General features: G+C 37.2%; 3 protein-coding genes and 1 long non-coding RNA gene across 7 annotated transcripts; 1 reads left to right on the forward strand and 3 right to left on the reverse strand.

The window, feature by feature from the left end:
• Positions 1-13,810: 13,810 nt before the first annotated feature.
• LOC120492752 (globoside alpha-1,3-N-acetylgalactosaminyltransferase 1) lies at positions 13,811-26,362 on the reverse strand. Its single transcript, XM_089134501.1, has 6 exons — positions 26,265-26,362; positions 22,730-22,756; positions 21,655-21,690; positions 17,117-17,146; positions 16,881-17,018; positions 13,811-15,769 (listed from the first exon to the last, which is right to left on the reverse strand). Exons 1-6 carry the CDS (start codon positions 26,345-26,347, stop codon positions 15,079-15,081), a joined length of 1,005 nt encoding a protein of 334 aa, XP_088990627.1. The 5' UTR covers positions 26,348-26,362; the 3' UTR covers positions 13,811-15,078.
• Positions 26,363-38,454: 12,092 nt separating this feature from the next.
• LOC148998313 (uncharacterized) lies at positions 38,455-40,504 on the reverse strand. The gene is made up of 2 exons (XR_016169624.1): positions 40,386-40,504; positions 38,455-38,832 (listed from the first exon to the last, which is right to left on the reverse strand). It is a non-coding gene; the product is annotated as an uncharacterized LOC148998313 (long non-coding RNA).
• On the forward strand, positions 38,828-53,681 carry cdhr5a (cadherin related family member 5a). 4 transcript variants are annotated; one of them, XM_039690998.2, is made up of 14 exons: positions 38,828-38,930; positions 40,818-40,993; positions 41,645-41,707; positions 42,266-42,355; positions 43,833-43,919; positions 45,257-45,361; positions 45,446-45,652; positions 45,737-45,827; positions 46,856-46,953; positions 47,048-47,254; positions 47,344-47,457; positions 48,798-48,864; positions 48,959-49,138; positions 52,372-53,681. In XM_039690998.2, the coding sequence occupies exons 1-14, from the start codon at positions 38,846-38,848 to the stop codon at positions 52,851-52,853; spliced, it is 2,052 nt and encodes a 683-aa protein (XP_039546932.2). In that variant the 5' UTR covers positions 38,828-38,845; the 3' UTR covers positions 52,854-53,681. The 4 variants fall into 4 exon arrangements, with proteins under 4 accessions (XP_039546932.2, XP_039546930.2, XP_088990747.1 ...); XM_039690996.2 differs by having other exon boundaries at positions 48,959-49,113; positions 52,278-53,681; XM_089134621.1 differs by having other exon boundaries at positions 52,278-52,443.
• Positions 53,682-57,079: 3,398 nt separating this feature from the next.
• Positions 57,080-60,716, reverse strand: rxfp3.3a2 (relaxin family peptide receptor 3.3a2). The gene has a single exon (XM_089134637.1). It carries the CDS (start codon positions 60,338-60,340, stop codon positions 59,210-59,212), a length of 1,131 nt encoding a protein of 376 aa, XP_088990763.1. The 5' UTR covers positions 60,341-60,716; the 3' UTR covers positions 57,080-59,209.
• Between the last annotated feature and the right edge of the window lie 232 nt (positions 60,717-60,948).

Here is a 60,948-nt window from a genome sequence, read left to right on the forward strand (position 1 = left end):
TTCCATACTTGGCCAATAGAACCTTTTACCCAAAAAATGGTTCTATATAGAACCATTTTGGAGTTCCATATATGAAGCGGGGGATGGAACCATTTTTCGTTCTAAATAGAACCATTTCTTCTAAAAGAGTGATGGTGGCCATAAAGGGATGGACATGGTCAGAATCAATGCTCAGGTAGGCCGTGGCATTTAACCGATGCCCAATTGGCACTAAGGGGCCTAAAGTGTGCCAAGAAAACATCCCTCACACCATTACACCACCACCACCAGCCTGCACAGTGGTAACAAGGCATGATGGATCCATGTTCTCATTCTGTTAACGCTTGTACCATCTGAATGTCTCAACAGAAATCGAGACTCATCAGACCAGGCAACATTTTTCCAGTCTTCAACTGTCCAGTTTTGGTGACTCTTGCGAATTGTCGCCTCCTTTTCCTATTTGTAGTGGAGATGAGTGGTACCCGGTGGGGTCTTCTGCTGTTGTAGCCCATCCGCCTCAAGGTTGTGCGTGTTGTGGCTTTGCTGCATACCTCGGTTGTAACGAGTGGTTATTTCAGTCAAAGTTCTCTTCTATCAGCTTGAATCAGTCGGCTCATTCTCCTCTGAAGGCATTTTCGCCCACAGGACTGCCGCATACTGGATGTTTTTCCCTTTTCACACCATTCTTTGTAAACCCTAGAAATGGTTGTGTGTGAAAATCCCAGTAACTGAGCAGATTGTGAAATACTCTGCCACCAACAACCATACCACGCTCAAAATTGCTTAAATCCCCTTTCTTTCCCATTCTGACATTCAGTTTGGAGTTCAGGAGATTATCTTGACCAGGACCACACCCCTAAATGCATTGAAGCAACTGCCATGTGATTGGTTGATTAGATAATTGCATTAATGAGAAACTGAACAGGTTTTCCTAATAATCCTTTAGGTGAGTGTACGTCTCAAAACCTGCCGCTACTTCTGTTTCATTGCAACTTTAGTCATTCAGAAGATTATGTGGCATTAATTACAGTGAAATCCTCTAGAGACAGAAGGGTGTTAAGTTCATCTTATCTTGCCAGATCATGAGTCCCTCCTTCCAGGGAGTGAACCTGCAAGATTTATGTTAACATCCCTAAACTACAGGTCAATATTCTGCCTTATATATGTTATTCATTGTGTACTGAACTATTTCAGTTGCTGAAATGCTTGTAAACTCCTTTAAAGGTTAGCTTGTGTGTTTTGAAAAGTTGATGTTGCCAACCAAAATCTTGACAGCATATTCAATTAACCAAATTACTTTAAAATGGCTAAAGATGTGTGGCTCCAATGCTAAAAACCTGTTTAGTCAAACCCTGCCCTAGTTGTCAAGCCAAGTTGGCATGGTTTGAGGGGAAATAGGATTTACCTTATCCTTTTCTACAGAAGGACTTGTGAAACGGAGCAAGAACTGTTTTTAGAAGATTAACACATTGTTGGTATTTGTATTTAAGCATTTTGCATTCCCATGGATCTCAACTGAACACATTGGCAGATTGCTGAAAGTTCATAAATCTCACAGATTTGGTGGTGATTGGGTTTATCACTCTAACAAATGCTGGGTTGTTTTAACCCAAAATTGGGTCAAATATGGACAAACCCGGCCTCTGGGTTAAATTGTTAAATCACATTTTTAACCACACGTTTGGGTTTGTCTTTGTCCATACTTGACCCAAAATTGGGTTAAACCAACCCAGCATTTTTAGAGTGTGATTATGTTGGCATATCTCTTAGTGTTTTTAAATCATCACTTAAAACTTATTTGTTTAGGGTAGCTTTTACTTAATTGTTGATAATTGTTGTATTATTATTATTATTATTATTAATCCTATATTTCATAATGTTTTTATTTTGTATTTTATTGCATTGTTTGTTTAATTGTATGTTTTATGTTTCTATATTTGTGAAGCGCTTTGTGATACCTTTTAAAGGCGCTATATAAAATAAAGTTTATTATTATTATTATTATATTGGAGTATGATCATATAGATGCTCTAGCTGCAAACCGACAATGTTGCGTTCATTGAGAAACATTTGCCATCAGTATACTGACGTGAGTTTATTTCATTGTCTTGAAAAGATATTCTGCAGTATAATTTTGTAATCGTGACATGATTTTCATTACTATCATAGGCAGGAAACAGCTGATCACTTTGTGAATTCACAGTCTGTCTGCATCTTCAATGTATTTACCATAAAACATATATTTGATATAGATCAATCCAATCGTATCAAGAGTAAACGAGCCTTAGTAACGTCACTTGTTTCGAAATGTTTTGAAATTTCAATGGTTGGCCTCTAGGGGGCGATGATCTCTGTGAACCCACATCCCAGTGTCTATTTGCTTTTTTTTAAAACGCTTTATTAATGTATAATGACACAGGATGTTGACGTATGGTCAAAAGACGTACAGTTATATGACGTCTTGGGATGAGACTGTTAGCTCAATCAAGCTCTCCACAAAACAAGCTCTACAAATTAATAAAATTACTCCGATTCTACAGATGCATTTTGCTAATTAATTGCATTAAATAAATTACATTTTCAAATATAGCTGCGAGCAGCGATGGCGGGCCCAAGCCGGTGGCACCGCAACCCCGGTTCCTTTAGTTACCTAAAAGCACCCGGGTGGCGGTGCCGAAGGCTTATGCCCTTTTATGATTAAATGTTAAAACGGCTTGCCATACTCTGTCATTTCGACTAGTCACAATTATGTTACAGATATCTTAAATGATAATACAAACTATCCAAAATGTAATTACGAATAGACAGAAAGACGTTGTTGATATCTACAATGTTAATTCCGGACAGGCAAACTTAGCTTTTAAATGTTAAAAGGGCTTGCCATACAGGGATGTAGGCTCAGAGAGAGGCTCACCATATTCAAACCAAAATATCTGACTTCCTCTTGGTCCGAGCTAATGACTATGTATTAGAAAGTTGTCCGGCTTGAGGAGTACAATGTATATAGCGATTTTTGTAACTGTAGATAAAACTAACAACCCCACTTTTGTCAAAAGGTGGCGCTATTTAGTCCTTGCACTATGCCCGTTTCTGAAACGTTGCACATGTCTACTGGCTAATAAATGTGATGTATCTGTTGAGTTTCAAGCAATTTCAATTTCAATTTCAATTTGACTGTTGAAAAGAAGTGCGCCGATTAGATACTCAGGATCGGTATCGGCTCTGACACTGCCATCTTTGACGAGGCTGATTCAAATTCTATATTGTGCATATATACTATTCTATGTTAGGCACAAAGGCACAAAAACTTTCTAAAGTACCATAAAGTTTTTGTGTACTGTATTATTAGTGTTCTGAAGCTATTATGTGATATAGAAATTAATATTTAAGTCATTAAATTCAAGAACACAAACTTTTCCCTCTCTGCGCCTGTCAGTCATTCTCCATTCAGCATTCAAACAGCACGTCACATTCGGTTACAGTCAATGATGAAACGATCTTCAAGATGATTGAATGTTAATCCTATTATACTGGATCTTTAAGATAAAGGTCTAAATGTCTATATTTTCGAATGAAGAAACTTTTTCTTGCTGGACTTTATTGCTGTAACTTAACCGTGTTACTTTCTACCGGGTGTCGGACGCTGTCGGTTAGATCACAACACTAGAGTCAGAGCACTATAATTGTTCTTCACGCACACAGTAACTGAAATTTAAAACCTTTAAAAGAGAAGGCTCAATAAACTATTGCATAGATAGATAATGTATAATACACTGTTCATAAATATGTATTTCCTTTGTGCTTTGAACTTTTCAATACGGATTCACTGCGCTGTAACTTCATGTGGCTTCAAGCACATCATTCTCCGCTCGGGATGCACATAAGTGCTTTGTGCTGCACCGTATTGGAGCCGTAATATCATAATGCAGTGACGTAATGACAGATTATTAATTGCCTTTCAATTATATGTTGCTGCGTCATTAAACATCTGTCCTATGCATTTCAAACATTTATAGCAGCCATGGCTATATTTTTTTTATGATTTTTGTTATCTTGTTTTTCATGAATGTATTTTTCAAAAATAAGAGCAATGTGGATTATCTATTATTAATATGGTTTATAATAGCATTTTTGTCATAGATTATGACAAAGTAATCATATGATCCACCAGCGAGGAACCAGCAGAACAGAGTGAACATTCTTTCTGTTTAGTTCAATCCTACTTAATAGGAATTTATTTAAAATGCTCGCTCTACTCCACACCATTAATGTCTTGTGCGGACATCCGTATTTCGACTTTCGATTTTAAGTAAGCGATTTAAAAGCTCCCAAGTCCCAGCGGAGTCACACGTTGATTAACCGGTGGGAATATACACAATAGGCCTACCTGATATTGAACACAAGAGGGCAGTATAGCACTACGTATGACTCAGATTATTATTTTTTTATGAATTTTACAACAATTATGGCTGTTTTTGAACGTAAACATAATTCTTAAATGAAAAAAAGGAAAAATTGGGGAAGTTATAATATTTGTATAATTTAATTTAGAAACAAATGATGTATAATTACATTTTTAGAAGATATGAGGCTTTTAGTGTTTACTTTTTTGACATTACTTTAATCTTTTGCCATAGTTGCACATGTCTACTGGCTAATAAATGTGATGTATCTGTTGAGTTTCAAGCAATTTCAAGCATGCTAAGAGTCCCAAAAGCATCAAAAAAGAATGTTAAAGTTCGATTCGTTGCCACGGCAACAGTATCAAAGATATCAAAAATTCATTCACAGGTCTACATCTGCCGTGTATTTACATTATACAGATGAAGTTTGAAGCAAATCGGTTAAAAATAAGAGATTGGTTTCAAAGCATTTTGAAAGTGACACACTTCCTGCTGCCAGTTGGTGGCGCTATAATTTTGACTCACAATAGTCACATCCATGTGATCGGTCTCTTACAGCGAAAACACTGCTGAAGTTTCATCAAGATCAGTTAATGTATGCTGAAGTTATAACACACATCCTGTTTCATGTTTCTCGCCATAATTTCGTTTCCTCGCCACGGCCAAACCGTTCGAGATATAAAAAATTCCTTGGCAGCTTTTCATTCTTAATGTCTTGACTTCACGCTGATCGAGTTTTGTCGAATTTGGTTCAGTGCTCTAGGAGCAATACTTTAAATTCCATTGCATGTGTTTTAAACACAACCCTAAATAGCCGTCTTCCTGTTGGGCTGGGGTAAAAAGTAAGAGTGTGAAGTAGGCTATATATGAAACGATGAGATCTATATGTGTACCAAGTTTCATATTATTACATGCAAGTGTGTTTGATTTATGGACCAAATTTTCAGACCAAGTTTATTGACCAAGTTAATCTGATTAATAAACTAATTATATAAAACTATTGTCAATGCACTACAATTAAACTAGTTATATGTCTTTACTTATAAAAAATAAAAATAAAAACTTATTTAAAAAATACCAGGCTTGAGAAATGTATTTTCTTATGCAGGTCATACACACAGCAGTGAAATGGTTAAGCCCCCTCCCCCTGCACACTCACACACACACAGACAGCCAGCCAGTCAGTCAGCCAGCCAGCCAAAGAAACAGAGACATGTAGGCTCAGAGTGACCATATTCAAACAAAAATATCTGAGTTTCTGTGGGTCCTAGCTAATAAGTGTAAATTAGAAAGTTGTCCGGCTCGAGGAGTACAATATACATACCAATTTTTGTAACTCTAGTTAAAACTAACAACCCCACTTTTGTCAAAAGGTGGCGCTACTGAGCCCTCACCACGCCCGTTTCTGAAACTTTGCACATGTCTACTGGCTAATAAATGTGATGTGTCTGTCGAGTTTCATGCATTTTGAAGCATGCTAAGGGTCTCAAAAGCATCCTAAAAGCATCCTAAAAGAAGGGTAAAGTTTGATGCGTCGCCACGGCAACAGTTTCAAAGATATCAAGAATCCATTCACAGGTCTACATCTATCGTATGTTTACATTATACAGATGAAGTTTGAAGCAAATCGGGTAAAAATAAAAGGGTGATATCAAAGCATTTTGAAAGTGACACACTTCCTGCTGCCAGTTGGTGGCGCTATAACTTTGACTCACAATAGTCACATCCATGTGATCGTCCTCTTACAGCGAACACACTGCTGAAGTTTCATCAAGATCAGTTAATGTATGCTGAAGTTATAACACACTTCCTGTTTCACGTTTCTCGCCATGATTTCGTTTCCTCGCCACGGACAAACCGTTCGAGATATCAAAAATCCCCTCGCAAACTTTCATCCTCAATGTCTTGACTTCACGCTGACTGAGTTTTAGTCGAATTTGGATCAAAGCTCTAGGAGGAGTATTTGACATTCCATTGCGAGCGTTTTACAAACAAACCTCAATAGCCGACTTCCTGTTGAGCTGGGGTAAAAAGTAAGAGCGCGAGGTATAGATGAAACGATGAGATCAACATGTGTACCGAGTTTCATATTATTACATACAAGCGTGTTTGAGTTATGGACCAAGTGTTCGGACCCCGTTCCAGGGGGCGCTGACGAGCCGCCCTGCCACGCCCGGGTACCATCTTCAGCCCGGCTCTGATGGCCGCGGGTTCTGACCCGTGTGCAAAGTTTCAAGAGTTTTCGAGCATGTTAAGGGCCCCAAAAATGCCCAAAAGGTAGCAGAAAAATAAAAAGAAGAAGAAGAAATATAGCTGCGAGCAGCGATGAAGGGCCCAAGCCGGTGGCACCGCAACCCCGGATCCTTAGTTACCTAAAAGCACCAGGGTGGCCATGCCACTGGCTTTGGCCCTTCATCGCGGATCACAGCTATATATATATATATATATATATATATATATATATATATATACTGTATATATACATATATGAAGCTGGTGGCACCGCCACCCTGGTGCCTTTAGGTTTACTGTGCACGACATGCAAAATGTAACCCTGCTTTGACTGATGCAAGCTCTACAGCACAGTTTATAGTAAGAAAGAATATAGTAAGAAAGAAAAGTAAGCTGTTACTCTGAGATGGTTTGGGAAACAAACATTCATCATGTCGCATTGGTTTTAGTTACTTGTCCTCAAACAGAGCCCTAATCTGTTTATATTTCAGTTACACATTCTACATTGATTAAAAAGGAAAAATCAAATGTGTTTTTAATTCATACAGAAATAAAATATTTATAATTCAGCTGAGAATAAAGTTAGTTCAAATTTTAAGAAAAACAAATATATGATCTGAAATATAGCACATTCATTTTTAAATTCATTCAGGTTCAATTACCAAAAATACAATCTTAATTTAATTTAAAGCAAATAATAAATCTAAAATATATGGGTTATATGCATATTTTGTAAAAAAAAAAAAAAAGAAAAAAGAAAGAAAGAAAGATATATATCCAAAAACACAAGGCCTTAAACTTTAACAAGGGTGCAACTCTTATCACTACAACAAACATAGTCACACACACAAGTCAAGTCACTTACATTTTAGATGCAATATTGACTTTTTAGATGCAATATTGACTTTTTTCTGTTTCAGCAGAGAAAATAGTTAAACAAAGATCACAGCGACCCATCGCGCATCTCAAAGCAATGTGTTTTCTCATTACTGAATGATTCAGCATTTTGAATCCATGACTCGTTCATTAAGACGGTCATCTGGCGACACCTTATGGTGATTTAGGGTTATGTTTAAAAGTATCGTTCTTTACAGCGATTTTTAATTGACTCCTGTTAAACCAATCTCGTAACATTATTGTGTAACCGATTTAATTTGATCAGCCTTACCTAGGGTAACAGCCCTATAGTGTCTTATTATTCTAAATTATTGAATTTATTGATCAAATTTACTAATGAAAAATGAAGCATACATTTATTAAGACTAGGCTGCCCTGCAGATATTAGGCTACAATATGCAGATTTAAATATAGCCTACCATTTATCAAATAATCTGTTTATTTTTAGGTTACACATTACATTGTTTAAAAAATAAAAATCAAATGTGACCCGCTCTGGCGAAATGAGTCGGAAGTTGCAACCTTCCATTTTAAGATATGAGCCGATTATGTGGAAAAACCATGAAATAACAAAAAAAATATATATATATATATATATTTGCTAATTTCAAAGAACAGACATTCAAAAATAATCTCACAGGGTTTCGTAGTCGAGATAATTGAGTAAAGGTATTTAAATAACGATTAAAGTTGTCAAAGCTTTAAATTCGCTGAAATAAACATTGCTATTCTCAACTCCCCTCGTCACCTCTGAGCATTTCCCGGGTATCCCCTGAAACGTTGAACTCACTGGAGGCTTCTAACCTAAACTGCGTGAGTATATTTATCTGCAAGAAGAATATAGCCTATGTAAGGCTGTAACGATCGCGACACTCAGATCCACGAACCTGTGTCGCGGTGTGAGAAGACAGAATCACGACACCGACACGTCCCTTCAACTCCCGAAGTTATCCTTCACGTCCAGACCCAATGCTAGCTACAACATCTTTAAATTACTATTAGTATTATTTGAAGTTAACATTATAAAATACGTAGACTTACACCACAAAACTTAAATTATTACTATTTTTTTTAAAATTGGGCAATTTCAGCATTATGGAGGAGATCCAATTCCCAGATAATTAAATATTTTAATAAATTGGCCTATGTGAACCACACTGCACGAACCAAAAGTAATACTCACCGGATGAAGAAGGGTTGACTCTCTCCAGAACATAAAATCTTTATTTTATTTTCCGTGTTCGCATTTATGAGGAAAAACAATCCGAACGTGACCGTTCTCTGGAAGCAGCACTAAAACTTTCACATAGCTTAAACATGCAAGCACAAAGCCTTTCTTTAAAGTAAATTTCGTTTTAAAATAATTATCTTAATTTAAATCAATGTTTCATCAAACAATTACTAGGATTTAATAATAAGAAATAAATTGCAGACAATAGGCTAGGCCTAATCACGACGCGGAGACGCGCGGCACGTGAACTGAAGCTTGTCTCATGAACCGAAAGTCAGCGTATAAGGTATCCTCACAGACATATATATTGAAATGTCTAAAGACAACCATTCAAAATGAAAGAAAACAGACTGCTCTCTGCTTATGTGGGCTAATCCGTATGAAAACTGAATTTCTCTCTGACTCCTCTTCAATCTTTCTGATTTTAGAACATTTTTGTAAAAGTGACTTTTTAATTATTTATTTCAAAAAAATTAAAAATAAGTTGAGTTTCAGCCTCGTTAAATTGCATTTATATATGTTAATCTATTTGGTCAAATTAAGCTATATAAAATAAATAGTTTATCCCTTAAAATGCTATGGATTTTGAAAGATATCAACAACAACAACAAAAAAAAACGGGCAAAAAAACTTTAAAAAAAAGGGCAGACGACCAGAATTCAAATCTGTATATCTTTACAACCATTCAAGGTATGACCAAGGTATCATTTGAAAGCTTACAGTGTCCTCTTTCCATTAATATCAAAATCTCAATTTTTAAATTTGGGTCACTGTGACTAATTTAGCTGGATCAGGTCGGTCACAAATGTGTTTTTTATTGTAGTATTATTTTATACAGAAATACATTATAATTATATATAATATACAAAATATAACCGTGGGCGCGATTAAACAGTGTTACAATAAAACTCAACATTTTGTTTTTTAAAAATAAATTCAAATAATACAAATCCCGAAATTGCGCTAATTTTAAAATTAAACTAAAACTCATGGCTGCACAAGCATTCATAACTGTGCGCGCCAAGCCGCCAACAGCGAGGAACCAGCAGAACAGAGTGAACGTTCATTCTGTTTAGTTCAATCCTACTTAATAGGAATTTATTTAAAATGCTTGCTCTACTCCACAACATTAATGTCTTGTGCGGATATCTGTATTTTGACTTTCGGTTTTAAGTAAGCGATTTAAAAGTTCCCGAGTCCCAGCGGAGTCACACGTTGATTAACCGGTGGGAATATACACAATAGGCCTAACTGATATTGAACACAAGAGGGCAGTATAGCACTACGTATGACTCAGATTATTTTTTCTTCTTCTGAATTTTACAACCAATATGGCTGTTTTTGAACGTAAACATAATTCTTAAATGAAAAAAGGGAAAAACTGGTTTAATTATAATATTTGTATAATTTAATTTAGAAACAAATGATGTATAATTACATTTTTAGAAGATATGAGGCTTTTAGTGTTTACTGTTTACTTTTTTGACATTACTTTAATCTTTTGCCAAAGTTGCACATGCCTACTGGCTAATAAATGTGATGTATCTGTCGAGCTATCTGTATCTATCTGTTTCAAGCAATTTCAAGCATGCTAAGAGTCCCAAAAGTATCAAAAAAGAATGTTAAAGTTTGATTTGTTGCCACAGCAACAGTATCAAAGATATCAAGAATCCATTCACAGGTCTACATCTGCTGTATTTTTACATTATACAGATGAAGTTTGAAGCAAATCGGTTAAAAATAAGAGGGTGATATCAAAGCATTTTGAAAGTAACACACTTCCTGCTGCCAGTTGGTGGCGCTATAACTTTGACTCACAATAGTCACATCCATGTAATCAGCCTCTTACAGTGAACACACTGCTGAAGTTTCATCAAGATCAGTTAATGTATGCTGAAGTTCTGACACACTACCTGTTTCACGTTTCTCGCCATAATTTTGTTTCCTTGCCACGGCCAAACCGTTCGAGATATCAAAAATCCCCTCGCAAACTTTCATCCTCAATGCCTTGACTTCATGCTGACCGAGTTTCGTGCCGTGTGTTTGAATTCTCTAGGAGGAGTATTGCACATTCCATTGCGAGCGTTTTACAAACAAACCTCAATAGCCGACTTCCTGTTGGGCTGGGGTAAAAAGTAAGAGCGTGAGGTATAGATGAAACGATGAGATCAACATGTGTACCGAGTTTCATATTATTACATGCAAGCGTGTTTGATTTATGGACCAAGTGTTCGGACCCCGTTCCAGGGGGCGCTGTCTAGCCCCCCTGCCACACCCAGGTACCATCTTCAGCCCGGCTCTGATGGCTGTGGGATCTGACCTGTGTGCAAAGTTTCAAGAGTTTTCAAACCCGTTAAGGGCCCCAAAAGCCGCTAAGAGTCTCAAAATCATAAAAAAAAAGAATTTTAAAGTTTGATGCGTTGCCACGGCAACAGTATCAAAGATATCAAGAATCCATTCACAGGTCTTCATCTGCTATGTATTTACATTATACAGATTAAGTTTGAAGCACATCGGGTAAAAATAAAAGGGTGAGTTCAAAGCATTTTGAAAGTGACACACTTCCTGCTGCCAGTTGGTGGCGCTATAACTTTGACTCACAATAGTCACATCCATGTGATCGTCCTCTTACAGCGAACAAACTGCTGAAGTTTCATCAAGATCAGTTAATGTATGCTGAAGTTATGACACACTTCCTGTTTCACGATTCTCGCCATTATTTCGTTTCCTCGCCACGGCCAAACCGTTCGAGATATCAAAAATCCCCTCGCAAACTTTCATCCTCAATATCTTGACTTCACGCTGACCGAGTTTCGTGCCGTGTGTTTGAATTCTCTAGGAGGAGTATTGCACATTCCATTGCGAGTGTTTTATGAACAACTCTAAATAACCGACTTCCTGTTGGGCTGGGGTAAAAAGTAATAGTTTGAGGTATATATGAACGATGAGATCAACATGTGTACCGAGTTTCATATTATTACATACAAGCGTGTTTGATTTATGGACCAAGTTTTCGGACCCCGTTCCAGGGGGCGCTGTCTAGTCCCCCTGCCACGCCCGGGTACCATCTTCAGCCCGGCCCTGATGGCCGCGGGTTCTGACCCGTGTGCTAAGTTTCAAGAGTTTTTGAGCATGTTAAGGGCCCCAAAAGTGCCCGAATAGTCGTATAAATAATAATAATAATAATAATAATAATAATAATAATAATAATCCTAAGGAAAACAATAGGGCCTTCGCCCTTTCAGGGCTTGGGCCCTAATAATAAATAATCCCAAGGAAAACAATAGGGCCTTCGCCCCTTCAGGGCTTGGGCCCTAATAAAACATTTACTATTATGTAAAAGTTTTTTTGCATACATGCATGTTTCTGATGGAAATGGTGTTTTGAGCGCTTTGAAAGAATGAATCATTTTGTGAAGCAATTGCAATTCAAACTTGTGAAAATCTTAGTTTCTCCCATCACTAGATGAAGGAATGATGAGGAGATATGGATCTGGACCGTGGACGAAGCTCTTAAGAAATTATTAACAGAACAAAACAAATGAGGGTGTCACGGTGTCTGTGTGTTTCCACTAGAGGTCCTCTTTGGTGTCATGCTTTCATTAACTGCATTCCCCACAATCATTCGCAGTACCAATCACTGTTCATTGCACTCAGCTGTTCCCCGTAATCATTGTACCCAGCTGTTTCTTGTATTCCTTGTTGGATCTGCGTGTATCCATAAGTTTCCGAGCAGCGTTCTTGTAAAAAATAAAGTGGGTGAAACTTCCGGTGAGGCGGCGGAAGTAGCATTCCAATGGTGTTTTGTGTGTTAGTTAGCGAAGAGGCTAGCTATTTTTCGGAGAATTATTTTACTATTTAAAGACGCAAATCTTTGTGAGAGATGTCGCTACGGAGCTCAGGGACAACATGTGCTGTTCGTGGTTGTATGTATAACCGGACTAAACTAATTCAGTGGCTTAAACGTGATTGTTTTGAACATAAGCTGAAAACGAAATCAGAGTGAACCTGCCAACGACTAGCCTATAGTTTCCATCACCTCCAAAAAGACGACGAATCTTCCTGTGTACATTTGTTTAAATTCTTAATATTCTATAAACTCTATCAGCATGTGATTGGCTGTTCTCTACTGATGTTACACAAACTCAGGATCAAAGCCTGTGTTGACAGAATACCAAATGTGCCAGTTAATGTATTCAAGTAGCACATTCATTTATAATTTTGAATAAACTCCAAAGCACAATGACTAAGTGTGTATTTTTTATTTTAATTGTTTGTCAGCTCGCACAACTGTCTGTCACCATGCCTTGATGAGTATTGATTATTAATAATGTTATTATAATACTCCCAATCAACTAAAGCGGAGGGTAAAGGTAGTGTTATTTCACCCTTTTTAATTTCGTTGAGGTTGTGTTCCCACATCGTTAGCTAGTTTGGATCGCTATAACTTGAATGACCGTCAAGAATGAACGAACGAGTGTGAAGCATGTCAAGTCGCGCTTTGTTTACTTCGAACCGGAAGACACGCCCACTTTTGACGCAAGGCCTCATGGGGCGTAGAAAACTTCCCTGAAAGTGAGAACTGTTTTTATGTTGTGACATTGAAATTTCCACGAGAAAAAAAAAATCAATTCTTGAAATAAAACAACTGAATTTAAATGGCAGCCTATGGTGACATTTCGTGACAATATTACAGATATCAATAATTGTAGTTTTTACTGGTGGAAATGTAATTGTTGATATCAAGTATTAGCATAATAGTGGAAATGTAATTCCTGATCCTGATATCAAACAAAAATTCCATTAAATGTAATTCCCGATAACAAGAATTATCATTTCAACAAGTGAAATCTGAGTTGTTGATATTGATATAAATAATTCATATCCTGGAAATGAATAAAAGTAAAAACTGTTTGCCATACCTGCTCCTGCAACTAGGCTCACATTTGTGATGTCATCATATACGGACTAAATATTACATGCAATATCCAACTTTGAACAGAAGAGGTCACTTTACTACAACTTGTATATAGAAGAAATGCAGATTGTGTGTAAAAAAGCACATTTCTAAAACACATGAAACCAAGTACAGTATATATAAACTTTTTAACAAGACATGATGAAAATAAATTCAGCTTTTTGAGCTTAATTTATTTTGACATTCATAGAAATGCAAAAGGTTTTAACACATGCACATACATAACCGGGACGTTTTCCTCAGCAAAAAGAGAAAATTAAGATACTTTCCTCTCACGGTCACTGCTTCACAGGGACTTTGGTTTGGAACAACAAAAAGAGTGAAGAAAATAATGACAGATTTAAATTTTTGAGTGAACTTTATACTCTTTAATAGATCACAGTGACATTCCTTCCACATACATCAAAGACAGAAGACATATGACCAAACTGACGTATGACGAAACCCAAACCCACAGAGATAACAAATTAAATTAAATGTAAAAAAATCTCAAGCAAAGTACAAATATATTTATTTTTGGAATAAGAATTACATCACTCCCAATGTTAGATAAGGTTTTAGTTTTTTTTTTTTTTTTTAAATATATATATATGAATATAAATAGAAAAGCACACATATCTTTCACCAGTTCTTTTTTAGATGCAAAGTCCCTTCCCCTTCGCCTATGCAAGTGCTGTTTGCGTTTTAACCTGCATTTGAGCTTAGTAACCCAGCTAAACAAAACAAATGTTCCTAAAATAATGGTTTAATTATTATTATAGTATTATATTGTTTTCATACTTAAAATACATTCTCGTAACGTTGAGTGAAAATGTTCTTGGAACGTATTTGTGATGTTATTTGTACTTGACTGAGAACATTCTTTGAACAATATTCCAAGAAAACAAAAATATGTTCTTAGAATGTTTTTCTGATATTCGCATTTATGAAAACATTATTTATGAATATGTTATTAAAAAAACTAAAAATAACCTGCAGGGAGCGTTCTGGAAAGTAGAAGTCTGTGTTTATGGACAGACTGACGGAGCGATTTTTGAAGCACTTTAACATTTAATGCAATTAGAAACTGTAAACACTCTGGACAAATGTGCCAGCACAGTTTTTGGATCTTAAAAATCCTGTTATTGAAATCCATACCTGTGGCTGTAAGAAATTAATCGCTTATGATTTTACATTTTCAAAAAGATTGAATGGAATTTTCCTTTTAACGTTAACATTAACCAAGAAAAAAACGTTCTTAACCTACATAACTTTAATGAAGCAAGTCTGATAATATTTATATATCATCCATCAGGAGGCAAAATGTTGGGAAAAATATTTGGCATGTTTTGTGTTTATGTGTGTTTAAGCTGACAACTGCTAAGGGTTTGGACGAATTTCTTTATAGTTTTTGATAACTTGAGAGAAGCGAATGATTTTGATCTGGTCTGGTTTAGATTTTGTGTCATCCCACAGATACTCGGGTGAAAGCAGTTTACTGGGTTTGTTATAAAGGAAGTACTTGTTCAAATGAGACTCCTCCTGCCATACTGCCTCAATGGATTTAGATGCATCAATTTCCAGCTGCTCCCGGCAGGTTTTAACAAGCCGATATACGTTTTTCACTAAACCACCGATCACAGCCCCGCCATAATAATAATCACCCTCATTAGAAGGAATGAAAGCTTGAGACTCTGGTCGGCGTTCATATGTGAATTTGTTACGAGGCTCACCATAAAACCATGCATGTATGACACCTACCAGAGGACTCAAAGTCTCCACCCCCCAGCGACCATAAAACTTTGAATCCACATCAAGGCTGAAAATATAGTCGGCTTCATTAAAAAGTCGACTCTCAATCAGTTTCTCCAGTCTCGCCATCCGGCTCAAACTGATATCCTGCCATCTGTTAGAACTAGGGACTGTCAACACCGTCAAACGATGTTCTTCACTCAGTTTCACTGCAGGAACCTGTTCTGGGTGATCAGTGAACACATAATAGTGCACACGGAATCCAACAAAGTAATTCTGCTCGGCAGACTCCAGGAAATCTTTAAGAAACCGTGTATACCTGAAAAAAAGAGAGGGAGAGAAACACTTGTGGCCTCTAGGGACGCTAGACGTGAAAGTTACAGGTCGAGCGCCACTAGTGGCCAAAAGTTCCACGGTGTGGCTTTAAAAAAAAAGTATTTATGAATTGTTTTATGCACAATTCTATAGGTTAAGGTATGCTTAGGCTGTTGCAGTTTTTGGAATAACAAAAAAGTTTTGAGTTTTGAAACTTACAGGGTATTTTTTTATAATACGTATAACAAACTCTTAAAGCCACAATATGTATTTTTTCTGCTTTAAAAATAGCAAAAATAACTGTATCTATGTTATATATTTCTATTAGATGTGTACTTACATTATCCCGACAGTTTCCACCAACTTTCAAATACGGAGAAATTATAGTTTAATATAGTTTAATAATATAGTTTAAAATAGTTTAATTCGAAGACACGGGACGTTTCTTTAGTTCCGTTTCGTCGCCCGTCTGTGGCGTCATATAACCTTTGACTCCTCTATTTTCTCTAACTTCCTTGCGGAACCCGGCGAAACCGCCAAACACAAAGGGGAACACTGGACTATCGCCAATAAAGCAAAGAAAATGACGAAGAAAAAAAAGTAGTACGTATTTTTATGTGTGTAAATCACGTGCCCGCTCACGAGCGCTCACTCTTAAAAGACACCCTGGTGCTGCTCGCACATAAAGCGCACATAAAAATATGACCCGAGAAGGGTTTGGGACAGGAGAAGCATGACACAGGTAAACATCGGGGTTGCATTTAAAGCTTCTCGACAAGTTAAATCTACAGAGAGATGCCGGATATCCGTATATTTTGTGAAATGATGATGTCATGCCATGAGCTGAGCTGGTTGTCATTGACAGCGACAACAACTCCCACGCTCTTTCCCGACGTCATCAAAGTACGTCTTTTGTTATTATTTAAAATGAGTTACCCCTGGTGGTCAAAAATCGCATACTGTACGTTTAACTGTCAAAGGAACAAGGAACATTTGAATTCTCATTCTATGACCCCTTTAATGTAACCATCAGCATTGCTGAAACGGCATTCTGGTTTATTAAATATTATTTAAATTTAAAGTCAATGAAGATCAGAGATAGGACATATACTCACTTTCCAACAGCGAAGACTGCAGTTGCTATGGTTATGTTTTGTTGTTTGTAGATTGAATCAATCAATATGGGATCAAAAGTTCCTTCCTGCACAACTGGGGCCAACCATGGTGCCAAGGGAACAACTTTGCCATCTGGGCTGTTTTAAATGAGGATATTCACATATGAAATCCAAATCCAAATGCATAGTAGTATAAAATAATATATGTATAAAAGAAGAACTGTTTATGTTCATACCCGACTGCACTGGGCTGGTTGTAGGAAAGCCTGTAAAAAAGAAAAAAAAAAAGAAAAAAAATCTTGTTATTCCTCATTTTGTAACGTCTGTAGTAGATGATTCAGTCGGCTGAACTTTGACCGTGTCCTAACTACACGCGACGCGACGCCGCGACGCGCGATAAAAGGTATCTTTTCCATGTTAATCAGAGTTTTTATCCTAACCAGACGCGACGGCGACACGCGAAGTTTCTAATTTAGAAACGGTTCCTATTTCTGCGACGTCGCGGCTGACAGAATGAAGAAATTACACTGGTTATGAGTATACATTATTTATTTTTAGTTAAAAATAGGTCACGTGCCACAAGCGATAAGGATAATTTACCTCAGATTTTGAAAGCATGTAATATAGCGTTCAAAATGAATTCTATGCAAACATACAACTGTACTTCATAACAAAATTAGTCAATGAGTATATTTTGTTAATGTTTTTAATGTTATTTCTTGATTTGATTGTCCATACCCATTTCCAATGCGAGTGCGGGCCAACAGTGGCATCTCACAGTCGCGTCGCGTCTAGTGTGGACAGACACACTTGCAGTCGCTGGAATTTTATCGCGTCGCGTGTAGTTAGGACACGGTGTTAACATCTAAAGCTCTTGATTGACTATATTATTGTTAAAACTCAGCAGGGCATTAACACCAAAACCATTTCCCTGGTTACATATCAACCTCTGCATTCAACTGAAAAAATGTAAAAATGCTCCTAAGTCCAATCAGTCCAATGAATGGAAAGACGAGATGTCAGGCGGGTGACGTCATCGACCAGGAAATCTTTGCCTTGCTTCTTTGCCTTTAGCAAGCGCTCTCTGTATACTGTCCCTGTCTATTTATTGTTGTCTGTCATCATTGAAAGCACAATATTTCAAAGAAAGATATATATATATATATATATATATATTTGGGGATGTCAGTGTCCTCAAATTATGCTCCGAAGAGGGTCATAAAGCTGTCAGTTCGGGTGTTCCCTACTGGTTCGCCGCTTCAGGGCACCGAGGTGTCAGCACTTCTCAACGATCCTCCAAGAAGGGTTGTAGAACATCAGTGAGTCCCTTTAGTAGATTTTCTGGCAGCGTGGAAGCTACTGTCAAATATATCTCATTGGGTCCTGCATACAATAGAAAAGGGTTACATAATTCAGTCTGGTTCTCATCTGCCCAGATTTCTAGGGGTCCTCCCCACTGTGGAACCCAAGCAGGCTCTGGTTATGGAGCCGGAAGTACAGACTTTTCTATGAAAGGGGGCTATAGAAAGGGTTCCTCATCCCAGGGTTTTACAGACGTTATTTCATTGTTCCAAAAAGGATGGGTTGCGTCCTATTCTAGATCTGCACCAACTCAGAAACTCAAGTTCAAGATGCATACACTCAAACAGATCATGTCACAGATTCAGTCCAAGGACTGGTTTGTCACAATTAGGGTTGGGTATCGTTTGAATTTGAACGATTCTGATTCCGATTCTGATTCCTTGTTTCGATTCCGGTTCCTAACGATTCTCGATTCCGATTCTTTTAAGAGGCAGGGTCAAAAAAGTTTAGCTAACCTTGCTAACCAACGGCCTTTCTGAAGGAAATACTCCTTCTGTAAAAAATACTCCTTTTGTCACAAATTTTGCATTTTGCCGAGATTTCGTTAATTTTTAGAAAAGTGAAGCCACACTTTGGACCGCCGACGTAAGCTACTCATGTTCGACTCGCGTGGTTATGCCAACACTTCCGGTAGACGCTTCTTCGTTGGTGCTGTTCAGCGGTTTCTTCTTCCGCTCGGCGGACTGTAAATATCGAAACTAGGAATCGAAATTTTTACTTTTGAACGATTCCGGGAAAAACGGAAAGTTAGTTCCGGTTCCAATCGATACTCGATTCTCGATATCCAACCCTAGTCACAATAGACTTGAATGAAGCTTACTTCCATGTATCCATCCGTCCTCATCACAGGATCACAAGTTCCTGAGGTTCGCTTTCGGAGGCGAAGTGTACCAGTATCGGGTTACAAACGCGATGCCTGTGTGCCTTAGTCATGTGGAACAAACCTTGGTTCCTCGCCCAAGGCCAAGTGCTGGGGGCTTCTTGTCGACGCCTATTGAACACTATTGATGGATGCTTCCCTCAGAGGTTGGGGGACGGACATGAATGGTCGCTCTGCAAAAGGTCTTTGGCAGGACCATCTACTTTGTTAACAAAGTTGGCATAAATCGGCTGGAAATGATGGCGGTGTTTCGAACACTCAAGCCCTTCATGCCAGACCTGAGAGGTCACCATTTACTTGTGTGCACGGATGGTCTGACACATCGATGGTCTCTTATATCAACCATCAGGGGGTCTGAGGTCACGTCATCTTTGCAAACTGGCTCATCAGATCCCCCTATGGGCCCGAATTTGGTTCTCAGACCTTAGACGGCTCTCCGATGGCTGTCCTAAGCAGAGGGGACAACTTTATCGCCCTCGGCCTCACTACTCCAATCTAGAGCTCACTCCCCGAGAAGACTGTATGCATTGAAATGAAAACTATTTTCTGCCTGTTGCGGAGAATGCCAACTGAATCCTGTTAACTGCCCTGTTGGTACAGTACTTATACACAAGTTTCTTTCGCCCCATGAGGCCTTGATAATACTTATCTGGTCTGCATCCTAAACTGAACAGGTTTGGGTGAATTACATTATTTTGGTCAGGTTTCATGTTACAGTTAAAACTGACAAAGATTCTTCCATGATACAGTATGTGTGTGTGTGTGTGTGTAAGTGTGGAGAAGACGTGCATGAAAAGAGAACTAAGATGAACTTAGACTTAAGACTTTTCCCGGTTTTCCCTGAACTAGATTGGATCCGACATTTTTATTTATTTTTTTTTTTTTTATGTTTTTACATTACTCACGATCAAAATGAACTGAGCTTTACAAAAAAGAAACGGTTTTCCCTGAACTAGATTGGATCCGACATTTTTATTTATTTTATTTTTATTTTTTTACATTACTCATGATCAAAATGAACTGAGCTTTACAAAAAAGAAACGGTTTTCCCTGAACTAGATTGGATCCGACATTTTTATTTATTTATTTTTATTTTTTTTACATTACTCACGATCAAAATGAACTGAGCTTTACAAAAAAGAAACGGTTTTCCCTGAACTAGATTGGATCTGACATTTTTATTTATTTTATTTTTATTTTTTTTACATTACTCATGATCAAAATGAACTGAGCTTTACAAAAAAGAAACGGTTTTCCCTGAACTAGATTGGATCCGACATTTTTATTTAGGCTATTTTTTTTTTTTTACATTACTCACGATCAAAATGAACTGAGCTTTACAAAAAAGAAACGGTTTTCCCTGAACTAGATTGGATCCGACATTTTTATTTATTTTATTTTTATGTTTTTACATTACTCACGATCAAAATGAACTGAGCTTTACAAAAAAGAAACGGTTTTCCCTGAACTAGATTGGATCCGACATTTTTATTTATTTTATTTTTATTTTTTTTACATTACTCACGATCAAAATGAACTGAGCTTTACAAAAAAAGAAACGGTTTTCCCTGAACTAGATTGGATCCGACATTTTTATTTAGGCTATTTTTTTTTTTTTTACATTACTCATGATCAAAATGAACTGAGCTTTACAAAAAAGAAACGGTTTTCCCTGAACTAGATTGGATCCGACATTTTTATTTATTTATTTTTTTTTTTTTTACATTACTCACGATCAAAATGAACTGAGCTTTACAAAAAAGAAACGGTTTTCCCTGAACTAGATTGGATCTGACATTTTTATTTATTTTATTTTTATTTTTTTTACATTACTCATGATCAAAATGAACTGAGCTTTACAAAAAAGAAACGGTTTTCCCTGAACTAGATTGGATCCGACATTTTTATTTAGGCTATTTTTTTTTTTTTACATTACTCACGATCAAAATGAACTGAGCTTTACAAAAAAGAAACGGTTTTCCCTGAACTAGATTGGATCCGACATTTTTATTTATTTTATTTTTATGTTTTTACATTACTCACGATCAAAATGAACTGAGCTTTACAAAAAAGAAACGGTTTTCCCTGAACTAGATTGGATCCGACATTTTTATTTATTTTATTTTTATTTTTTTTACATTACTCACGATCAAAATGAACTGAGCTTTACAAAAAAGAAACGGTTTTCCCTGAACTAGATTGGATCCGACATTTTTAGTTATTTTATTTTTATTTTTTTACATTACTCACGATCAAAATGAACTGAGCTTTACAAAAAAGAAACTGAACTTTAATACACAAAAACTGAACTTTATTACATAAACTGAAAAGTATTGTAGACCTTGAAGTGAATTCAATCTGTTGCGGTATCAAATTCTTCATATTGATTACTGTTTTATCATTCTTTGTTTTGACGTCATTGTGTTTGCCTTGCCTTTTTTTGTCTCTCACTGTTCCAACCTAGAACTGGTCCAGTATACACTAGTCACAATAAACAGCAAAACTGTTGAAGGAAGTTTTGTACTCACTCACCCATGTGGTGATTGCAACTGGTGCTCTTTTTGTGGTCTAAGAAATAGGAGAAACAGCAGTGAATTTTTGTGTTCTGTAATATAACTTTTGTTTTGTTTGTATGTCTTTATTGGATGCAATAAAGACATAGTGGATGAAAGCATGTGGATGCATGTGCAGGCTTACTGCACAGTATATATCATTAGTGCTTGCAATAATGCATGCATTTGCCAGGTAGAAGAACATGTGTGATGGAGCTACTAACACATTACAACTAACATACCGTAATAACTGTTGGGTGTGGTAAACCTCTAATGGTCCAAATAACCAGTGTTGGGCAGTAGCATGGATACAACTTAGTGACGCTACTAGTTAACTACATTTCTCAGTGAGGCATGCATATATACTAAACAATATTATAAAAACAACACTTTTGTTTTTGCCCCAATTTTTCATGAGGTGAACTTTTTGTATGTACACAAAAAGGTCCGTCAAAATAAAAATATTGTTTAACCTTTGAAGAAACTTTAGCTTAAATCATTACATTTTAAATCATTGGTTATTACTAAAACAAACCATTAAAATGGCCAAGAAAATTAAAAGAGAAAAGATACATATTTCATAGTGGCCTAATTTTTTTTTTTAAATGTATTTAATAAATTATTGCTAAATTCTACAAGTTTCATGATTTAAATTAATTAGACATGCTTTTTGATTACTAAAATTGAATCCCATCAAATAAAATAAAATGGAAGTTCAAAAAATGAAAAAGTAAAAAATATATATTTAAAAAATATCTCTGTACTCTCAGTGTCAAATACAGAAAAGTTCATTCTTGCATTCATGCATTCATGACCCCCGAGGCTTGATTACTGTAATGCCTTACTGGTCATTAGAGAGTAATCAAGCAAAAGTGTCCAATAACAGGAAAAAAGCAAAGATAAAATACGTAGTATGAAATGAGGACTTTTTTTTAAATCACTTGCAACTATAGTGTAGGCCATGTGCATAAATGTATGCTTCTGATTGTGCTTTTGTAAGTGTAAATGTCTGATTTGAGTGTTTAAGAGGGTGCATTAAGAGTGGCAGTACTTACTTAAAGCAGGATCTTTCCTCTTTATTTCTGAAACATAAATGCCCTATGGTTATAATGCTGAAATACTGTCACTCACAATACATTCCCCTAATTCAGAAATAAGGTATTGCTACGGTGGACGAGCATGTACAAAATAAAACACAATTCCAAAAACAAAACAACAAATTCATAAACGAAATGACATGCAAAAAAGACTCCAGAAAACACTGTAGGCAGACTGAGAGAGTCCATTGGTGTGTGCAAAGAGCTGTGTTGTTTTCATATGACATCACTGCGTTGCCATGGCGCGAAATACAAATGGAGGGCAGGAAGTGATTTGCTGTATTTAGAAAGCACTATAACAAACTCAAAATGCCTGCGTTTTGAGTCATTCATGGTTACTTGAATCGATCAAACCACGAGGAGTTTTTATCACGTAGCAAAAGTTGTTGTTCATAAGGGGGGAAAATGCAAGAAACTGATCAAAAAACTCTGGAAAAACAGTTTGCAAACCTATGTCTGCGGTCAGGAGGAGCCGAACGGGATAATGCTCGTGTGTGTAACGTTAGTGATCACATCGTCAAAGGTGAGTTAATACAACTTAAGTGACTGTTTGTGTAACGCGTAACATTTCCGAACTTTGTAAAGTCAAAATATGTCTGTAAGACGAGGTATAGTTGCTGATATCTACAGCCTTTCAATTCAGTTGAAAAATCGCTCCTCTTCATAACGTAAGGATCACGTCCAACGTATGTTTGATTTTTTGTTTATTTCTTTCTCTTGTAATAGCGTGTAAAATAGTACAGTACAGACTTTCCGCCATCTCGTCCATTGCGCTCTTCACTCATAATCACGTGACTGAAACCCTGCTATTTAACCGGCTAATTTAATGCGATTAGAATAAAAAACTTTTTATATTAAAATCTTCCTACCATCTGGTTGGCAGGTTTGGTCGATCTGGTAAAGTGGGAGAGTGGAATGTAGAGCTAAGAATAATATACATTAGATATTGCCCCTATATCTGAAATTTTAGAGACATATTATTGCATTTCTGATAGTTTTTTTTTTTTTTTTAGCAAAGTGAGTGACATACTCGATAATGTCAGTTTGCAGCCTCGCATATCATAAAAAAACAAGAATTATCGTAGACGATTCAGCTCTGATATTTACGCATGCACACAAGAATTATATATATATCCACCTTTTTCTGCGCCCGTTTTCTACTTCCTGCTGTCTTTTTTTCACTAATTGCATCTTCAATCAATGTTTCATCAAACAATCGCCTGGTTTTAATAAATAATAAGTATATAGTAAACAATAGATGATCATGACGGAGGCGACAGCACGCAAACTGGACTTTGGTCTCATGAATGAAACTCGTTAACGTAACTCGTTAACGAAACTCGTTAACATGAACGTTAACGTTATGCCTTATGTCAGGCCTGAGAAATACATAGACTATGCATCTTTGAAAGCAGATGGCGGTGTTTCGAACACTCAAGCCCTTCCTGCCAGACCTGAGAGGTCACCATTTACTTGTCTGCGTTCGCGTTATCACCGAGGTTTGTTTACATTCCGGTGCATGTCTATGCCGGTGTAACAGCTCAGTAATGGCATCGCCACAAGATGGCAGCCTACACAGAACGCTCGTCGGATTCGTATATGCCTACTTCCTACTATGTAGTAGGCGAAAACAGTACGTGAAAGAAGAACGTTTGAAATATCAGCATTCATAAAAGATTAGGCGAGAAGTTCCCGAATGGCTTACTGCTTCCGCCCAGATTTTTGAGTTCTTTTCCATGGGTACTCATGATACTCATCTATCCCAGGATGCCACGCGAGAGGATACGTCAATAGCAACATCGCGGAGATCAGCGACGCGGGGGTTTTCAAATGTGAGTAAACACGGTTCCATTGTGTTTAAATGGGATGTGTTAAACTACTTTAGAGTAAACGTTTTAACTGTTGAAGGTCTAAAGGAGTTAGATAGTATAGTATAGTTGTGATTTTGCTGTAAACACATGTTTTATTATGTATAGCTAGCTAACAGGGGAGCTCCAGTAACCGTAAAGTTACGTTTCTAAAGTGGATTTACATAACCATACATCTTAAAGGGGAAATGAAGTGAGTCAAGTTGACATGATTTACAAGATGGATTTCCAATATAATCAATAATTATATAAGAAACATTACAAATGTAAACATTTAGAAGAAAAAAAGAAAAAACTTTGTATCTTTCGCCGCCATTGTGCAGTTGACGTCACAGGGTTGGTTGGCTCAAGTTCTGGGCATTGAAAATCGCGACATCAAACTGTGTTTATACCGCGAACGACTAATGTTAGGTACTTAGACAAAAAGACGACGTCTAATGTTATAGAGCTGGCTCCCAAGTGGCAAGGACCTGCTAAAGTTCTGTCATAACTTAATAAAGTCAATTACCGAGTAAAAATGGTCTAGGAGCCATATAATGTTGAGATCTATTATGTAGAAAAGTTAAAACCCTTTTTTGGGTTTTTTATTTTATTTAGAAGGAGTTCCAGAGTGTTTCCCAAGGGGGTAATCCACCATCCGGAAACTGAAGTCTCCCCGGGGGCCGCCATTGGCCTTCACCTGCGGTTAGAATTCCATTGACTCCCATTCATTTTGGTGTCACTTTGACAGAGAATAACTTTACATCTGAGGTGTTTAAAGACTCCATTTGTCCATTGTTTATTTCTGAAGAAACACGACAATGTATAAAAGGCTCCATTACCTTGTACGTTATGGCCCTGTAGAAGCAGTTTTTGTAAAAAAATTTCGCACTTCCGGGTAGGCTTCATTTTTCAGATTAGAATGTTGCCGCTTGGTCTCTGGACATGCCTTCCACACGCTCCAAAGTTTGATTGACACATGTTGGACTAATCATTTTGGGAAAATCTTGAAAAAACTGCCGGGAGACGCAGTGTCCAGATTACCGTGAGGACTCGCAGTGTTCCGGACGCTGAAAATTTCTAATCACTGTGTTTCAGACAGTAAAGAAGGAGTATTTTCTAATATAAAACACATACATTTTACCAACTATAAGTTTATTTGAGTTTACGAGAAAAGGTCAAGTGTCCAGAACACACACAGTGAATCTACGTTACAAGTTTTGGCTGAGTGAGTTTTTTTGCTGTAATGGGACTGTGATCGCAAGTGATCTAACTTTTAGCTGCACTAACAATTGAATTGGTCATCGCTGGATTACAGGTTCATTATTTCTTCTATTGCACACACATTATCCATATTATCATTTTATGATTTTGTGTTACTTTACATTGTATGGACTGAACTAATATTGAAGGACTCATTGGATCGGGTTTTGGGTGATTGTATTATTGTTTTATGATGTTATATTATATATATACATATATATATTAATGAATTCATTTTGAGCTGCTGTTTGGTAATTATATTTGGATGTGATTTCCCCCCTTATTTTTTTGTTTCATTTTGTTCTTTGATATCAAACGAGTTGTTACATTCTCAATATAGTTTTTATGAGTGTACTTATCACACACAGTTGAAAAACACTCACCTGGTTGAGATTTGGAGGTTGGGGGGTTGGAGGGTTGAGTTGGAGGTGTAGCCAAAATAAATAAGTCTGTGAGGAAACACCATAACAGATCATGAATTATAAAGTGAAGCAGATCATATATTTTCTTAATTGAATTATCAGATTTAATACATCGACGATATACATGAACCGGTCACAGTAGTTTGATGAGGTTTACTGTAGCAAACACATATTGTAGAGAAAAGTTTATAAAGGTTAAATCTGTTCCTAAATGCCCAGCAGACCAGCTGGAGTTAATTTTGAGTTAATTAAACTGAAAAACTGAGAGCCGGGACGGTTGAAACACTTTTCAGATAAACGTCGTTTTCTAAGATACAGCCAACAGTTCAGTATTCGCGTCGCGGTGAATATGACCTTACGATTTTTCACATTGTCTGCAACATGACATCATGACTTTTGCGTAAACATACACGCCACTTTCGAGTCAGGTGGCGTGTTATCTCTACGCATTTTGAGCTATCCGCGTGTTTGCGTGTATGTCTACGCCATTAACGTCCGCGTCATTCCGCGTGTCTGTACACGCCGTCAAATCTCCAGTCATAAATGCCATTAACCCCAGTGACGGTTAAGTTTAGGGACGGGGTTGAGGTAAGTCATATATTTATATAACATTAAAGGATTAGTTCACTTTTGAAAAAACTTTTGCTGATAATTTCCTCACCCCCATGTCATCCAAGATGTCCATGTCTTTCTTTCCTCAGTCGAAAAGAAATTTAGGTTTTTGATGAAAACATTCCAGGATTTTTCTCCATATAATGGACTTCAATGGGAACCAAACGGTTCAAGGTCCAAAAGACAGTTTCAGATGCAGCTTCAAATGTCTTTAAACGACACCAGACGATGAATAAGGGTCTTATCAAGCGAAACGATCGGTTATTTCAAAACTTATTCCAAAAATGTAACTTTTCTAAGGACAAATGCTAGCCTTGCTCTATTCTGTGAGGCGCGTTTGCAACGTCACGTAATACGTAATTACGTTCAAAAGGTCACGGGCGACGTAGCGAAAGTACAGAGTCAGTGTTTACAAGTTGAACGCATAGGTTGAACGTGCAAACTAGCTCAAACACCGTTTACAAAAAAAGGAATTAAAAGGAAAAACAACGATGTCGGACAATTTTGATTCTGTACTTCCGGCTACGTCGCCCGTGATCTTTTGAACGTAATTACGTATTACGTGACGTTACAAACGCGCCTCAGAGAATATAGCAAGGCTAGCATTTGTCCTTAGAAAAGTTACATTTTTGGAATAAGTTTTGAAATAACCGATCGTTTCGCTTGATAAGACCCTTATTCATCGTCTGGTGTCGTTTAAAGACATTTGAAGCTGCATCTGAAACTGTTATTAACTGTCTTTTGGACCTTGAGCCGTCTGGTTCCCATTGAAGTCCATTATATGGAGAAAAATCCTGGAATGTTTTCATCAAAAACCTAAATTTCTTTTCGACTGAGGAAAGAAAGACATGGATATCTTGGATGACATGAGGGTGAGTAAATTATCAGCAAAAGTTTTTTCAAAAGTGAAGTTAACGGCGTTCATAAACACGCTGAAAGGCGATTATGCATCTTGATAGCACGCCAAAAATGGAAATACGAATTGGCGTGGCATACACACGCTACTTCATGAGATCAGTCTGTCATATGCATAGACAACAAAGACATTCTAACAATAATACTAATTGTTTTTCATGGTTTACTGACATGAAATTTCCATACAGAACACGGTGTTCCTCACCTGTCAAGTAAAACACATGCAAGATCAGCATCTCTTTCTAGTTCGAGTTTTTCACGTTGAAAAAACTCGAAAGATTTTAGTTTGTACTTGCAGGATATTTTTGTCATTGAAGAAATACGTTTCTATGTAATATGTAAAACATACTGTATTTGTTTTATAGGTACGTTTTTTATTTGCAGAACAATATGTATTAGTTTGTGAGTGATGTTTTGTATTTACAAACCACACTGAGTTTGTTTGTGAATCATTGGGTGTGAGTTTGTGTGAGGTTTCGGCACATAATGCGCTTCATATTTGCTGTACTACATGCATGATGTGTGTGAAAATGGTTACACACACACACACACACACACACAGTTTTGCTTTTCCGCTCAATTTCCATAGTCGTAATGATTTTACACTGTACAAACTTTATATTCTACCCCCTTAAACTAACCCTAAACCTACCTATGATGCAAAATCTTCTGAATTTTTACATTAAAAAAATAACTTTAGTATATTTATGAATCCATTTCCCTCGTCGGGACCTCACAATGTAGGTTATTTCAGGTTTTACTATCCTTGTTTGGGATATACACACATGACAGGTTAGCCCCATTTAATTCTCTTTCAAAAAGCCATATGGATATGAAGACAATTGCAATTTCCATTCATGCTGAATTTTACACAAAAATTTTACTCGAAGCTATGCCACTCAACATAAAATCACAAAAAGAAAAAACATGCTTAATAATGCAAAGTGTAATAGTTTGTAATTATTTGAAATATTATGATGTATTTTTAAATATGAAAACCTATGATTTCCACAGTTTAGACCACAAAGACTGCTGTTAATTAGACTGCCTAATTAGACTACCATGTGAACAGTTTTTTTTTTGTATCAGTACAAATTAAAATGCCTGTCCTAAACAATTTGATTATTGATTTGTTTTAGTGTAAGATCCAAACGCTAAAAGTAATAGTAAGGCAGCTACAAATGACAAAGTAGTAACTACGTACCCAATTATTGAGAGGCAAGCCAACACGAGCATAAAGGTATGTACATTTTGAAGGAGTTTCATTTTTCCTGTAAGATATTAGGTTTTGTGTCCTTATTCACTTGAAGAACTTGAACGTCCCACAGAGAAAGGAAGCAAGAGAGAGAGATGCTGGTAAAGGCGTGTAGCTGACTGTATAAAACAAGGGTATGGCAGTTTTTTTTTTTTTTTTTGACCAGCAAGTTGAATTCCTCAATGATGCATCGTACAGTGGTATTGTACATTGTTGTACGGGAAACGCACACCAGGTTGAGCTGGTTGTTTTGCATTTGTAATGTGAAAGTGGTACAGGTTTAAAACACAAGCCCAAGTTCTTTTACATGTAGGAATATTTGACATACGCACATTACGCAGTGATCCAGATTAACCCTTAAAGGATTAGTTCACTTTTGAAAAAACTTTTACTGATAATTTACTCACCCCCATGTCATCCAAGATGTCCACGTCTTTCTTTCTTCAGTCGAAAAGAAATTAAGGTTTTTGATGAAAACATTCCAGGATTTTTCTCCATATAATGGACTTCAATGGGAACCAAACGGCTCAAGGTTCAAAAGACAGTTATGCAGCTTCAAATGTCTTTAAACGACACCAGACGATGAATAAGGGTCTTATCAAGCGAAACGATCGGTTATTTCAAAACTTATTCCAAAAATGTAACTTTTCTAAGGACAAATGCTAGCCTTGCTCTATTCTGTGAGGCGCGTTTGTAACGTCACGTTATACGTAATTACGTTCAAAAAGTCACGGGCGACGTAGCCGGAAGTACAGAATCAAAATCGTCCGACATCGTTGTTTTACCTCATAGACATATACACTAGACCTCACCTTGGATACGGCAGTTCATTAGAACGAATGCGTCAATAGAGCCGCCATCTTGAAACAGGGGAGCCCCTCCACTTTAATGCATCAGCGTCAATGTAGTAGACACAGGTCTAACGCAAATAAAATCACCATAAATCATCATGAATGCGATTTTTCTTGTTTTTTTGGTTTGTTCCAACGGTCAGACATGTATTTATCATTGATTCCAGAAAGAAAAAATTTTTTTTTTTTTTTTTTTTTTTAAAAACATTCTTCCTAGTTCAGATTTCATCTGTGAACATCATACGCTGCACAAAAGTCCGCCACTATCAATGAATTCGAAGTAAAGGCAGAGATAGCAGCGTTACCTAGCTACTTCCTATGACAAGACCCCTGTTTCAAGATGGCGGCGGTTTTGACGCATGCTTAGAACCCCCAGGTGAGGTCTAGTGTATATGTCTATGGTTTTTCCTTGTTTTGTAAACGGCGTTTAAGTTAGTTTGCACGTTCAACCTATGCGTTCAACTTGTAAACACTGACTCTGTACTTACGGAATTAAGAGTAATCCCTTTAATTAAATTGCAATATTTAGATTACTTGGTAATTAATTACACCCAACGCCTCTTTTTGTCTGGCGCTGTTGCCATGGTGACTCATAATATCTGCGCTCCATTGATAATGGCTTTTTATAGTTGTGGTGCACGCGCTTAAAGGGTTAGTTCACCCAAAAATGAAAATTAAGTCATTAATTACTCACCCCAATGCTGTTCCAACCCCGTTCGTCTTCGGAACACAAATAAAGATATTTTTGATTGAATCTGAGAGCTAGATCAGTCCTATACAGACTGCCTAAGGGACTGGCTCTTGACGGCCCATAAAGTCATTAAAGAAAAGGTTTAAATATTCCATGTGCCTACAGCGGCTCATTTATAAGTTTATCAAGCGACGAGACTACTTTTTGTGCGAAAAAAAACATAAAAAACGACTTAATTCGACTATTCCTAGAACTGTTTCTTCATCTGCTGAATGTTGACTCGAGCACTGCTGTACTGTTTCAGAGTCGAAGGTACTGGATCAACTTCACTTCATTCACTGACATGTTCAGGATTTGACAGACCATTTGACAGAAATGTCTATATCGTGCATTCTTTGTTTATTTTAAAGGTTAATGTTGTAAAGGGGCTTGTTCGTTAATAAAATAAATAGTTTGTTAAAACCACTGTTTGTATTTTGCCTTTTTTTTTGTACTTTACAATAAACAGAATTTTGCACTGTACAATTTCCAAATTTGCAAACTTCATATAAGTGATGTTGGTCATCTAAACATGAAATCTGTATGACACTTTTTATAAGAAGTATAAAAAAATGACACAATGTGTATGAATCTTATATGACTTTAATTTGACTAGCATATGATTCAATAGAAGAACTTTAAATGATTTGTATATGAATATTGTGTGTTTTCTACAAATACCATAAACCATTCCATACTTTTGTCATGTTCAACTCATATAAGACTTCTACAGTATTCATATATGACACAAAAATCCCCTGTAAGTTGTATGTGTGCTATTTAAGGGGCCATAATCGGTCTGATTTTGTATAGGACATGTATTGGTCTTACATGAAACGCATAAGGTAATGAAAGTTCGTATCTATGGCACGAATGTCATTTCTCGTGGCATTTATACGCCAAAAACAGTTTTTGCGTGTATTTGGCACGCGATTTTCGCGTACATATGATACGCACTTTTTTGCGTATAATACGCACGAACTCCCCACCCCCTCCCCCCTAAACCTAACCCAGGGTTTTTTAGTGCGTACCATATACACGAAAAAAACACTTTTGGCGTATAAATGCCACGAGAAATGACACTCGTGGTATAGATACGCATCTTCATGAGACTGTGTTGGAAGATATATGGTTGCTGTATATGAACCATGCTGTTTTTTTTTAATATGGGTGTGGATGTCCTCAGTCAGCTAAACCCCGCAAAGATTAACAAGCACATCTTTTTTTTTTTTTTTACTTCTAACCTTACTGTGAGTGTAAAGTTATAGTTCGACCGTTTTTAGGTTATGATTTCGGTTCTCATACCGGTTGTTGATACGCTAGCACACGCTGTTCCTGGCGGCACACCAACACTGTCTCCCTAATCAAACACACCTGATTCAACTCATCAGCTCATTAATCCATCTATGAGCTGATGAGTTGAATCAGGTGTGTTTGATTAGGGAGACAAAGAATACGCGCAGTGTTGGTGTGCCGCCAGGAACAGGGTTGGGAAACACGCTAATAACGATTATAGAAGTGAATAGAGACCTACCCAGCTTTGCATGAATGGTAAATGGACAAATGAAACAACATGAAACAATTTTATAAGAAAAAAAATGTGATCTCACTTGTGTCTTATAGGATAAATGAAGAGTTCAGATGCAAAAGCCTCTAAATGCCATTTGAAATTTTCTTCTAAAATGACAATTTTTATCGAGCTTGTATATTTAAGTTCAGTAATTTCACTTAAATGACAATTAATAGGTAATCTTCATTGCCATTTAAGTGAAATCACTGAACTTAAATATACAAGCTTGATAAAAATGATCATTTTAGAAGAAAATTTCAAATGGCAAACTTTATATATTGTTCCCTTATTGTATTATTATACAGGAGCTCGGGCGACCCATTATACAACATATCATTTTATGATTATCCAAAGCGACTTATAGCCTATAAATGAGGAGTTTTTTTTAATGCATTTGAAGACGAAAAGTAAAGTCACGAACGCAATTCTTTCTTCCTTTTTTCTTTACAGCAAGATGATGTTTAGGTGATCGTTAAATAAAGTACAGAATTGTTTATTATTGGTGTTTTGTCTATTCTTATTTGTTTTGCTTCGCATTCAAAATATCAAAAAACAGGTTTTGCAATGCTATAGCATCGTAATGTTAATAAGACGACCATTATTGGTTGAACCGAAAGAAAAATTGGAATTTTAATTTAAAAAAAACAAAACATTGTAGCAATATAATATCACATACTATTTTTCAGAAGATAGTTCAATGTGTAATTGTATTCCTTCCATCAGTAACACAATGAGTTTTTTTTTTTTTTTGGCATGCATTTAGCAGGGAACGCAAATATTTTTTTTATTATTTTTTTTGGATAGGCTAACTAAATAAAACGAGACCGTATTGTTTTCAATTGCATTTGGATAAGGGTGCGCTGTCTCGAAAAAAACGCGGGACTCTGGGTAGGCGACTGTAGATGCTCCGACTCCGAGTCTGGAGCTTCATAATATTGCTGCTGGCTGCTGCACTGCGTTGACAATGGATACACAAATTAAGGATAATTTTTGGCTTCAATATCTCGAAAAGATGAATCTTTCCCGTAGCGTAAGCTAACTCACGCAATATGAGAGAACCTTTCGTAAGCGAAACTGATATAACTAATAAGTGGTGGGAGTTTCCGGTTAGGGAAACTGGAGCAAGAGAGTGTCCCAGCAGAATGGTTTTATTCAGATTATTCCTGCATGAATGAAATATTACAGGTTTACTCATCATGTGGTCTACAATGAACAGAAAACAAAATACAATATACATTTGCAAGTATAAACAGTATTACAGATAGCATAAATAATTTAGCTTATATATCTGAATTATACGTCAGAACATAAACAACATATATCATATTACATTTTTTTAACCCAACGTTTGGGTTTGTCCATATTTGACCCAAAGTTTGTGTTAAAACAGCCTAGCATTTTTAGAGCGTTCTGTTTGGTCTGTAGCATACGAAAACTTCGCGGTTAACATAACGTTGTTGTCAAACCTCTCTGAAATCACTCTTTTTAATATTTATTATAACTTCTTATTTAATAAACCAAACTCCAGTGTTACTCGTTCGTCCACCACCACAAATTGCTTTCTAATCTGTGGGAACTGGTGAGTTTTCTTCATTGTTGTTTCTCCACAGTTGACATCCGGAATAAAAACACGGACATCATTTTTGTTGTTTATGTAGAATAAAGCCGATTCAGAACGATAGGTTTTTGCTGTTGTTTTCAGAAAAATCCTCGCTCGCCATGTTTGACACATTAGCGCCGCTCTGTGGACGCAAGCGGCATTGCAAACTCTTTGAAATCGTTTGTTAGTTTTCTAACCCCCATTTTGAGTATTCAGCAAGGGACTGTCTCGTCTACATTCGTGGAAATAATATTTTTCCTCTTTGTATTTTTTTCTAAAAACATAAATTTTCCCGTGTTTGAAAAAGGAAGAGACTTGCTAACTTTAAACAGGTTATATGTGATTACCCTGGACAGTCCAACGTCAGCCCAGTTTTGCAGCAGCGAGGTAATATTTAAATATTTGCGTCGTGAATCTCTCTCAGGTATGTTGATTGACATGAGGAAAACTATCTGATGTGAAAGTAAAACTTATTATGGACTGTTGTTGAGTGAACTAGTTCTGAATATTTGAACTGTTGTTTATTTGTTTCTGTTTTGTCTTGATTATTGCTGCAGAAACGAAAGAGACTGAACAAAAGCTGAACTGAAGCGTTATTTCTGTGATTGTATTTTTTGAGTCATTAGTGATGTGAAACAAGGGTTTATTTGTGGCACTTACTTATATTATCTTATTTTATTTTATTGAACATTTAGAAAAAGAAATCCACAACTTCTGTCATTTTGGATAGGGCATTTCTCCTGTGTTGTAGGCTGGTTGGTAGTAGGAAAAAGGTTAATCACATTTTATTACAGTCTTGGAAAGCAATCTTGTACACTTTAACTCCTGCTGCTTCATTTTCACCAGTCTTTGCTAAAAAATAAAGCATATTTTATCAAGGCAGATTAAAACATACTGAAAATAATAAGTAGGCTACAGGAATTAATCGTACTTGTGGGAATCATGTCATTTTCTTAGGTGTCCAAGATATAGCATTAGAAATACTCAGCCCTAGTGAAATTTCCTGCTACATATACAAAAAAAAAAAAAAAAAATATATATATATATATATATAGTCTTTTCTCAGGTGTTTCTCAGCATGAGAATGTCCAAATGAAATGAAATGTATATTTTCTAAAGCTTTAAAATGTGTTCTATGAAACGATACCTATCTTCTGAATCTCCTCGTTATAGTTTAATGTTTGAGGACTAAATAAAAAGGATACTTTCGTTCCAAATGCTGTAACTTTTGATTACTTTTTGTAGTCCCAAAAAATGTTAAATCATATGCAGCTCACATTTGGGAACTTCATCAAAAAAGACTTTCCTCCTATACCGTATTTTATTCCGTATTTTATTTATTATATTTTATAGTCATTGCATGTCAAAGGAGAAAGATATGCAAATTCATGATGTGTGTATATATATATATATATATATATATATATATGTATACTGTATATATATTTGTCTTTTATCATTTTATATTTTCAAAAAAAAAAACATATATGAAATGATACCTTTTGACTCTCTCTGCTATAGTATTTTTGTGTCACTCAACTCTAAAAAGTGTGTGTGTGTGTGTGTGTGTGTGTGTGTGAGGGAGAGAGAAATAGAGAGTTACTCTGTGTTTATGCTCTAGGACCAGACCTTGATCTACATGTAGAAATTTTCAGAATTATACTGGATTTATTTTTATTTTTTTGACAAACAAAGTGAAAAAAAAACCCTAATTTTTTTCATTTTCCCATTCATTTTCAACCAACTCAAGCCCAGATGTTTTGTGTGTGTTAATATATATTATTTAGGAAAAGCCACAGAGTCTCATGCCCCTTGAGATGAAGGGAACACTTGAAGGAAATGAAGGAAACGTCCAGTGTTAGCTGGACCCCGAGGGGTGATTAAGGGTAAAGCATATTAAAAACACCACATCGACATTATAAACAACATTAAAAACTTGATTTTCACCAGAGAGGGATTTTAAAGAGTTAGTTCAGCCAAAAATTAACATTATGTCATTAATGACTCGTCCCAAGCCCGTTCATCATCAGAACAGTTTAACCCCTTTAGTGTGACAGGCCTACCGGGGGGCCCAAATCCATTACATTTTTAAAACAGCATTATCCAATACTAAACCTAAACTAATCTTGACAAACTATATGTCATTTGAAAGCTTAGAATCTCTAGTTTTAATATTTGGTGATTTTCAAAATATATTACAGAGGAGCCGTAATTTATCAATTTGCAAGAATATTTTCATACTCTAAGGCGTGTTTAGACCTTCATTTTGAAATTGTGATGAACATGAAAAATCATTAAAGAAGGGTAGAAACCCAAAAGAAAGCCTTCATTCAATTATTTTATAATTATAATTATTATTATTTCATATGGAAATGAAGGCGCCCTTATATGGGCAGTAATGGAGTCTGGTTGTGCCCCAGTGGAAGCGTTCGGTACTGCGCCCAAATAAAATCTCACTGAAAGCTCATTATTTGAGATATCAACGTAAAATTTGAAACACAACTTATTCAGATTTTTGGCTTTGATTTTTTTTTTTAGCAGTTTTAGAGTCGCCAGGTTTTGAAAATATATATTTTATATTTTACATTTTCATAAACTCAAACTTCTATAACTTTTTTTTTGTTTCACATTCTTAATTTATTTCACTTCTACAAAAATCTGCCAAATGTCTTCTTTAAAACGAGACCAATTTTACGTCTATATTCCAAAGCATTCTTGAATTACAACCATTTAAGTTTGAAATGTGCATTTTCATGTATATTAAAAAAAGGGGGGGTGACACTTAAGGGGTTAAGATATCGAGCGTTTTCTGTCCCTCCATTGGAAATGTGTGTGTACGGTATACTGTCCAGAAAGGAAATAAAGACGTCATCAAAGTAGTCATGTGACATCAGTGGGTTATTACAATGTTTTGAAGCATCGAAAATACATTTTGCTCCAAAAATAACAAAAAATCCGACTTTATTCAGCATTGTGTTCCGGTTCTGACATGAGGGAGAGTCATTAATGACATAAGTTTCACTTTTGGGTGAACTAACCCTAAGACATCTAAGTCTCCTTAGATTGAACCTTTCTGACATTAAAATTGAGCCCAGAACCGTAGAGATCTGTAGATTGTTTTGCTAAACAATGCGTCCCACGGCTCAGCTGTTCGAGTCCATGACAGGAACACACTTCTACATGTGTGTACATCTACATCTGGCTGCACAATGTGTCTTCTTCATGTGACACTATGTTGCTGTTGTTCCCACACAAAGAAGCAGTGGCGTGGTTCTACAAACATGCATTATATCAGTGGATGTCACGGTCGCATGTGGCCGAGAAGAGCTCTGATTGGCTGGGCGGGAGGGAAAATATTTTCAAGGAAATTAATTAAATACTACAAACAAATAGGCTAAAATCAACAGCACACTGCATAAAGAGAGTGTGTTCTCTCGCTCTCAGACTTGGTCAGTGATCAGTAGCACTCATTATCACTCAAGTCTGGACTGAACTTTCACACATCATAGAATCTGAAGTCAAAACCTCTACTCTTGAAGCTGCCGTACGTAACTTTCGGCGCTCTAGCGGTTCATAAACAGAACCGCACGCTAAAAATAATTTTAGCAACATGTTAAATCATGCTAACATGCTAAATCATGTAAACAACTAGCTATTGATGTGTTAAATCTAGCAACATGTTAAATCATGATGCTAGCGATATTCTAACAATGTGCTAAATCATGTTAGCAGTGCTATCTGTATGTCTGTCTGTCTATCTATCTATCTATCCATCTATCTATCTGTCTGTATGTCTGTCTGTCTATCTATCTATCTATCCATCTATCTATCTGTCTGTCTATGTGTCTGTCTATGTGTCTGTCTGTGTCTGTCTGTCTGTCGGTCTGTGTGTCTGCCTGTCTATGTGTCTGTCTATCTATCTATCTATCTATCTATCTATCTATCTATCTATCTATCTATCTATCTATCTATCTATCTATCTACTATCTATCTATCTATCTATCTATCTATCTATCTATCTATCTATCTATCTATCTATCTATCTATCTATCTATCTATCTATCTATCTACAGTATCTATCTATCTACAGATCTATCTATCTATCTATCTATCTATCTATCTATCTATCTATCTATCTATCTATCTATCTATCTACAGTATCTATCTATCTACAGATCTATCTATCTATCTATCTATCTATCTATCTATCTATCTATCTATCTATCTGTCTGTCTGTCTGTCTGTCTGTCTGTCTGTCTGTCTGTCTTTTTTTTAAACGTTTTTATTATTTAAATTTTAGAGTTCACTTTAGACACTCTTAAGTAACTTTGCAAGTAGATGTCAACTAACTGTTATTCGGGCCGGTTCACATAGAACACGTTTTGCTCTACTTTCCCATTGTTTTTCAATGTAAACACACACTAGAATGATATCCGTAACCGTCGTGCTCACGTCTCGCATTTTTAACAGTAAAAACGTTGTGTGAAGCGGCTCTTAGAGAATTAGGAGACTGTTTGGGTCTGTTGCGGAAAAAGTTAGCAGATATTAAACACAGTCTACTAATACTCTAACGACTGCTAGTTGACATGTAATAGTTAGTAGAATGTCAAAAAAAATGTTATTTTATTTCTCATCAGATTTATTCTGTAATTTATTTAACAGATAGCATTCATTTTTATTCATCAAGTCCTGGTCATCAGGCTAGACTCACAAAGTAATTTTAGCATGTTTCACATTTTCAGATTTCACACAACAGTGGAAACTTGGACAAATACAAAATGACCCCTGAAAAACAGATGCAAGTATTTGGGTGGGAGGGAGCAGTCGACTGCTGGCGAGCTCTTTAGGCAATATATGACCGTAAGATGAAGTCACAAACATTGCGACTGGAGTCGACTCCCACTCATTGAGAAACACAGTCAATGCTTTATGTGTAGAAGTACCAGCTGGTGCCACGGTCTCATAGTCCTCCATACTTATTTGTGTGCATCAGAAACTAGGAAATAGACATGCAATTAAAGCGTAAATCCACAACGACCATCTTCGGCTGTGTATTTGCATTATTCATCCCCCAAATCTGCTTTGCTGACAAAAGTAAGTAACTCTTGTTTCAGATATTAGATTGAAATCAGGCTATTTGGTGAACTGTCATCAGCAACACTATTGTGTCGGTGCAACATGTATCAGTCTCTCTCTGTGGGTATTGTGTATGATATTTAGTGTATTGGGACACTTCTTGTTATTGAGTGTCCCGATCAATCTTTATTCAAGTGATTTCAGCTCGGGCAGTGGAAATAAAAAGACGCCATGTCTTTTCAATGTCATTGGATTTAGAGAATGTAGAGGTTGGAAATGTCTAATGTTCAAAATATTTTCATTTTCACTGTCATGAAACAAAATGCCCCTTAAAATGGGTCACACTTTATATTTGGTGTCTTTTTGTGCATGCATCAAAATTAATAATGATAATTGTTATGTACAATAAACGCATTGTGTTGATGTTGTATTGCTATTGAGGTGGATACGGGGAAGGTTAGGCCAGGTTTGGTGTAATTATAGATGTAATGTACTAACTTGTATTCAGGGTTCCCCAACGCATTCTTGTCCAAAAGCGCCATATAGGACGCTTTTGCAAAAGCGTAAATATCCAACGCACATGGCACCCTTTAACGTCTAATGAGATGCTTCGGTCATGGTTAAGTTTAGGTACGGTGTAGGGTAAGGGGTAGACCACTAGGGGGCGCCTTCTGCCCAAATATATATGCGTCTCATTTCACGTTAAAGGGTGCCATGTGCGTTGGATATTTACGCTTTTGCAAAAGCGTCCTATATGGCGCTTTGGGTTCCCACGGGTCCATGAAAGTTTGTGAATTTGAAAAAATAAAAAATAAAATAAATAAATCAAGGCCCTGGAGAGTTTTTGAATACATAGATTCAGTTTTCTGGGAAAAATTCCATTATATTTGTATTTTATACAAATAATATAAAATCTAATATTTAATTTACTGTAAAATATTAATATTTTGCCAACACTTCATGGCCTATATACATACTAGCTTGCTTGATTTAAGTTAGTTACGTGCATAAACGCGGTAAAATAAGTGATGTACTTTGTGTTGCCATGACGTTCACGTGCGCACAAAACTACTATGATGGTACCTCAATGTTTGTTGTCTCCACATTAAGTCCTTGAATTTGAGGGTATTGGACCTGAAAGGTCCTTGAATTTAGAGTTAAGGTGTGGGAACCCTGATAAATGCACTGTATCAATTTAAATGTTAGTGTGTTTTCAACACACTTTGTATTGTCAATGTAAATGAAGAATGTTTACTCGTTCTCTGTGTTACCCAATTCACATTTAGGTTTTTGAAAGCTCCATGTCTTTCAGTTTTACACTTCGTTTGGCCTAAACACTTGTGTTCGCTGTCAGTTTGAAATCGTGTCTACAAACATGGAGGTTTAAGATTCCCCGTCGCATAATTACCTCAGTATTTGCGATTCTTTGCATCCTTCAGCCACTGCCTTCACTGGAAACAGAAAGTTACTCACTTCCACTAAACGTTCATTCTTTGAATTCTGGCACCCGGGAACAAAACAAGTTGATACCACTGCGACTAAAAATTTGATAAGAAGTATTTCCTCCTAAAGAAAATATGTTGTTAGAGTCCGTTAGCGAATTATAGCGTGCGGGTGGGCGTGGCCTTTGATGACAACATGCCCAGTGCATTATGGGTGATGAAGTTTTCTTTCTTTCTTTCTTTCTTTCTTTCTTTCTTTCTTTCTTTCTTTCTTTCTTTCTTTCTTTCTTTCTTTCTTTCTTTCTTTCTTTCTTTCTTTCTTTCTTCTGTATATAGGCCCATTTTGCCAGCGATAGATAGATAGATAGCCTGGATAGAAAGATAGATAGATAGATAGATAGATAGATAGCACAACTTTATGTAAAGATTATATGTTATTTGGTAATATTTGTTTTCTCTGCAGTTTGTACAGCCCCTTCAGAGCCTGTGACGATTAAAGAGAACAACACAGATGACACACTTGTTGTCCATATCAATGTAACAACAAAGGATGTAACGCTGAATCTCACAGAGAATCCTGGAAACGCGTTCTATCTGAGAGGATCAGAACTGATAGCAAAGAAAGGCCTGGACTTTGAAGTATGTTTATTTCATGACTTTCCATTGTCTTAGACTATGACTAAAGCCAGTCAAAACCTGCTTCACTGCAACCCCATGTACAAATATCTAAACATTTTTAAATCAAGATTAATTTACTTGAGATGCAAAATAACTTAATAAAGATATTAAGTCTTGTTTTCTGGAGAGAGAAAAAAATCCAAATGAAGTTTGTGCTTGAAACAAGAAGAAACTAAAATATTTCTGAACCCACTGTCAGAATTGTGTTCTTGTTTTAAGCACAAATGATTTAATATCTTAATATTTTAATAAAAAAATAATTTTGCTTCTCAAGTAAATGTATCTTGATTTTTTTTTTTATACATTTTTAAGACAAAAATACTAAGCAAGGAAAACTTTTTTTTTTTTTTTGCATGGCAGCTGTATTTACACGGTATCTAGCTATTCATTCATGGTCACTCTCTGATCCTATAGCTGTTTTAGATGATGATTAATCGGACAAATTACCAGACAGTTGACCTGGTGGTGGACCAAACCAACAAACCAGCTGCCATCCTCCAAATATTTGACTGATCTTAATTTAATATGACTTTGTTCATTGTGCATTTTCATCGTGTTTAACCAATCATGCAGTTTGATCCTAACTTCAGTTGATATGAACCTGTTTTCCAGACACTTTCAGGTCCCGAAGAGCTAACTGTGCAGGTCCGGTGTAATAAAACTGGCTACAGAAGTGTAAGTTACTCACAAGTACAATTAATTCAATGCAGATGAATGTAAAACAAAAAGGCAGAGACTATTTGCTCAGTGCAAACAAGTGAAAAGAGCAGCATTTCACAAAGTGTTAATAGTATTTATATACTACAGTAGTCAACATTTGAAGTGGATCAAAACCTCTCATCAAAGTTATAAATTAATTTTGAACAATACAGGTTCTTTTCTTAGGACGTTCTTGATTAAGTTTTTTGACCCACTTCAAATGTTGACTACTGTATTTAGTATTTGTGTATTAAACAGTATGCAATAATAACAACATAATAGGGAGCCCTAACCCTACCCGATTAACACTTTATTCCTAGTATTAAATACCCATTAGTCACTTTAGTTCCAGCTTTCGCTTATATTTTACTGCTAAGACATCCATGCATTTTAGTGTCCCACTTACTTTGGGGGTCACTGTTGGCATATATTGCAGATTGCTGTAATAGTTTTTCTCTATTATTATTTTTTTTAAAGGTGAAGGCAGTGGTTACATCAGTAGTTTTGACCTTTTTATATGCATTTTATCAACAGATCACTCTGATTGTGATTGTTCGTGTTGAGAATATCAATGACAACTATCCATCATTTGGTCAGAGCGAGTACATACTTAACGTAAATGAGGTGAGAGCATGTTATTCAACGTTTGTCCTGTAAGATGGTCCTTGAACAACATTTGTACACTGTTAGACCTTAACAGGTTTTTTACAGTAAAATACTGGCAACACTGTTGCCAGTAATTTACTGTAAAAATGCACTAAAACTAATAAGTTGTATTTTTTAGTTAACTTGAGTTTTAGTGCATTTTTACAGTAAATTACTGGCAACAGTGTTGTAAAAATGCACTAAAACTAATATGTTGTATTTTTTAGTTAACTTGAGTTTTAGTGCATTTTTACAGTAAATTACTGGCAACAGTGTTGTAAAAATGCACTAAAACTAATAAGTTGTATTTTTTAGTTAACTTGAGTTTTAGTGCATTTTTACAGTAAATTACTGGCAACAGTGTTGTAAAAATGCACTAAAACTAATACGTTGTATTTTTTAGTTAACTTGAGTTTTAGTGCATTTTTACAGTAAATTACTGGCAACAGTGTTGTAAAAATGCACTAAAACTAATAAGTTGTATGTTTTAGTTAACTTGAGTTTTAGTGCATTTTTACAGTAAATTACTGGCAACAGTGTTGTAAAAATGCACTAAAACTAATATGTTGTATTTTTTAGTTAACTTGAGTTTTAGTGCATTTTTACAGTAAATTACTGGCAACAGTGTTGTAAAAATGCACTAAAACTAATAAGTTGTATTTTTTAGTTAACTTGAGTTTTAGTGCATTTTTACAGTAAATTACTGGCAACAGTGTTGTAAAAATGCACTAAAACTAATACGTTGTATTTTTTAGTTAACTTGAGTTTTAGTGCATTTTTACAGTAAATTACTGGCAACAGTGTTGTAAAAATGCACTAAAACTAATAAGTTGTATTTTTTAGTTAACTTGAGTTTTAGTGCATTTTTACAGTAAATTACTGGCAACAGTGTTGTAAAAATGCACTAAAACTAATAAGTTGTATTTTTTAGTTAACTTGAGTTTTAGTGCATTTTTACAGTAAATTACTGGCAACAGTGTTGTAAAAATGCACTAAAACTAATAAGTTGTATTTTTTAGTTAACTTGAGTTTTAGTGCATTTTTACAGTAAATTACTGGCAACAGTGTTGTAAAAATGCACTAAAACTTTAATGTTGTATGTTTTAGTTAACTTGAGTTTTAGTGCATTTTTACAGTAAATTACTGGCAACAGTGTTGTAAAAATGCACTAAAACTAATAAGTTGTATTTTTTAGTTAACTTGAGTTTTAGTGCATTTTTACAGTAAATTACTGGCAACAGTGTTGCCAGTATTTTACTGTAAAAAACCTGGTAAGGTCTAACAGTGTCTGAATTTTTGAGCAATTGTTCAGGGTTGTGGCTTAATCAACATTCTATTTAACCAAAAATAAGTAATACAAGTTAAGTCAGACATCAAACAGTTTCTAGACCAACTTTCAATGTAATGATGTTGTCATTCTAGTCCATAAATGTTACATTGTGTGTGTATTGCACAGCTCACACCAGTTAATACCAGCATTGGCCTGATTGAAGCAGTCGATGATGATTCTGAGGTTCTGTATTATTCGATAGAACCAACTTTGGTAAGTAACCAATTCCTTTTTTTATCTACATTTTTACTGATTCACGAATAGCATACCTATAAGTGACATCATTCATTTATACTCATGTTGTTTCAAACACATATGAGTTTCTTTCTTGTGTAGACCACAACAGAAGTTTAGCAGAATGTCCAAGATGCTCTTTTTTATATAGCGAAAGAACCAAGGGCTGTTAAGCTAAAAAAAAAAAAAAAAAGACCAAACAGAAACACAAAAGCATCATAAATGTGATTTAGTGTAATGTTACAAGTCATATGATCTCTTGGTGTGAAGATCCAAGGTATAGCTCACCCAAAAATGGAAAAACTGTCATTAGTTACTCAGCCTCATGTTGTTCCAAACTCGTATTTTTTATGAAATCTGAGAGATATAAATTATGAACCTTTTGAAGCATCAAGGTTTTGGGAGAATTGATCTTTACTGGAGGTACAGAAGGTTTCAAATTTGAATGAAAGTATTGTGGATTTGGATGGCATGAGAGTGAGTGATTTATGGCTGAATTTTTATTTTTGGTTAAACGCATGGAATGTTGATTGTGCCCAATGGTATCCAAGCAACAGGTGATGGAACCAGGTTGATATGCCAAGATTCATTTAAATAATGGCTCCAGGGTTCCAAATGGAATCTTTGTTTCGCTGTCTAATGTAGCATCGAATAATCAGTCTAGAATATTAATTCAGAATACTCAGGCACCCAGGCTACACCTCGGCCACTCATCACCACGTCTCCGCCTTGGTCTCCTGGTCCATCAATATTACCTGGTCTCTCGGTCCATTGGACTCCACCCGGGCCTCCACATCTCTCAGCATCTCTGCTGTTGTTTGGGCTCAAGTTTACACCTTGGCTCCTCCCTCCATCAGTTCTCCCGGGGGTCACCTTCCCTCTTGTCAGCCACCCTCTCCTCCATGAGACCTCCTACCTTCAACTCCACCCTTGTTTCTTCCGCTGGCATCCCTGCCTGACAGTGTTCTGTCAGTGTTAACTTTAGTTTTCATAGACTCATAGTTTGTTTTCCTTAGTTACCTGTTTGTTTTTCAGCCCTTAGTTGTCATGTTAATTCATTAAATCATCACACCTGTTCATATTTGGGTTCATTATCATTTTGTATTTAAGTTCCCCAAAGCCTTCAGTGTCGAGTTGTGCTTGATCCCTTTGGATGATCTGTGTTGCTTTATTTATTCAACTACCTCACCTATCTTTAATTGTTACACTGGCAACAAGCGACAATCGTAAAGGACTATTATAATATAAATTGTACACTGTGCACTGGGCTTTAATGTCATTTTTGCTTGAACCATTGCGTTTGCGTTTCTTTACAGAACAGATACTTCAGACTTGAGAACATGTATACACCAAAAATCCTCGTGAACAAAGTTTTAGATTACGATGTCATCCAACAAGTGAAACTGCTCTTGTATGCGCAGGTATGTGAAATTAATTTGAATTTGAATGCGTTAAAAGATCTGATCTCAATTAAGTTTAACACAAACAAGTCTTGACCCTATCAGGATACTCCACTGCCATTGCAACATACACCACTGCCATCACAGCCGAGTGAACGCTCCTTCACAGCTACAGCAACCATCACCGTCAATATTAAAGATATTGATAACCGTCCTCCGTGGTTTCAGCCATGTACAAGAGTGACCTCTGGTAATGCCAAAATCTGCCTGAGCCTCGGCTACAGGGGCAGGGTGAACTTAACAGAGAAGCAGGTACATTATCATTCATATAATGACCGTGGTTAATAAATGTAATGCTGTATTTCAAAATGATCCATACTACGTGTATATTTTCAGGACGGAGCCTTGCAATTGCAGCCAGGTCCAGTGTATGCCAGAGATGGAGATAAAAGCCGAAATGAAGAGATAAGCTATAAAATTGTTCGAGGTAGTAAAGCATTTTCCCTAACATTACTGTTTCCCCTTAAAGGACAACTCCGGCGCAAAATGAACCTGTGGTCTAATTACACATTGTTACCTAGTCAACCGTTATCTGAGTTTTTTTTTCATGATTGTCGAATGTAAATAGTTTTATCTATAAAAACAGTTTAGCCTATAATGCTAGTATAACGCTAGTCTATAGGGCATAGAGTAATGACAAATAAAAATCGCTTTTTATTACCACTAACAAGGCTCAAAATAACCCCACAGTAACACGGTAGCACAATAAGGATCCATACATTCAAACCGAAGCATTGAGAACTTTGTCAGTGTCCATACCGTTTAATAAGAAGATATTTTATACACACAGTCAACTTCACGAATACAGGAAGAAGCCATCTTTGAAAAATAGTCTCTACCAGTCGATCTACGAACGCCGATCCAAGTGCGCTGGTGAGATGTGAATAAAGTGATAATGTGAGCGCGAACAGTAGGCAACATGTACATATTAAAGAGAAGAAAATGGTTCGTGTTTGTGTTTCTTCCGGAAACAATGGACCATATAAGATTCTGCACAGTTCAGCGCACTTGGATCGGCGTTCGTAGATCGACTGGTAGAGACTATTTTTCAAAGATGGCTTCTTCCTGTATTCGCGAAGTTGACTGTGTGTATAAAATATCTTCTTATTAAACGGTATGGACACTGACAAAGTTCTCAATGCTTCGTTTTGCATGTAGGGATCCTTATTGTGCTACCGTGTTACTGTGGGGCTATTTTGAGCCTTGTTAGTGGTAATAAAAAGCGATTTTTATTTGTCATTACTCTATGCCCTATAGACTAGCGTTATACTAGCATTATAGGCTAAACTGTTTTAATAGATAAAACTATTTAGATTCGGCAATCATGAAAAAAAATCTCAGATAACGGTTGAATAGGTAACAATGTGCAATTAGACCAAAGGTTCATTTTGCGCCGGAGTTGTCCTTTAATTTTCAACATGAACTGCGCAAGCTATCATTTCTGTAACTGCCTAGGAAATGAAGACAACATATTTCAGATCGATGAGAACTCCGGCAACATTTCCATGCTGAAACCCGCAGATATAGCAGGCCCAATCTCCCTCTTAGTTTTGGTGAGTTTCTTGTACATATTATAAAGACTTTGAGATGTCATCCTGATGCAGCTGAATCACTGTGTAATTTTGATCCTTTATTTGTCCTCCCAAGGCTTCCCAGGTATTAAACCGAGATCAGTTTGCCACCACTTCAGTCACCATTGATGTAATGAAAAAGAGCAGAAATCCTCCGAGGTTTGAGAAAGAACGATATGAAGGGTATGTTTACATTAGTTCAGGGCCTGAAAACATGGTGCTAAGAGACAGGACGACCAACAGACCCTTCAGAGTCAGAGCAAGGGATGAAGATTTCGCAAGTGTAAGGTTTAAGATTAAAATTATTGTCACTCATAAACATGAAAGACCTTTAATAAGAGATTGACAGTTTCTCCCTTTATTTTTTTTTAGGGAATCAATCCTGACATAAGATATGAGGTGCAATACAGCAGCTATGTCAATATCACAACAGATGGGTTCATACTTTTGAAGAAAGCAGTTCGGACCGATTCCTTCGCTTTGCAGGCAAGTAATTATGTTTAGTTGCATCTATTTTCAGGATATTTTGATATGTGGAGATGAAATCAGTCTACGTTCACAGTCACATGATCCTCTATATGACCAGACGCAACTGGTTTCAGCAAGTAATTTGTCAACCCTCACTATATGCTCAGCATTTACCAAAGCTTTTACCACTTATGATTTTGTCATGTCTGGCTATTGAAAGACTGGCCCCTTTATTTAGGCATCTTTAAGAAACTACTATAGGGAAAATAGTGTGGCGAAAGATTTACTTTAAAGCAAGTTTTTAAAAAAACAACAACAACGAAGAAAACATTGAAGTGGACAGAATGAAATGGTGTTTTCTTGTAAACAAACTTCAATAATGTTTTTAAAAACTTGTTCTTTCTTGAAAATAAAATAAAAAATAAATGTAATGCAAAACACAATCTTTTTTTACAGTGTACTTGCATAAAAATAAATTAATAAAATAAAATAATCTGGTTAGACTTTATTGCATGGTGGCATAGTTACATTTTACTTAAAGTAAGAAGTGAGCTGAGTAATATTAATCACTGTAACTACATGTACTTACTATAAAGTTACGGTTAGGGTTTGATTTGGGTTAGTTACTTGTAATTATGCATAACTTACACTACCACATGTACTTATTAAAGTAATAACTGTCTAAGTCACCTTAAAATGAAGTGTTAAATAAAATATCAAATATATATAAAATAAAATAATGTCTATGTTGAATTGCAAAACACTTGCTGCTATTGAGGTCATAATCTTTTTTACATAAAAATAAAATATAGTCTATGTTGCATTGCAAAGCATAATCTTTTTACAGTGTATGTACTAAAGGAAAAAAAATTAAATGAAACGTCTTTATTGGAGGTCATAATGTTTTTACATAGATAGATGGATGGATGGATGGATGGATGGATAGATAGATAGATAGATAGATAGATAGATAGATAGATAGATAGATCTGTATGTGCTAGCATGTTTCTAACATGATTTAGCATTTTGCTAGAATGATTTAACATTTTACTAGCATGATATAAGAAATTGTTAACATGCTGCTACCATGATTTAGCATTTTGCTAGCATGATTTAGCACTGCTAGCATGATGCACATTGTTAGAATATCTATAGCATGATTTAACATGTTGCTAACAAGATTTAACACATTAATAGCAAGTTGTTTACATGATTTAGCATGATTATGTTGCTAAAATTATTTTTAATGTGCAGTTCTGTTTATTAACGGCTAGAGCTTCCGGTCACTTTTGTCAATGTTAAGGCTAAAATCTTTCAAACAGAAGTCTGAATTTGAGAATTGTTCGTTTTATCTCCAGCTTCGTGCGGTGGACGTGTCCACTGGTGAGTCAGGGACAGCTGCTCTCGCTGTCCTTGTCATACCATGTAAGTTTGCCTCTAAAATGTCAATTAACCCACTCAGTGTGAAAGTCCTAATGTTTATCCAGCATGATGGCTGTCTAACGTTTCTCCATATCAGCCGCGGGGGTCCAGTCGCCCGACGAGAGCTTCCGCGCAGGAGACATGGCTTTACTGGGCTTCGTAATGGCCGCTTTACTGGTGCTCTGCCTCATTGTGATCGGCTATCTGATATCCCGTGTCAAGAAGGGGAATCCTGACGCGTTCAAGTCTGAGGTCAGCATCTTCTCATCAAAGCTCAGTGAGTCCAGCTCTGAGTGTCCACTTTGTAAAAGAACTGAGGCTTAAAGGGTGACATATTATACCTCTATTCACAAGAATGTGTCAGCCCCGCATCATTTATTACAGCTTGTCTAATTTGCCACTTTTTGGGTGCTTAGCCTTTAAATGCAAATGAGCTTCTGCTCCGCCCCCCTTCAGAAGAGGCCGATCCGTTACACGAGCTACAGATACTCCGGCAATAACAAAACAGGTGAATCTCACTCATCCAAAATCTCAGAAATAACCAGTAGCGAGTGAAGCCTTGCGGAGAGACTCAGGAAGAGTTTCGCTTTTAGACGTTTCTGAATGTTAGTGGAGACATTTATGGAGTTGTTGTGGAGTTACATTGACTTGCACTTTAACTTTTACAAAAATTGACAGTTCCCTGAGCTCTTTATAAGACAGATGTGACATGTTTTGGTCAGTAGAGTTCAGTGCTCGTCTGTACGACAGAACAGTTTCATGCTTTGCTCGAACTTTTGCCGTTAGTTAAAGTTAGAACTGGTCACTGTTGTTGCTTTAAACGTGCAGATTAAGGGGACGGTGATATTATAATAAGATCCTCTTCCTACGTCAGAAGGGGAGCGAAATCTGATCGGCTTATTTTTTGACCTGCTTGCTGAGAAAGGCTAACCAAAACAAAGTTAGAGTCACTTTTCATGTTTTCTGGGTTAGAAGATGCTAGACTTGTAGTACAGATCACCTACACTGAGACCAAGACACTACCAAGATCAGAGGGTATCAATAAGACCAAGAGACCGAGACCGACAAGACCAAGTGACCGAGACCGACAAGACCAAGAGACCACGGCCAAGACCGAGACCAAGACAAAGACCAGGCCAAGACAGAGACCAAGACAGAGACCAAGACCAAGACCAACAAGACCAAGAGACCGAGACCGACAAGACCAAGACAAAGACAGAGACCAAGACGAGACTGAGACCAAGACGAGACTGAGAGCAAGTCGAGACGAGAGGGAACAAAAACAGACTTGTGTTGTTGAAGCTAAGCAATAACTTGTAAGATTTTGTTTTGCATCTGCCAATTTAGAAGTCTCCAAATGAATCCATTCTGCAACTTTTAAATACATAATTATATTTTCAAAAACGAAATTATGAGCTAAGGATCCGAAAGTTGGTCTTTTTGTCGCTATGGTTACACACACACACCGTTGGCGGTGCGCTCAAAGTCATCTGTCAGTTGTGCAGTTACCCAAAATCTCCTGAATGAAGTTAAAACCAATCTTCATATGTGTTTAATAATTATTAATACATCAAAAACTGTACATGATATGTGTTTTTTAAATCAAGTGATCAAAGTGCTCGTTGCTGCTGCGATCAGTGGCGCGGATACGTTATTTTCTCGTGTTGCGCGCTTCAATCTGTTGCGGATTTCATTGTGGATATTGTAGTATTGTATTGCTAAATCCCCCGACCACTATGTCGGTCTGAGACTGCGAGACCTAGACAAGACCGAGAGGTCCGAGACCAAGACCAAAGACCATCAAGGCCGTGACAAGACCAAGACATACATCACTAGTAGACGCACCGGGGACACAATAATAGCAATTAAACTCGGAACAAGTCAAATTTTCATGATATGTCCCCTTTAAGAGAAAGTTCCTTAAGAACACCGTAATCATGTAGTACAGCAGGTAATATTCAGCTCATTAAATCGAGAACCGAGACCAAGTCGAGATCAAGACCAAGTCGAGACCAAGTCAAGACCAAGACCAAGTCAAGACCAAGTCGAGACCAAGACCGAGACAAAGACAGAGACCGAGACCAAGACCAAGAACGAGACCAAGTCGAGACCAAGACCGAGACCAAGACCGTGACCAAGTCGAGACAAAGTCAAGACTGAGACCAAGTCGAGACCGAGACCAAGTCGAGACGAGACCGAGACCAAGTCGAGACAAGACCGAGATCAAGTCGAGACAGAGACTAAGACTGAGTTCAAGTTGAGACCGAGACAGAGACAGAGACCGAGACCAAGTCGAGACCAAGACCGAGACCAAGACCGAGACCAAGTCGAGACAGAGACTAAGACTGAGACCAAGTCGAGACCAAGACCGAGACCAAATCGAGACCAAGACCGAGACCAAGTCGAGACAGAGACTAAGACCGAGACCAAGTCGAGACCAAGACCGAGACCAAGATTGAGACCAAGTCGAGACCAAGACCAAGTCGAGACCAAGACCAAGACCAAAGACCGTCAAGGCCGAGACAAACCGATACATAGATCACTAGTAGATGCACTGGGGACACAATTGCAGCAATTAAACTCGGAAAAAAGTCAAATTTTCATGATATGTCCCCTTTAAGAGAAAGTTCCTTAAGAACGCCGTAATCATGTAGTACAGCAGGTAATATTCAGCTCATGAAATCGAGAACCGAGACCAAGTCGAGATCAAGACCAAGTCGAGACCGAGACCAAGTCAAGACCAAGACCAAGTCAAGACCAAGACCAAGTCGAGACCAAGACCGAGACAAAGACAGAGACCGAGACCAAGACCAAGAACGAGACCAAGTCGAGACCAAGACCGAGACCCAGACCAAGACCGTGACCAAGTCGAGACAAAGTCAAGACTGAGACCAAGTCGAGACCAAGACCGAGACCGAGACCAAGTCGAGACAGAGACTAAGACCGAGACCAAGTCGAGACCGAGACAGAGACCAAGACCGAGACCAAGACCGAGACCAAGTCGAGACCAAGACCGAGACCAAGTCGAGACAGAGACTAAGACCGAGACCAAGTCGAGACCGAGACCAAGACCGAGACCAAGACCAAGACCGAGACCAAGTCGAGACAGAGACTAAGACCGAGACCAAGTCGAGACCAAGACCGAGACCAAGACCAAGACTGAGACCAAGTCCAGACCAAGACCAAGTCGAGACCAAGACCGAGACCAAACACCGTTAAGGCCGAGACAAACCGATACATAGATCACTAGTAGATGCACTGGGGACACAATTGCAGCAATTAAACTCGGAAAAAAGTCAAATTTTCATGATATGTCCCCTTTAAGAGAAAGTTCCTTAAGAACGCCGTAATCATGTAGTACAGCAGGTAATATTCAGCTCATGAAATTGTGAGATTAACCCTCTGCCCTCATTCAGTGTTTAGGGTCATGCTTGAAGTTTACTCAGCCCCCTAACAGGCCAAGACCGAGAGATAGCATGCAGTTCAACAATGATGGTTTCTTAAATGAAGGAGACACTGGGAGATCCAGAGCCAGGCGAGCTGAACTGAGAGAAGGGAGACTGGATGCGGTTCAAGCAGCAAGAGTGCGAGTGATTCCCCGTGAAAGACTGAGGCACTGCCGATCCTGTGGACTCCAGACGAGTTTCAACCATTCCCATCACAGTCCGGTCGTCCAAACCAAAGGGAAGGCCAATAAGCAGAGAGTCAAGTCCATTCTGGCTAAAGAGAGGAGGAAGGATGACGGACACAAGAGCGTCTGGTTCAAGGAGAGCGAGGATTCTTCAGATATCGAGGTGGAGATCATCCCTGACACTATAGGGATTAAGCCTGAAGACGAGGTGGAGAAAGGCGAAGGGGATTTCGCTTCCCATCCACTGGAAGACAGTCAAATGGAACTGGGGGATTTGATCATGTCGAATATACAGGACTTGAGTAGCAGGGAGATTTCTGACGGCAGAGACGGACTGAATACAGACAGAAAGGATCCGTGAGGAACCGGCTTGAGCTCTTTTGCTCATCAGAGACTGGATTTCTGCAGTTTTTCAGTTCGGCTGTAATGGAAAAAATGAAACACGGTTCAGTTGAGATTAGGGTTGGGTATTGTTTGAATTTGAACGATTCTGATTCCGATTCCTTGTTTCGATTCCGGTTCCAAAAGATTCTCGATTCCGATTCTTTTAAGAGGCAGGGTCAAAAAAGTTTAGCTAACCTTGTTAATCAACGGTCTTTCTGAAGGAAATACTTCTTCTGTCACAAATACTCCTTTTGTCACAAATTTTGCATTTTGGCGAGATTTCGTTATTTTTAGGAAAGTGAAGCCACACTTTGGACCTCCGACGTAAGCTACTCATGTTCGACTCGCGCGGTTATGCCAATACTTCCGGTAGACGCTTCTTCGTTGGTGTTGTTCAGCGGTTTCTTCTTCCGGACGGCGGACTGTGAATATCTAAACTAGGAATCGAAATTTTAATTTTTGAACGAATCCAGGAAAAACGAAAAGATAGTCCCGGTTCCAATCGATACTCGATTCTCGATACCCAACCCTAGTTGAGATGTGATTAATAGCAAAATACTGACACATTTAGTGACCAATATATGTGAATGATGATGAATTTTTTTCCATTGTGTGATAATGCGTGCTAAACTAAAATGTTTTGATGTAATAATTTAAGAAAACAAATGTTGTTGTTTAATGTTGGCTTGCTGCTCTATTTAACATCAGCTGTGTTTATGAATAATACATTGTGGAATACATTGTTTTGTATTATTATGTAAATTATTATGTGGGGGGATGCAAAATAAAGGACATTTGAACCATTCGAGAAAGTTTCCAAACTTGATGTGATGCCTGACAAAAGAATATTATTAAATGAAAAGTCTAGCATGTTTATCAAGGTTATATTTACAGCTTGATTACTTGAATAGAGTTTCTGTATTGTTACACAAAGGATTTGTTGAAGTCTTATTTTTGAAGGGTTTGTACTTTTAAAAGTGGTAAATACAAACATAACGCTCTTCAGCAGTATTGGGGAAAGCTACTTTTAAAAGTAATGCGTTACTCTCTAAAACTTGGGCTGGGCTTGCTCTTTTATATATCTATAATGTGTGTATATATATATTGGCACATGTAAATACCCTTTCACACCAAAAGTGAAATGAATAGGCACTATGCACAATTTACTTCCGTATTCTGTAAAACAGATTGCATCGCTTCCGGTTGAGGTCTTTGTAGGTGCTTCATTAATTTTTTTGTGGTTTTACGCAAGATAACTTAAAAGGAGCGAGCAAAAATTAGCATAACCAATGTCCCTTACATGTGCAGATTGATATTTAAACGTTTTATATCTTTCTTCTTCACAGTAACATTTAATTAAACGTTAGATATTTAGATATTGGGATAAACTGAGGAAAAAACGGAAGAAAACGGGATTATGACAGAGTCTTTGAAACGAAACTTTCATAGATGTATTTTTTATATATAGTTATGTTTATTTGATATAATTTAAAAAAGAAGCATAAACACCACGAGGGGTGTATGTTTTGTCTTTTTTTGTGACTTACGTTTCCTTTGTATAACCATGGAGTATAAAATTCAATATAAATTCTCGGTGCTACGATCGGCGGAAGTTATCGAGCATCCTTCACCGGAAATACCGCCGTGCATACAGCCCATTACTGCGCCGAGTCGAAGTGCTCCCAAGCACTTGCTGTGGTATTCCGCCATACAATATAGTTATCCACTTTACACGCTTAGAAAAGCGCAACGTTTTATTTTATGTCACCGCCCTAGGTCGAGTAACACTGCTCGAGTAACTGTATTTAAATAGGGGAAACGTGGAGGTGTTTGGTCGCTTATAATGAATGAACTGGTCAAGTTAAGTGCTATCAAAGTGCCTCGCGAGCCAGAGCGATTGAGTGCACACACTGAGACGACATAACAGAGGTATGTATCAACTCGAATAACATAGACAGTTTAATATGAAAAAACGGTGGAGAATCCTTTAAAGGTGCCCTCTGGGATTTAAAATCAAATCATACAACATGTTCCATACCAGATGGGGGCAGTATACCTCCAGAAATACCTCCACGGCCACGCGCTCTCTCATGTCTTCAAACAATATGGGCGAGTGCTGTGTTGCTCTGTCTCCCTCGTGCATATTAATCAAATCAATTGACACGATAGTAAAAGGTTGGAAGACCGCAGTTTCACGTGGAGCATTTGGAGATTTTCAGAGATTAGAGACTTAATGAACAACATCTCAATACTAAATTATAAGGGCCGTCTCATAGACAAGTCGGTGCATTTCGACGATATGGGAAAATTAAAGCCCAGGCTATTATTTCTAGTTTTATGATATTCGATTTGTTCATATTACATTTTTTATCATTAGTTTGAATTAATTTGACAGACAGCATTTCCTGATGTGGACCACGCTAGCGTCTTTCAGAGCTGCCAACTCTCACAACACTTTTCACACACTCTCACGCCACACATCAATTTTGTCATGCACAGAAAAGGACACGGAGACCGATCTCAGCTCTCAGATTCTGTTCATTTTATTATGCAATTCAAACAATAAATACAGTATTGGCGCTTTACACGACAGATCCCTAGCACACGTGAACCGATCATCTCTACTAGCTAACGGTAAAAGAACACGAACACTGTTAAAAGATAAAGTATGCTACAACTTACCAAAATGTATTCCTCATGCATAATATCGACCAATTATTGTTTTTTAACTCTTCCCTGAACTGAAATGTAGTAGTGGGCTGTATTTTCCACACGACTGACGTCAGGTTCAAGTAAACACAAGCTGGCGCGAGCGCGACTCACTCGTGTACTGCAGTTTGGCTGGTGCTAACGTTGCCCGCCCGCATACCGCCTCCCATGGTCGAAACTGGTATTACGACACCTGCCGGGCCGGGGCTAGTAATTTAGCATGCTAATTCAGATTAATATCTCGGCAGCACTATAACGTGTCAGTTTTTTAATGACATCATCAACCTTATTTCTTCTCAATCTTTTGATGCGTGTAGCTCATTTTTGGGATATTTTAACCTCAATTTTTACAGATGGCACCTTTAAAGTGCATGTGACCTAAAACTAATCCATGCACCTTCCACTTGAGGGAGTCGTGAACACGTTGTGCCAACACTTATAAATAATTAAAAATACTGCAGGCTGGTGTGATTAGATGCAGATGCTTTTATCCAAAGCCACTTACAAATGATGAATACAACAACGCATTTCATCCTATGGAAGCAACAACAAGTGAAATGCTAATTCAGACCATGTCAGTTTAATCGTGCATAGAAAATTCTCATGCTCTTGCAAGTGATCAGTTTTCTGAGCTTGTGTTTTATATGTATAAGGATGTGTAAATGATGTGCATCTAATATAATTTAGCATAAGAAGTGCAGGTGTTACATGAGGCATCAACAAGGACAGTCGAGGCACATATTGCGAATGCGATATCCAATCTGCATTTCAGATAAATCCTCTTTCCCAGAACAGATGAAATATTCGATAAACCCCGTTTTAAGGAAGTTTGGTGAGTGATCTTCATCATGAAGGAGGCTATTGTCTTCTGCATGTTTTGTTTAAAAAGAACAAACACTGTTCAATATGCAAGTATTCAGAAATTTGACATTGGCTGTATAATAGAATGTCCTCAAATTTATATTCAAAACAAATGCTTCTTTGCACTATTCAGTTTATTAAAAAAACACAATATTTTTGCTTTACCTTCTCTAGTCTGGATATAATTAATTCAGTGTGTTGTTATCACTGACTTTTATTCTCTGAAGCAATATGAGTTTGAACTATTTCTTCTACAGTAAAATCCTTTGAAATGATTTTTGTGTTTTCTTTGATGGCTCTTTTCAGGAGACGTTAATGGATGCAAAGTTTTCTGTCTCCTAGTTGAGCTTCTTTTTATTCCACAGCTGAGATTTTATGATAAAAGATTAAATTAAACATTTATCTTTAGTCCTGGAAATTTATATGGTTGTAGACATAACCTGCTGTCTCACAATTTTAGCATAAATAATGTGCACAGTTTGATAGATCACATGGCGACACATCTTACCCCACTCTCCGTCTCCTGATGAAGACGGATGTTAAGTGACAAATATTGTGAAATATAATATTTTGTGTTCTGCAGAAGAAAGTCATAGATGTTTGTAAATGATGACAGCTTTTTCAGAATTATATTGAAATAAATTTATTCATTTGAAGAAATGATTAAAACTCATGTACAGATTTAGACCTCAGAGTATCTTTACATTTAAGTGTATTTTTTATTTTACAAATTTGCACATACTTCAATCACACGAAAAGATCAAAACAAGACTATGATAGCAGGGAAATAGTAGATGCAATACAAAATGTACACTAAATATGGGTCACCGTCAAACCCAATTAAAAAATGTCCTAGTTAAAATGTAAATCAATGGTTAGGTTTGTCCATATTTGACCCAAACATTGGTTGGAACCACCCAGTATTTTTAGAGTGTATTGTAAGCCATTTGGTTTAACTCAGACATCCAGCATGTGTGTGAACAAACGAATAAAACACCTTTAAAACTGTTCAAGTCACACTCAGTCAACCTTCTCATGAGCACCTTTGGTTCATCAGAGACAGAGAGAAACTGTTGCATCAGTTAACAGAACCTGTCCCACATGAAAAAATACTGTAGTAAACTTTAGTATTTATCGCAATACAAAAAAGCAACAAAATGTATCGTGGATAGTTCCCCCAAAAATAAAAAATTACTGTGTGTGAAAAAAATGTTTATTGTCAGTACTACATTATGCATAATGTTGATTATGATGTATAATAATGTAATGCGGTAATATTTGTGGGTCCTGATAATGCCAAATGTCTGATGTTAGCAGTAAAAAGTGGCCGATTAGTCAATGAAAGAGTGCAAGCAAATTCGTCTAAAATAATTCTGTATTTTCAGCTTCAGAATCATGAATATTGTTATTCTTGTGTCTCTATTGTCCTGTGCTTACAAGCACCAAGTCTATTCATTTAAACCCACAATGTAATATCAAATGTAGCATTTTAATCAACAGTGCATTTCACCATATGTCTGGAGTATCGCAATAATATCGTATCGTGTGTTCAGTATCTGATATCGAATCGTTTCAGCATATCATAGTATCAACTAAAGTAAACTGTAGTAAATACTGTAGTATTAGTTCTCAGTCGCTACAGTAAACTGATTTGTATTGTGTAGTATACTATAGTATTTACTACACTTGACTAACTTTCAAACTATAGTAAATACTGTAGTATCTTTACTAGAGCCCGACCGATAAAGGATTTTGAAGGCCGATACCGATACAAATAATTGTTGGTTTTAAAATCCGATATTCCGATATATCAGCCGATTTTTATTTTATTTTATTTTTTTTTTCAGAAATGCGCAACAAAACATCAACAGATTTCCCTAACATTAGTTATTTGTAGTTATGTATAAGTTTTAACTAAAATAATAAGAAAATGCATTTTAAAAATAAACTTTTTTCTTTTATTGTCGCAACAGAACATTGCCCTCTGGTGGACAAACTATACAACTCCAACACTCATGACATGTTTCAAGCGTGTTTCGTCCATTTTTATTTTAATGTTGAAATATTCATTTATCGGCCATTATAACTGCCAATACCGATAGTTTGGAAAATGCCTAATATCGGCCGATAATATCGGCCTGCCGATATATCGGTCTGGCTCATAATCTTTACTATAATATGGTCAAAAAATGTTATAGTCTTACGTTTTCCTTAATAACTTTACTATAAATTACTATAGTATTTGTAATACAGTTTACTGTAGCTACCTTTACTATAGTATGGTTCAAATTCAAAAACACTTACACTCTAAAAATGCTGGGTTGTTTCAACCCAAATTTGGGTCAAATATGGACAAACCAACATGTTGGGATAAAAATGTAATTTAAAAAAAAATTCACAGTTGAAAGTAAAAGATGAAGTTTGGTTGAAGGTTGAAATTACATTTTTAACCCAACATTTGGGTTTGTCCATATTTGATCCAAATTTTAAAACAACCCAACATTGTGTAGAGTCGGCGACTACATTATTTGTGAATGCTGTCCGAATGTCCCAGCAAAAAAAAAATCGGTTCTGGAACGTTCTGGGAATGTTAGTTTTTGGTTCCCAGAACGTTCCTAGAACTTTCCCTTAAGGTTAAGGGAACGTTCCAGTTATAAAAATGGAACCTAAAAATAACGTTCCTATAACGTTCTTGTTTGGTTCCCAAAAAAATAACCTCATGGGACCATTCGGGAACGTTAGGGGACCGTTCTGTGTTTGTTATTATTGTGTGGGTTGTTGGCAGAGTTGTGCGTCAATCACGTTTAAATGAATCCCAATATGCGCGCCATCGTGTGTTTGGTTGCTTCCTCCACTGTATCCATGGAGTTTCCCAACGTTCGAAAGAACGGGTGACGAGACGCGCCAAAAGAAACTATGTAGCGTTTTCCTGAACTCCCGGCGCATCAAACAATACAAGACTGGGTTTAAGCAGCTGTTAGTGTGGGCAAGACAAACAGTCACGGGGAAAACGTAAGTGTGCACCATGTAGTACGACTTGTCCCAGTGCACGGCGTTGAGTTTCACCAGAACTCCCCACAGAGTGATCGCATGGTTGGGCATCCAGCAGATGAAGAACGAGAGCACCACCACCGTCACAGACCTCGCAACTTTAGATCGTCTTCTCTGATGGGTGTTAGCGCCTCTCTTTCGGAGAAACCTCAGAAGTAAGAGATAACACACTGAGAGGACGAACATGGGCATGATAAACGCGACGACAATTTTCTGAAGGTGATAAAGCGCGAGCCAATGGTGTCCTTCCGGAAACTTGAGGAGGCAGAGTTTTTCACCTGCCACGACCGTCACGGTGGAGAAAATAGATGTTGGAGCTGTCGCTACAGTCGCCAGGATCCACAACACCGCGCTGATCCACTTCACCGACACACACTTCGCTCGAGAAGGGATTTTTAAGGCGGACGCGACAGACCAGTAGCGCGTGATGCTCATCGCGGTGAGGAAGAACACGCTCGCGTACATGTTCATCACAGTGACTGATAAAATGATCTTGCACATGGCGTTACCAAACGGCCAGCTGAAATCCAACACCGTATCCACTGCCCAGAAGGGCAAGGTCAGGACGAACTGGAAGTCGGTGACCGCTAAATTGATGACGAAGAAGTTAATGATGGATTTCTTCCGTCCTTGTCTGATCCTCATGAGGAAAAACACCAGGAGATTCCCGACCAAACCCACGGCGCACACCGCGGAGTACACAGCCGAGATGATGATCCTCAGGACCAGGCTTCCGTCAGCGCTCACATCGATGTCCTCCAGACTGCTGAACTTGTGGAGACCCGTGAAACTCCTGTTCAAACTTCTCCATCCGCTGAGGTTGAGGTCGAGAGTGTCACCCATTGTTTCTGAAAGCGCTCTCCAACAACAGGTGCCAGGTGGACATTGATCGCATATCACTCAGTCCGATGTAGTGTTGTTGTGCCACGCAAAACTGCAACAGATTCCCATGCGTGTACGGTGTACGCGACGTGATAAGTGTACCTGTCAGCTCGCGCTTTGTGCAGAAGTGCGCGCCTTGGAAGCGCGCGCACTGGATACACCACTGACCGCACACTTGACGTCATGTTAACGCATCTGAAAAAATTCAGAGAGAATGACTAAATAACACAAGATGCAACCTGGTATGCATCATAATGCAATGCCGAATAGTTTACATTTAATTCTAATTCTTTATTCGCGTATTTTATTGTTGAAAGCTACTTTGTATAGTTGCTACCTAATCAAGTCTTACCAAATCATGCTCTCTGCAATGCTAGATGGGAATGAACGACTTCACAAATGGACATGAAACATGTTTGCTTGCTATAGTGTCCACTAGAGGGGGCGCTTGATGGACAATCTGCAGCTCAGTGTGGCACTTTCTAAATAATCTATAGCATTTATAACAGATTTGCCTTTCAGAGCTGGAATGGTAGAGGACATAAATGCATGTTCATTAGTGCAACACA

This window comes from Pimephales promelas, chromosome 1, assembly GCF_988280905.1.
Source record: "Pimephales promelas chromosome 1, fPimPro1.hap1.1, whole genome shotgun sequence".
Classification (NCBI taxonomy): Eukaryota; Metazoa; Chordata; class Actinopteri; order Cypriniformes; family Leuciscidae; genus Pimephales; species Pimephales promelas.

Bases quoted from the DNA above. Each gene is read 5' to 3' on its own strand.
- LOC120492752 (XM_089134501.1), bottom strand. From the start codon at position 26,347: ATGGTGTTTCCTCACAGACTTATTTATTTTGGCTACACCTCCAACTCA. The intron at 22,757-26,264 runs GTGAGTGTTTTT...TTTATGTTTCAG, and splicing joins AACCTCCAAATCTCAACCAG to AAATAAAGAGGAAAGATCCT. The intron at 17,019-17,116 runs GTATGAACATAA...CATTTAAAACAG, and splicing joins AACCAGCCCAGTGCAGTCGG to CCCAGATGGCAAAGTTGTTC.
- cdhr5a (XM_039690996.2), top strand. From the start codon at position 38,846: ATGCAATTAAAGCGTAAATCCACAACGACCATCTTCGGCTGTGTATTT. The intron at 45,362-45,445 runs GTATGTGAAATT...TGACCCTATCAG, and splicing joins AACTGCTCTTGTATGCGCAG to GATACTCCACTGCCATTGCA. The intron at 47,458-48,797 runs GCAAGTAATTAT...TTTTATCTCCAG, and splicing joins CCGATTCCTTCGCTTTGCAG to CTTCGTGCGGTGGACGTGTC.
- rxfp3.3a2 (XM_089134637.1), bottom strand. From the start codon at position 60,340: ATGGGTGACACTCTCGACCTCAACCTCAGCGGATGGAGAAGTTTGAAC.